This window comes from Choloepus didactylus, chromosome 13, assembly GCF_015220235.1.
Source record: "Choloepus didactylus isolate mChoDid1 chromosome 13, mChoDid1.pri, whole genome shotgun sequence".
Taxonomy (NCBI): domain Eukaryota; kingdom Metazoa; phylum Chordata; class Mammalia; order Pilosa; family Megalonychidae; genus Choloepus; species Choloepus didactylus.
The window spans coordinates 85,955,436-86,021,675 of NC_051319.1; the positions used below are offsets into that span (position 1 = coordinate 85,955,436).

At 52.0% G+C, this 66,240-nt stretch overlaps 1 protein-coding gene across 3 annotated transcripts; it reads right to left on the minus strand.

Moving 5' to 3' along the window:
• Positions 1 to 27,909: 27,909 nt before the first annotated feature.
• On the minus strand, positions 27,910 to 50,716 carry PCDH1 (protocadherin 1). 3 transcript variants are annotated; one of them, XR_005211322.1, is made up of 7 exons: positions 50,535 to 50,716; positions 41,422 to 42,284; positions 36,351 to 38,546; positions 30,995 to 31,214; positions 30,727 to 30,802; positions 29,961 to 29,999; positions 28,749 to 28,825 (listed from the first exon to the last, which is right to left on the minus strand). XR_005211322.1 is itself a non-coding variant. In XM_037800771.1 (6 exons), the coding sequence occupies exons 2-5, from the start codon at positions 42,256 to 42,258 to the stop codon at positions 29,974 to 29,976; spliced, it is 3,279 nt and encodes a 1,092-aa protein (XP_037656699.1). In that variant the 5' UTR covers positions 42,259 to 42,284; positions 50,535 to 50,715; the 3' UTR covers positions 28,689 to 28,825; positions 29,961 to 29,973. The 3 variants fall into 3 exon arrangements, 2 of the variants coding, with proteins under 2 accessions (XP_037656698.1, XP_037656699.1); XM_037800771.1 differs by lacking the exon at positions 30,727 to 30,802 and having other exon boundaries at positions 28,689 to 28,825; positions 50,535 to 50,715; XM_037800770.1 differs by lacking the exons at positions 29,961 to 29,999; positions 30,727 to 30,802 and having other exon boundaries at positions 27,910 to 28,825; positions 50,535 to 50,715.
• Between the last annotated feature and the right edge of the window lie 15,524 nt (positions 50,717 to 66,240).

Consider the following 66,240-nt stretch of genomic DNA (forward strand, 5'->3'; position numbering starts at 1 on the left):
GGGGAAGCCCCAGCTGTGGGCTCATTGGTCCCTGAAAGTCAGGGGTGGGGATGGGCTTGGCCTTTAGTATCCAGGAGCCTTAGGGAGACACTCACCTCTACTGACAAGGTGCCTTGGCTCCCAAGCATCAGCCAGTCATCCTTCTGGAAAGGGTAGGTGGGGAAGAGCAACCCACCCTCTTCCCCCACCTTCTGCCATGTCCTGATTTTCAGTCCTGGTAACTGTCACACATAGTCTATGGCCCCAGTATTTTTGTCCTGGAGCTGAGGCCTGCCTTGCCATTCTTGTCCTATGTTGGCTTAGGTCCCAATCCACCTAGGCACAGTGGATTGAGAGCTGTTATTTGTGTGGACATATATGGCTGGTGCTAAGAAGGCAAAAGATAAATATTAACATACACTCATTGAGCTCTTATCATGTGCCAAGCTTTATGTTAGATGTTCCACATGTATCGTCTCACTGAATCCTCATTTTCAGATGAACAGTCTCAGAGAGGTTGGGTCACTTATTCAAGGACACACAGAAAACATGGAAGTCTAGATTCACAAATCAGCCTGATGCCAAAGGCTATGCTCTTACCCTCTTGCGCTGTCCACTTGGATGGGCATGTGCTTCCCCAGATTGACATTCAATAAACAAGGTGGGCTGAAGATGGTGTGGAGAGCAAAGGGAATGCCACACTAGGACCTCAGGCCCACCTCTCGACTAATGATCTCCTGTTCACCTGGGACTGTCCAGGAAGCCTCCCAGGAAAGTTGGAACAGAGGCAGAGCTGGCCAGCTAGCTCAGGGAAGAGGCCAAAATCTTTGCTGAGTCAGCAATCCCCTATCTCTAGGACCTCCTTTATGAGCCCACTGTGAGAATTCCCCCAAATACCTCTCCCCAGTCATTGCCCCTCCCCAAAGTGACCCTCCAACCCCTCTCTCCCCTGTTCCCTCTCCTACCTCTAGAATGTTCCTTGCAGCATGCCCCTTCCTCCTGCAGCCCCAGACCTGTAGGGTTTGACTGGTCCAGACTGCAAATCTCCCAGCTGGGCTTCTCCTTGGGGTCACAGCTTCAGATGCATCTCTGCACCTTGCTGGTACTTTCATAAATCAAATGAAGACCTGAGTCCCCTCGCTGCTCCTCTGGACCCACCCCCCTCCCTGCAACTTCTCCCTGCTCACCAGCTGCTCGATGCAGTCAGGGGGAGGTGGGTGGACTGGCAGAAACCAGCTTGTTTCTGAGGCTGGAAAACAGAACTATAGGAAATTAGCAGGCTGAGAAATGTCTACCTAGCTCTGGGTTTGTTTTGTGCCCTCAGTCTTTCTGCAGCTCCCTCCTCCTGCCCCTGCCACCTCACTCCCTGGCTCCCCCACTTCCACCCCCACTTAGCGTGGGCGTGCAGGGCTCAGTGGTTGTGTGTCTGGGGCTTTGCAGGAAGGTGCACCTTGGGGTGTGTGTGTGCGTGTGTGTGTGTGTATGTGTGTGTGTGTTTAAGGATGGCAGACCCACCCCTCCTTCCATGGCAGCTTAGCCAGAAACGCCAGCGGCAGAGACAATTGTGCGGGTAGGGATGCTGAGCGCAGAGCCGGCGGAGCCCGCGGGCAGGCAGAGAAGCACCACACAAGAAATTGATTCCATTAAAAAGTAATCTTAAATTTAATAAAAGTTATGATTTGATTATAGCCACAGAACCTACAGGCAAGAGAGAAAGCGGGGTGTGGATTCTAGTGATGGATAAACAGGAAAAAAAAAGAGAGAGAGAGGGAGAGGGGGAGGAGAGAGACGCTTAGGTTTGGATGGATGAGAAGATGGAAAGACTTGGGGGTGGGGAACGTGACCATTTTCTCTCCCTCAGATGGAAGGAAAAAGCCTGTGGCTGGTTTCCAGAGAAGAAGCAGAATGAGTGAGTAAGGAGATTCTAGGAGTTCTAAGGAGATAGAGCATTTGGAGGATGCTGGGGGCGTGGGGCAAAGCCTCAGATGATTGAATGTGCAGGAGGGGTTGTCCTGGGCCCTGGGAAGGGAGGTGAGGAACACAAAGCACCAATTTAGAGGCAGACAGGCAGTCCTGGGTTTAGATTCCAGTTTAGCCTCTTCCTAGCAGTGTGACTAAACCCTTAGAGTCTTAGGTTCCTCCTCTGCTCTATGGGGCTATGGAATTGGCACCTACCTCCCAGGGTGGCCTTGAGGATGAAATGAAAAGTGCAGCATCTGGCCTATCTTGGGTGCCTGCCCAATAAAGGATAATTGCTATCCTATTGCTCCCCCATGGGGGCCACTTCTCCCTCTATTTGCAAGCACTGGTCAATCTCTCTCCCTTCTTTGTTTTTTTTTGCAATGGTGGGGGCGGGGTGGGGGTGAACTGGGGAGAGCATTAATTTCCAGTCTCAACCTGAGACTTATTCTCCTCAGTAGTCTCACACTTTGTTCTTGGCTCAAAGGCAGGGACACCACTCACTAGTGGGTCCACTTCCATTATGGTTAAAGGACATCAGGGGGGACATGTTCCCCTGCTCAATTCCCCACCTTCACCCTGTTTTTTCTTTCCCCTCCCATCATGCTTAGACACAGAGCCAAAACTCTCCCAATCCCTGAGAAGTGTCCCTGGGTGAGCTCACTTAGGCCCAGCCCCACGGCCCCCATGGTTAGGTTAGTTGAGCACATCTGACTTTCATGCAAGTCTTCTATTAGTTCCTTCCAACAAGCTGGGGCCCTGTCGAGGCTGGGCAGGGAGGGAGCCAGGGGCCTGCAGGGTCAGCACCAGAACCAGTGAGTGGGGCCTGGGCAGGAAGCCAGGCCATCACTTTGAGATGGTAAATAAGACGTGAGCCAAAAGGCCTCAGCAACTCCAGAGTCCAGGAATTGGGAACAGGAAACATAGTCACAGCAACAGAAGTCGCCAGCGGACAAAGAAATCATTCTGGGAATAATGCAACCAGTCCTGCTTGGTCATCTCTTCCCTAATTTAGGCTGATTTTAACCAGGAACCCCACCTGGATTTGCTCTTGCCCTTTGACATATTAAAGATACCTGCTGGCGGAGACACTGGAGAAAGAGGATGGTGGTATTAGCATCTCTGTTTTATTGATGAAGGAACTAGGCTCCAAGTGAACAAGTTACTTCCCTAAGACTACACAGCTCTTAACAGATGGAGCCAGCACTGAAAACCAAGTGTCCAGCTTCCAATTACAGAGTTTGTCCTTACCAGGCTCCCGCAGCCTCGCGGATCGAGCCATCACTCATCATGACCACATCTGCTGGAATCCTTTTCACCACTACTGTCATATCTGTTTAGCTCCACCACTTTTGCCGATGTCACCATCCTGATTCCCATCAGAGCTGCTTCCTGGGCTCACACACTCATCCTCTTCCAGGAATGGCAGCCTACTCTGGGATTCTCATGTCCTATGTAGTCTCCAGAGGGAAGAAACCATAGCCTGAAGAGACGGTGACTTGTAGCTAAGGGACTCTCAGCATCTCTGACCGTTTCACTGGGACTGTGGACACAACCTGCCATGACTCCCAAAGAGTGGCCATCCCTGCACTTTCCATTCACAGAACCGAGACAGACAGGCCACCTCCTTGGCTGGGATCTCCGGCCAGGTGGTCCTGCAGCTTTCCTCATTTGCACATGTCAGCTCTCCAAGACAGATCTCTCTGCTGTCCAATCTCAGTCCTTTCTGCAGTACATTTTCTTGCTCCCTTCTCCATGGAGAGAGAGTCTGACCACTCCCTATAATAAAAGCCAGCCAGCCCACTATTTCCCTTGTGGCAGGATTCCCTCCTTCTTCCGTTGCAGAGACTGAGACTGAGACCACGGAGGGCAGGGACCGGGGTAAAGAGACCATTTGGTGGAGGGTCCTCTGGGGGAGGGGAGGGGTGGTCCAACCTCTCTAGGCTGTGTTCTCAAAGGCAGATCCCACCTCCAAGAATTGCCTGGGTGACCTTTAGAAGGAGCCACCTTGGAGTTCTGACTTCCGTGTGACGTTCACTAATTAATCACCTTCTCTAGACTCCCCACAGCTGGACTCTCTTGATGGTTGCAGAAGAGGGTGCAGGCAGAGAAAGGGAGCTAACATTGGTGAAGAGCCTACTGTGTACAAGACCTATCCTAGAGGCTTTTCTTGCAAGACACCATTTGATCCTTGCAACACCCCTGTGAGGCAGCTATTATGATCCCTATTTCACAGTTAAGGAATCAGAAGCTACTTGTCAAGGTCACATGGGAAGACAATGGTAGAGCCAGGATTTGAACCTGAATCTGTCTGTTTAGAAAGCCCTTGCTTTTTGCAACTTTGGGTGCCTTTCATCTCTGGTTCAGCTCCAGGGAGGGCCCCTTCACAGGAAAAAGGTCTCCATTCCAGTTTGGCAGGGTCTTTCAAAATGAAAAAAGCATACAAATTTTGAGCCAATGATTTCTCTTTTAGGAATTAATCCTCAAGAAACACTCATACATGTCCACAAGGATAAGTGTATTAGATGTTCACTAGAGCACTGTTTGCAACAATAAAGAATCAGAAAAAAACCTAAATGTCCATCAATAGGGGAGTGGATAAATAAACTGAATTACCACGTAGCTGTAAGAAATGGTGAGCTAGATCTTAAGTGTACTGGCAGGAAAACTCTCTAAGATAGAGAGGTGGGGTGGGGGGAGTAACAGCTCTGAGAAGATGTTGCATATATGTAATGCATCTGTGTATTTTTTTTTTAAGTTGTCTATTATTTCCCAGTGAAGGGAAGTGGGGAAAGGTGAAGAAGGGCAAAGAAGGAAATAATGATGACTCCCAGGCACCAGACCCTTTCTTCAAGGCCATGTCCTCCCTCTCACCCCTGAGGATTCCTGGTGCAGATTATCACAGGGTGCCTGGAACAAGGGAACAGAACTGAGTCTCTTATCAGTGCCAGGCATGACTTCCCTCTCCACCTGGCACCTCCTGCAAGCAGCCAAAGCCTAGGCATGCATTTGGTGGCCTCCAGGTGGTCATCTCATTAGCTTATAATCAATGGGATTTAAACACAGCTTGCCACTACAGGGTGAGGAGGAAAGTCAGGGACACCCTCTCTGAGCAACACCTCTTGATGTGCTGGAGCTGTGCAACCTGGAGGAGTCAAGCCTGTGATTCAGTTCCTCCTTCTGTCTTTCTTGCTTATCATAATTTTATAGCCTGTAAATTACATGAATTCTGGGGGCATCTGATGAGGAAAGTGTTAGGAGATGCCTAGCACATGTAACCAGCAAGGATTTGTTGAATTTTTTCATCTGTCTTTAAAGATTAGTCTTGGAATGAGGTCTACATCATAAAAGCTGATCATGGGGACATCCATTGCAAATGGGTGCCGACTGTTCAAACAAACCCTGAGAGATCTTGCCTCATTACCCACCCCATGTAGATCCACACCCTAGGGCAGACTGGGTGCTCAGATGAACTTCTGTCATTACATAGTTAGACAGCCTATACAGCAGTAAAGAGCTTTCACCCCACCTCAGAAGAATTACCTTTGGCTATGCCTCCTTTTCAGTAAACTGGTGTTCTTGCTTCACTGTTAAATGTCAGTTCCGTGATCCTGAGGAACCACTCCTACATACTTCTTTCTGGATTGTCTTTCTTTCCTTCTATTCCTCTAATCTGACTTAAGTCTCTTGGATGTAAATGACAGAAACGCAACTCAAACTGGCTTAAGCTTTTTTGCTCACATAAATGAAAAGCCCAGGAACTCAGACAACATCATTCTGATGTTTCCTCTGTCTCACTCCATCTCTTGAGGCTGCTTTCCTCTGTGTTAATTTTTCTTTCTGGTGGACCCTCCTCAAGTGGTTTAAGCAATTCCAGGCTTAAACTTAGCAGTTTAGCAAAAAACAGTAGAAAGAAGACATTCCTTTCCTAATAGATCAGCCAAAGATCCAGTGCCAACTTTATCAAATCAACTTTTATCAAATCATTGTGGCACAGGGGTGGAAGGAACAGGTGGCCAGGTCAGATCATGTGTCCATCCTGGGATCTTGGGGTAAGCTTTTTATTCTCCAGTTCTCCAATAACCTCATTCTTGGGGTTATTTCAAAATCACACGGACAGTTCAGACAGGTATTTGTATACCAATGTTCATGGTAACATAGTTCACAATAGTCAAAAATGGAAGCAATCTAAATGTCCATCAGTGGATAAATGGGTAAATCAAATGTGATATATACATACAATGGAATATTACCCAGCCTTAAAAAAGGAATGAAGTTTCGATACATGATACTACATGGATGAACCTTGAAGATAACACATTGAGTGAAGTAAGTCAGACATAAAGGGACAGATATTGTTTGATTCCACTGACATGAAATAGCTAGAATATGCAAATTCATGGAGACAGAAAGTAGAATATAGGTTACCAGGGACAGAGTGGGATGAGGGAGATGGGGAGTTAATACATAATGGGTGCAGAGTTTCTGTTTGGGATGATGGGAAAATTCTGGTAATGTATGGTGGTGGGGGTAGCACAACATTGTGAATATGATTAATCCCACTGAATGGTATGCTTAGGAGTGGTTGAGATGGGAAAGCTTAAATTATACGTTTCCAAAATTTTTTTTTTAAAAAAAGAGTAACTAAAGAGACAATGGCAATTACATACAATACATGACCCTAGACAGGATCTAATAATGGAGGAGAAAAAGCCCAAAAGGACATTATTGAGACATGTGAAAAAATTTGGAATATAGGCTATAAGCTTTATATCATTGTTAAACTTCTTGAACTTGATAACCAGACTTCAGGTGGTTACCAGTGTGGATATCCTTGTTCTTAGGAAATGTATGTGGAAATATTAAGTGTTCAAGGAGCACGATGTATACAATCTCCTCTCAAATGTTTAGAAAACAGATAAATATAGGTGATAGATAGAGATAGGTAGATAGATAGGTAGAGATAGATGAATAAATAGGCATATTTAATAATATGGCAAATGTGGCAAAATGTTAAAAATTGATGGATCTGGATATCTGGATGGGGGTATGTAGGAGTTCTCTGTATGGGTTTTGTATTATTTTTGTAAGTTTGAAACTATTTCAAAATTCCTGTAAGTTTGAAATTATTTCAAAATAAAAAGCTGAAAAAACCACAAAAACCACATGGACAGAGAAAGGGAAAGCATAGTTCCCTAGGAACAATCTGGGCGTGCTCACTGGCAGAAGGAAGACAGGAGGATGGGACGGCAAACAACACGACTGTGTGACCACAGCGCTGACTTCAGGGAGGCCTCCTTTCTAGGTCTCAGTTTTGTCAGATGAAAATTTGAGTGCAAAGTCCCTATTGTTAATAGTACAAATATAATAATGTGCCATCATCAGTTGTAACAAATATTCCACACCAATGCAAGCTGTTAATAATAGGGTGGTATATGGGAATCCTGTATTTTATGCATGATTGTTCTGTAAACCCACAACTGCTTCTCTAATAAATCAAAAAATAAAAACTGGGTGTTGTCCAGACCTGACTCTGCTCTTGGGACACTCTTTCAGCCTGGTTTCTTTTCTTAATCTTGGGAAGATAATCCAGACTAAAGCAGCTCTCAGATCTTTCTATGTCACCACGATTATCACTATTCCTTTCCCCATTTCCACTTCTAGGGGAGACTCTATGGTATAAAAGGGGGACAGGGAGGGAGAAAAGAGAAAGTAGGAGGTGTGATGGGAAAGGAAGGGAAGGGAAGAGCCACAGAAACAGAAAAAGGGAGGGAGACAGACGCTCATGAGCTAACTTGCAAGGCTGTGCTGGTCCCGAGCCACCTTGATGCGGCTTTCCCACCCCTGCCCACGTTCTCCAGCCCGTGAGTGATGAGTGCGGCTTCGCTGTGCCAGCACCTCTCCTGGGCTGGGCTCCAAGTCCCCATCGCATCGTCAGAGCATCACGATCCCCATTCTCCAGCGCTCATCACCTGGAGGTTCTCTCTTCTCCTCTGGCCCACACGCCAACCCTACACTGTCACTGAGTCACTGAGGTGACTCACTGCTAGCCTCCCGCCGAGCTTTGAGTTCCTCTTAATTGCCACCTTCTTTCAGGGCCCCTTCCATTGCTTCATGGTCTGTGCCTTTAGCCCTATGGGAACCATCCCTGCTCTGGGCCCATTTCCCTCTCCTTCTCTCTCCTTCTGACTTGGTTCTCCACTCTGACTAGAGAGAGCCAAGGCCTCTGCTCCAGGGTTCTCCTTCTTTTCCCTGGGAGGACAAAGATGGAAGAGGCCAGAGGAGGTACAACCAAGGTGCTGGGCAATCCTGTCAACCAATCAATCACTCAGTGAGAACTGAGCACTCATCCAGCATTCTCTGGGGCACTGCTTGCAACAGTAAAAAAATCAGAAACAACTTAAGTGTCCATCAATAGGGGATGTGAGGCAGCTTGAGGTTGGCTGCTCCTTTACTGGTGATCCCACACTCAGGTCTTCTGAAACTCTTCACTCTGTCTTGCCTACATCTATTTTCTCAATATCCACCAGGGTTTTAGGAAAGAGCAAGCACCCTGAGATCTGGCTTCCAACTCACTATGTAAAACTTGACGGGTCCCTTCCCTTCTGGGCTCCTAAGTTTCTCTACAATGAAGAGGTTGAAATTAGACCAGAGATGTAAATGCTGGCACATACGCCATCACTTCTTATCCTGCACTCATGGCAGACATTGCTAATCAACAGCACTCTCCTCTCAGTGTGTGCTCTAGGCAGCTGCTGCTTGTCATTCAGTATTAGCTCAGGACTTGAAACTTCTTTGCCATTCCTGGACTGGTTGATTTCTAAGGGCCCTTCCAGCACTGACAGCCAAGGATTTTTTGACCTGGTTGAATCAATATCACTTTCTCTGTTTCCCTTTTCTCCCTGCAGCTCATTCTTTTGATCATCCCCATCCTTTCCTCTCTCCCATCTTGACTTGTTTCTGAGTTCCCACTGCTGAGTCCATGTAAATCATAGATTATGTCTGGGTCTCCAAGGTTCTGTTTACTGTCACTCAACTTCAGGCTCCTTGAAAGTTACATTTTCCAGGCAGTCACACTTACACATGTTGGGTGGTTTTGTGGCAGTGGCTCAGGGGAGGGAGGCAGTGATGGAGACACCGAGACAGTCAGAGGAGGAGCAGGAGTGACGTGACCAGAGAAATATGGAGAGAGAGAGAACCGGGTGTGCAGGGGCTAAAGTTAAACTTACATATCAAGGCCTTACTGGCAAGAATGGAGCAGGGAAGTTGGAACGGAATTTACCGTGGACACCAAGGTCACAGTTGGAGGGAGGATCAGGTAGGACGTAAAAGCAAAGAACAAAGGGTGCATATACATTGTAGCTCAGCTGACAAACAGAAAAGGGACAAGGAATTCTTTGGGGTTGGGGAACTATTGAGAATTGCAATGAGAGCACACTTATGTGCTGCATAAGTGTGAAAGCATCCACTAGTTATTGATCAGAAAAGGTTGGTTTAGGAAGATGAGTACTGGCCAGCTGCCAATTAGAGGCTTTTTAAAGCCAGGCCTGACCTGGGTTGCAGGTAATATCTGTCCCATCAGAATGACCTGGAGCAGTTTTAGAATTTCAGGAAATGCTGCCAACTATCTGACGGGCATGTGCACTTGTGGGACATCAGCAAGGGCCAATTAGCCAGGAGCAAAGTGACCACAGGAAAGGCCCATTATCTACAGGCCTGGGTTCAAATCACAGCTCATCCACTTAATAACTGGTTGATGTTGAGCCTCAGTTTTCTTGTCTGTAAAATGAGGATGACTAGCACTTAACTCTTAGGGTCCTTGGAAGGATTAAATAGAATGCATGTAAACAATTCAGCACAGTGCCGGGCTTGTGCTTGGTAATAAATAGTAGCTGGTGGTGTTAGTGTTGTCAATATCATAGGTGACATTTCCATAGGCAATACACACACACACACACGCATATATACTCACCAGGCACTGGGCAAATTGTTTACCTTTGTTAACTTTAATTGTGGAATTCTTCCAAGTGTGCCATCTAATTCCCATGTGACAGATAAACTCTGTCTAAACCAAAAGGACTGCAATCACTACATGCCTGTCCTTGGGTGGAGACTGTTTTATGTTTATCCTTCCTTAGGATGCAAAATCCATGTATAGGGAAACTGCACACAGAACAGAGATTGGAAAAGCACCCAAAGATGCTGACAAGAGAGAGGAGTGAGTTCTCAAATTGCTCTTTGTCTCCTTTGCCATCTTGCTGTGGGTGGGGCCCTGCTGAAGGAAAAGGGAAGGAAAGGGGGACTTCTGTTGGTTCCTGTAAGGCTGCTGCAGAAGGCTGGCCAGGCTGGGGTTAGCAGGGGTCAGCCAGGCCTGCGGGCCGGCAGTCGAGATGCTGGTGAGCTGGGGATGAGGATCCAGGGATGAGGCCAATGGGCAGCTTCCCAAACGCCTTGCCTCCAGCCCTCTGCGGGGAATGGAAGGAGCCAGGGAGCATCTGACCCTGGGTGTGGTGCCCACTATCTCTGATCATGTAGTGCAGAGAGGAGGTCCAGGCAAGTGTGGGAAAAAACCCCAGCCTCTTAGCAAGCTGCTCCCCATGGGATATGAGTAATGCCCACCTGAGCACTGAGTCCACAGTCACTGCCAAGATGCACCCTCAGCAGAGCACTGCACCTTCCGGCCATGGCACAGAGGCTAAGAGGAAAAGTCTGGGGCATCAGAAAGACATGAGTACAAGTTCCAGCTTTGCCATTTACTAGCAAGACCTGGGGCCAGCTATGCGAGCAACCTGTGCCTCAGTTTCCTCACCTGTAAGTTAGGGATGCTAAAAAGGGGTTTCTGATAGGATTAAGTGAAAACGGTGCATGTATAGTATTTAGCCCAGTTCCAGAACCTAGTAAGTGCTTGACAAATGCTAGCTATTCTACTTCTAATGAATTATTACTATTGTTCATAAGGTCCCAAAATGTACTGTGATCAAGGAGTCACAAATTCCAGCCAGGAAGTCCAGAACGCCCAGTGTGAGAGTGTTCCTCAGAGACCTGACTCCCAATGTCTCTGAATCTCACCAAAGTCCAGTGAGTTTTGGTCCTGGTCCTTCTGCCACCCTGAAGATGTGGCCTGGCCCACATCCCATGTCCCATGGCCACTGTCCCATGGCCACCTGATCACACAACTGGAAAGGACAAGGGGGTCTCATGTGATACTGCTCCTGGGCCCCCTTTGGCCACCATCCTGGCCAGGGTCTAGGAGGAAGTAGAGGGATGGGGAAGAGATGTCTCTGAGCAGCTTTGCTCAAAGTAGTCCTCTTCCCCATCCCCGGGAAACAGTGACAGGATGCTCTGTGGGAATATAGGACACAACCCTGCAAGAATCTCCCTGGATTTCAGTGCTGACTAAGGGCTGTCAGGGCTGGCCAAGGGGGCAAGTAGCCCATCACTTCTCCAAGAAACGCTGAGAAATTAGGAGGGGTGCTATCGTCTATAATGACAGACAGGGGAGGCCACAGGGAGACCCTAGACCCTCTTTGTTAGAGGACCGGGACCCCAGCTCAAGAACCCCACTAGCAAGGGGTTTCCTCCCCTCACCTATCATCATGCACCCCCACCTCCACCCCCATCTTCTACCACTTTCCTTCTTACTCCTCAGGAGCAGACTGTGTTTACCTCTAAGTATCTGTTTGCCTTGGGTAAGGGGCTGCTGTCTCTGGGCATCTCTGTTTGTAGGTCCTTTCTTGTCCCCCACCCTGCGGATGCCTGAGCTGCATTGTGTATTTCCGGAGCTGCCTACTGGAAGCCAGGCTTTTATTTTTAGAAGATTGCAAATGCAGGGGCCAGAAGAGGCCTAGGGGCTCAGAGCTGGGGTTGGGGAAGATCAGGGGCTCTGATTATGGGGCAGCTAAAGGGAATAAGTGAGATGGTGGGAAAAAATGAGGTGAGAAAGTGGGGGCGGGGGGAGTGTCCCACTCTCCCAGTGCCCTGAGCAGGGATCAGAATCTTTGCCCGGCTGGTGAGGGCATGTGGAAGGGGATGGGATGGGTCAAGGGTCACCTCTCCGGCATGTAGCCGGATCCCCCGGGGAGACTGAGAAGCCTGGGAAACGGACTGGGAAAGTCGCTACCCCTCCCCCCTCCCCGGAGGCCTTTGGGACTGGGAGAGCAGCTTCCTGTACAGACAACTCTTCCATCCCCTGAGCCAGGGATGGCTTAACCCTTCTGGTGCCGGTTTTGGAGAAAGTGGAGAGCAACATAGATGTGCATACATGTTCTCGCAAGCGTGACCCAAATGCTGTGTCCCACACAGGTGCAGGCATTTCTCTTGCCCTGTCCTGCTCGACAAGCTCACACCTGCATCTACCCCAAAGCCCTAGACTGAAAACAGCAAGAATTCAACTGATTTTCTTCTCCCAGAGCACAGAGTAAGGGAAATGGGGGCCCTTCCTCTAGGGATGGATGACCCAGCAACAGTTCCTTCATTAGTAGTGGTGAGGGGACATCATACAGAACCAAGAGCTTGTAGGGCTAGGAAATCCCCATCCCGCGTTAAATGGGGTGGGGTGTGGGGGTGCTGAGGAGAAAGGAGGGGCTATAAAGCCAGAAGACCTGGCCTGTATTGCTGCCTCTGCGTGACCTCCGAGAGTGGTTTAACTCTCTGGGCTCCAGAGGCAGCCTCTAAGGAAATCGGATCAGAAGATGGTCTGGTGCCGTATGGGGAAGAGAAGGGACGTCTCATGGCCCTTCATTCTCTGGAGCCTCTGACCATGTCAGCCCCAAATCCCCAGACACTGAACCTCAAGGCTTTCCTCTTCCACCTGCCCCATGAAGGCAGGAGTCCATTCACCTTGTCCACCACCCAATAAGTATCCTTGCACCGTGCCCTGCCCACACACTTGACTTCCAGTAAGCATGTGATAAACAAATAAAGAGATGAATGACCCACCCTTCATTTAGGGATGGAATGGCTTTTTTCCATCGTCTCCTCAAGAGCACTAGAGGAAGAATCAGAAACACTGGGTTCAAGTTCTAACTCTTACTTACCAGCTGGGAGGCTTCTGGCAAGCCCTGTCACCTCTCCAAGCCTTGACAGGTGGGCCTGCTGCTGTCAGTATGAATCTGAAAAGTCTTTGTAAACTCTAAAGTGCTACACAAAAGCAAGAAATTCCGCTAGCAGTAATATTGTCAATTCAAGCCCTGGCTCAGGGGTAGTATAAAGTGTGGTGGTTCTGATCTTGAAGCATCTTGATAGTTGTGTGACCTTGGGCAAGTTTCTTTACCTCTCTAAACCTTGGTTTTCTCATCTGCAAAAGGGGGCTAATAATAGTACCTACAGCAAAAGGTCTTTGTACTAAATTCAATAGAACACAGTGCCTGGGTGAGGTGAACTCCATAAAAGCAGGCTATTGTTCTTTTCATCCCCTCCTCACAACTCCCACCTGGAGGTGGTTGGTTCACCCATTCCTTCCTTGCATGATGACAGATTTTCCCAGCTAGCCTCTTTTAGATGAAAATATGTCTTCTGGAAGCCGCCTGCCCCACGGCCCTTCAAGGAGGCAGAACCTGAGTGAGGGTCGCTGAGGAGAGAACAATGGGTAGGCACTGTGGTACTGCGAAGGGACTGTGTGGCAGCCGAGTGGGGAGGGGGCTGACCAGAAGATGGGGGTCAGAGGGCGGCCTGTACCCCCCACTAGCCGCCTGGGGATTGAAGCCGGTCAGCCTGCCAGGCCAGCATCATCGATGTTGGGAGCTGCTTATCAGGTTAGAGTGGAGCCGCTGTCTCTGGCTGTCTCTGCGCATTACCCGACCCATCCGTCCCGCTCTCCTGCGCGGCCTGCCTGCCCCCAGCTCTGCCTGCGCTAACTAGTTAATTGGATCTTGGCTAACCTGGTTATGGGCCAAGTCAGCCCGGCTCCTCGGCCTCCAGAAGCACAGGCGGGGGAGGGGCAGAGCGGCCGTGCATGTGTGTGCGGGAGCGTGTGTGTACGTGTGGAGGCGCTGGTCTGTGAGCTCTTGTTCCAAACATCCAGGATCCCCGGGGCCATGGAGATTGGATCTTGGCTTCTGAGATGAGTCCAGGACACTCCCCATCCTCCACCCCTACCCCTCTTCCCCCGGGACAGGCTGAGGCCAAAGTTCAGCCCTGCCAATAACATAACCTATCTGACTTCAGGAGAGTTGAACCTCAACTTCTTCCTCCGAAAAATGGGAATGATAAAACGCACCACATAGGGTGGTACTGAGATTAAGAGAAACAGAATATTCACTTCAGAACGGAGTAATTCACTAAGTAGGCACTCCTGAATTATAACTGTGGTCGCCATCATCATCTTGAGTCACATTGAGTTTTCTGACGCTTCCTCCCGGGATCCTGGGGCGGGGGGCGGGAGGGGGCCCAGGGTGGGGGACGGGAGAGGCTTTCATTCACAGTTCCTTGCAGGTGCTTCCTCTGCCGCGCAACTCCAATCTCCGCGATTGTTCCTCATGCAAATATTATGCTAATGAGCACATTGGTGCGCCCCAGCGCCCCGCGCGGGGAAGGTGGAGGCTGGGCTGACTCCCCAGTTCGCGCTTCGGCCCAGACGGTCCCCTTCCTCCCCCAAAGAGGAGCAAATGCTGGTCTCTGACAAGACCAGTCCTCGGGGCAGGCAGAAAGAGAGACCCCAATCGGCAGGGAAACAAAGAAAGGCCCTGAGTCTTGGTAGGAGACGGACAGCCTCGTCATCGCCACAATCATCAACAACAAAAAAGCCTTTGGAAACGTCAGATTCTTCCCCGCCCTGTGAAGGCTACTCTACAATTATAGAGCCCCGGTCCCCGGTCCTCGCGAGGCTGGGGCGGGGAGTGGGAGGAGGTGGGGAAGGGGGAAAGGGGGAGCTTCAGAGCTCAAGAGCTGGAGAGCTCGGGTTTACTGAAAGGCTAGTGGTTCGCGATGAGGGCAGGGGTCACGCGCAGTCCTCCCTCTGCCTGCAGCTCCTGCCGGAGGGCCCACAATAAAATGGGGGGGCCGTGGTTAAGAACTTGATGCCGAGTTGAACCCATAGAGGCTCTTATCATTGCTCTGCTGTCCCTTTCTTTCCTTAATTTTTTTTTTTTTAATAGAGAAGTTGTAGGTTTAGAGAACAATCCTGCATGAAATACAGGATTCCCATACACCACCACTAACACCTCGCATTGATGTGGAACATTTGTTACAATTGACGATAGCACGTTTTCATAATTGTACTATTTTTTTAAGTCATAGCCAACATTTTTTGAGATTCTGTGTTCTAGGCCCTGTGTGAAGCAATTTATATGGATTACCTCATTTAAAACCCCAATACACAGGCCTGTGAAGTGTCCTATTATTATTTAAAAACTTTTTTTAAATTAGAGAAGTTGTAGATTTACAGAAAGATCATGTAAAAAATACACTATTCCCATATACCCCCTATTGTTGGCACTTTGCATTAGTGTGACACCTTTGTTACAACTAATAAAAGATTATTAAAATAGTACTGTTAACTATTGTCCATAGTTTACATTAGGTGTATTTTTTTCTTCATACTTAACAGCTGTGTAACTGGATCACTTCTTTGTCTTGTTTATGCATCTATAAAACGGGCAAAATAATTCCTGTCTCTTCAGATTATTGTGAAAATTAAATGAGATCCTGTAGGCCTCAGTGAAAGACGAATGTAACTGGCTAATAGAGTGAGATAGCAAAGGAAAAGCAAATACCCAGCCCTGTTCCCTGGCCCGCATTAGCAGGGCAGTCAGATACAACCAGCCCCGCTTTGCACCTTGCAACATTACGTGGGATCAGTTTTCTGAACCAAACAAAGTAAACAATAAAATCAAATGGTGTGTGCCCACCCAAATCAGTGGGTTTGAGCATTGGAGTCTCTATGGAACATTTAACCTCCCCTTTGGGTTAATGTGAGACAAGAATTTACAGTTGAACCTTAGTCTCCCTACACAGTCCTCTGGGTAGTATAAAAATAGAGAAGGGAGCCGGGGTGCAAATACTGTTTTGCACAAAACAGCAGTAGGTGAGGGGTGCTGACAAGGCCAGTGCGGAACCAGCATCTTCCCTATGGGGCACCATGTGCTGACACGGCTGTTTCTGCTGAAATGCCCAGGCTTGTAGGCAGTTCTACCATGAACCCCCCCACACACACCCATGTCCCTGTAGAGAGGGGCTCCAGCCCTTGGCACCTGCTCCAGGGCAAACCCAGCCTTCAGACATATTAGGTGCTCAATAAGTACAAATTGGATGGACTGGAGAAAGAGCCACGAGGACACTGCCAAATAAATAAACTGTGCAAGCAGCAAGCCACGGTAATTAGACCAAGGAGGCCAGTCAGTTATTAATATCAGACGCGTGGCAGGGTTAACAGCCATTAAGGGTGGGTGTAATGAAAAAAGAGTCACCTCCTGTGCCCTTAGGGACTTCCCGCTGTGATGGCATTCTGAAGAGAGCCAAACATCACCAAGTGCTCTTGCTGCATCAGGTTCCTTTAGCCCCCTGGTACCCACCCTGGGAGGGTCTTGGCCTTGGTGAACCACATTTAGGACCTTGGCTCCCCCCATCCCTGCCTCCTCCTAGAACCCCCCCACCTTTTATTTGCATTTTCATCATGATGCCTATCAGTATAAAGCCCAAATTAGAGTTCTTTCTACCTAAATCTTATCTCCCTATGGCATACTAAACTCTCCAAGGGCAGGGATAACCCTGAAGTTTTGTATCCCCTGTTGTGGAAGCAGAGTCGCTGTCCTGTAGGGGATGCTTAATAAATGCCTGTTAAAGTGATGAATAAGGGGGAGGAGGAAAGGGGAAGTGAGAAAGGGAGTGGAGAAAAGAGAAGAGAGAAGAGAGAAGAGAGAGAAAGATGTGAGGGAGATGCAGAACAAGCTAGTTCAGGGGAAGGGGAAAGAGCAGGGCAGCCTTGTGGGGTCCCTGGATTAGGGAACAACACAGGTCTAGCCCTGCCTATGGTGTTTTAAGTCCACCCAGAAAGTTCAGGTGGCCACGTATACAGCCTTGCCCCCTGCTCCTCTGTCGGACCGCCCCATGTCAGACCCCCATGTGCCTCTCTGGCCGGTACCTGCTCTCCCTGTCCTGTCAGGCACAGGCTCCCCTCACTCCCTGGCTCCCCTTGGCAACCCGCCCCCCGGGGGAGCTGCCTGTGGGTGCCACCCAGGGGGTGGGGGCCTCAGGCGGGAACCCAGCCAAGCCAGGGAGCACGGCCAGGAAGGAGTCAGCAAGGCAGATGCCGCCCCTCTCCTGCTGCCTTGATTAGAGAAATTGAGATGTTAATAATATTCTGAGATGCAAGGTGCTAATTAAAGTTAATTACTGTTTCCTTGTGAAGTAACCTCTCCTCGTGTTTACCAGGAACAAGGCTGCTCCCCTGGCTCGTGCCAATCACGATGCCCGCTGCTCAGTAGACCCCACACCCTCACAGGTGCCCGCACTGCCCCAGTCCAGTCCAGGCAGGCAACAGGGTCTGAAGTTCCCAGGCCCTGCCTCTTGGCATGGCTCCAGCCGGTCCTGGCCAAGCAAGGAGCACTTGCAGATTGTGGGCATGAGTGACCCTTGGGGTCTGGGGACAGGACTAGTGACCTGAGGGGCTGGCACCCCATCCTCTCCCTTCTCCTCCCCCTGTGGAGCCTTGCCCTGTCACTACCAGCTCCTTGACCTGGAGCAAGTTGCTTAACCTCTTTGAACCTCAGTTTTCTCATCTATAAATGGGGCCAATAATTCCTACTTTGTACATTGTTGTGAGGATCACAAGAGACACTGCCTATAAAATGCTCACCACATAGCTGGAATTTAATAAGTGCTCAATTAAGGTTAACTGTGATTATTGTTGTCTTTGTTAATAATCCTCTCCCTCCCAACTTCATCTCCTGTGGTGCGGTTGGGAGGCAGGACTGGGGGTGGGTCAGCTGAGTCACCTGTGCTCCACGCATACTGGGACATCACCCCAGCCACACTGCACACAAAATCCCACACCAATTCACCCACTTGGGAGGCCCCCACAGCTGCACCCTCCTTGTAAAGGGCTGCCCCCTTCCGTGTACCTTGCCACCTCCATTTCCCATGGCTCCCTCCCTGGCTTCAACCTCAGCCAGGGAAGTGGAGAGAAGACGGGAAGCTGACAGCACTCTCCCAGGAGTAGAGTTCTGCAAAGCCCAGAATGTGTGTGTATGTGTGCCTGTGTGTCTCCATTCTAGCGTTCCAGGCTTCATAGGACTTTGGGGGAGAGGCCACCCCCTTGGGATCCAAGTCAGGTTGCCATGACTACAACTGCAGGTGCGCACCTCCAATCTCCTCTGTTCCCCCCACCCCCACCCCTCGCACAAACAGCCACTCTGGCCAATTCTGGGGGAGACACCATCTCTCTGATGGGAGGCTGAGGGATGCCGTCTCCCAACCCCAATTTGGGCTGCCCTCCCCTGTCCTTTGCCTGCTTTCTCAGTAAGCCCTCTGGCTGAGGAGAGCGCCAAGGGACATGGCACAGCCCTGTGAAGTGATTACTCCCTCAACTCCGGTCTTCTCTGGGGGTTTATTGCTAACGAGTTAACACTGCTGTCACCTTTGATTTGGACAGAGCCCTAGCAGGTAGTGTGCAGGAGCCCACCAGGTTATAGCCCTCCCCTGCTGGCTTCGTGCACTTCCCCCAGCCCAAGGAGGGTCTCTGGCTCTTTTTCTGAGGGCAGCACTGGCCAGCCCAGCCTGGGGCATTTCCTGTTTATGGGATTAGAAGGGCAAGGGGAGGGGACCTGGGGACTGGGCATCCAGCCCAGCTTTGGGAAGTGAGGGTACGTTGGAGGGATATTGATGGCACTGGCAGGATCTGGGAAACCCCCATGGCCCAGCCGCTCCTGATAGACCTCTGCACCCCACCCAGTGTGGCCCCAGCCTGGGAAGACCCTCTCCTTGGCTCCCTGTTCCAAGCTTGACCTCCTCCTGCCCAAAGCCCATGTCTCCTGATTCCAGCTCCATCTGCCTCCATTCCAGGCTACTCCTCATCCCCACTCTGTCCTATCCCCTTCTCACTCTTTCTACCTACCAAACCCTCCTCCCCCTTCCACCACAGTCTTTTTCACTTAATTCCCACTCTTTTGCGGTCCACCCCCCTCAGCTTCCATTTTCTTGCTTTGGCTGCAGAATTCCCAAGCAGTTTTCCTCTCCTTCCTTCTTTCATTCATTCAGCAAACATTTTTGAGTGGTGGGGAATATGTTAAGTAAGGTTCTTGCCTCCTGCAAGCTTTCATTCTGGTGGGAAGAGACAGAAATTGAACAAGTAAACAAATAAATGAAATAACGATAGATTTGGATAAGGTCAAGGAAAAGGACAAAGAGGGAGGTATGACAGAGATTGAAATGGGCACCTACTTAGATATGGAATCAGGAAAAGGGTCACAGAGAGCAGCCCCGCAGGAGCCACCTGGAGGCAGAGATTTGGCAGAGGCAGCCCACCCCCCCCCCACCAGCTCATGTGCCAGCAGTGGGCATAGAAGCCCTAGACCCTGCTGCCCTCTCTCCCACCTTCCCCACCTGCTCTGATGGATACCCTCTTCCTCAGTCGATCATGACAGACAGGCATGAAATCAGGGAGCCCTCCTCCCTCAGCCCCCCTTTCCCCCATCCCTGCCCCTGCTCCAAACCCGCCAGGTTTTCCAACAACTTCAACCTCCTGATAATGCTGAGGGGATGAGGCTAAGGGCATTAGTCTTTGGGGAATCGAAAATACGTGAGCAAGAAAAGACAAGACCATGTGAAGATAAGCTTAAAAGCCGCACAAACTACTACACGGTGAGAAATAAAATATGCACGTGCTGAGAGGGATTTGGAACGATCATGGACAGGAAGGGGCTCATCGGGGGCAGCTTTCTGTGGATGCAATGTTTTGAGGGTTGCTGGGGGTGGGGTGCAGGGGGCATAGGGTATGTGCAACAGCCCTGAGCCATGTGGAGTCACGCGCACATTCACAAACACAGCTTGGGGACTTTGCCCTTCCCAGCGCTGCAGCCCCATGAATATTTAGGCTTCTGGACATAGCTCATCCCTTATTGTTTCCCTAAGCAAGTATACTCCCCCTACATCATTTATGGCTGCCCCCTTGCTCCCCTTGGAGGCCTGCAGAGAAGGGAAACTCAGACCTCAGGCTGGAAGAGGTATCTGTCTGGACCCTGTGGACAGGCAGCAGGATACAAGTCTCACCAGCCCCCCCCCCCATAAACACACAGAAATCCTCCACAGGTGCACCCACTCAGTGCCTTGGCAGAAGGCGAAACGAATGAGTCAAAGAACTGAAAGGTACTTTTTTGGCCTGCAAGAATGGGGAAATGGAAGCAGGAGGAGGGAATTTGGAAGACGCTGATGTCTCTGCTCCTGTAAGGCCCTGGAGGAAGGAAAAGGAGTCCGGGGGTGATGATACAAACTGTCATTTATAGAGCATTTTCAATTTATTGTGCTAAGTGCTTTACATGCATTATTGCATTAAATCCACACTATAAATTTAAGATTCATTACCCCCATTTCATAGCTAGAGAAACTGATGCTCAGAGAGGGTAAAAAACTTATCCAAGGTAATCCAGACGGTCCAGCTCGAGGCCAAGCTCTCGTATACCGTGCCCTCTGCAGCAGCCTCCTGGGAGGTGAGAACGCTTAGTTAGGGTATTGGAAAGAGAGGGACCTGTGTGCGTGCATGTGGCAGGAGTCAGGCCAGGGCAATGTCTGCCCCATTCCAGCTTACTGCCAAAAGATGAGGCTCTTCTAAGTATAATGCCTTCCTGCTCCCCACCCACTCTGCAGTGGATCAGCCCCAGTCAGGATTCCTGAATACTTGATCTGTTCATTACACAAACAGAGGTGGCCGGAGATTGGGAGACCCAGAGAAAGGAGAAAAGGGAAAGTGAGGACATTCAGAGGGAGAGCAGGAGAGAGTGAGAGCTAGAACAAGACCATATAAGAGACCATATAAGAGACACAGGGGGCTGAGCAGAAAGTAGGGGAGTGTGAGGGGGCAGTAGGTGACCAGTGGGTGGGTGGGTAGAGTGACTCACAGCATGGCCAGTTAGAGCCCACCCCATCCCTGGGATGGTGAGAGAATGGATGGAGGGTGATAGAAGCAACACCCACCACCCCACCCCCAGCCAGCTCTGCCTCCTCCCACCCTTCCCCCTTCACACCCTGCTTCTCCCCCCCCTCCCCCACTGTCTTCTCCAGAACAATTCTAATTAGACTAAGTGACTAAGAGGCGGTTTCAGCCTGAACAACCAATTAGGCCTGGAAGAAGGGAAAGTAGCTCCCCCAAGTCTCCCACCCCTACTCACCCCTCTCATCTGCCTTTTACCCAGACCACGTATTATCCCAAGACTCCACAGGTCACTCAAGTTCCCCTGACTCTTCCCATTGTGGTCCATTACCTGCATCGTCCAGACAGCCCCCAGCCCGGCTGCTTAGTCTCCACCAAGAGCCCCTCCCTCTTCAGGCTCTGAGTCCATTCACATTCCCGGGCAGGGGGAATGCAGGAGGAAAGAGTGGGGGCCTCCTTGGGGGGCCACCTTTCTAAGTCCCTTTATTTCTGATGTGGCATTTCCTCCCTCTCCCTCCCTCCCTCCCCCCTCCTCTCTCTCCTCTTGCTCTGGTCCACTCATTTCTAACATCCCTGGACCAGGCCTGCTGGTTGCCATGGAGACGCAGTGCAGCTGGATGGTGAGTGTGTGTGAGAGAGGAGCTGTGTGAGCTCTGCAGCATGGGTGGCTGTGTGTGAAATGTATCCATGAGCCATTTGAGGGGGATCGGACGGGGATCCTGGCCCTCTCCCTAAGGTAAGGCCCAAGCCAAGCAGAAGACTTCAAAAGGCCCCAGTGGCCCTAAATCCCTTGCTGTTTTCATCTGGGACACATCCTCCCCCACTCTGGCCCTGCAGGTCAGACCCTGGATGTGCAGCTTCTGAAGGAGCCCCATTTTACCCCTTCTGCCCAATGAGAGGGCCGGGAGCCCCAGGAAAGGAATGTGAATGGGCTGAGACCATTCCTGAAGGAAGGGAGGTGCTATGGAACAGCTAGGGTGAAGATTAAGCTGGGCAGATGCGCAGACTGATAAGAGGTCAGCAATTCCCCCAACAACACCCCAGGGAATGGGAGGTAGTAGGAAGGGCTAGGCCGTACTAGCTGGAAACTTCCCTCCGTTTCTATTCACTTCACCTAGTATTTATCCAGAGCCCTGGGGGGATGTGGGAGAGAGGGGATGGGAGAAGTGAGAGTCCTCCAAGCCTGTCCTCTGGAAGCTTAGCGTCTTAGGAGAATCAAGCTAAATTCTTTACTGTCTCCCACCTCAGGGCCTTTGCAGCTGCAATTTCCTCTACCTAGAATGCTCTTTGCTGAGTTCTAAATCTTGAGGTTTCCTCAGAGAAGCTTCACTGGCCTCACTGAGTAAAGCAGCCCCTTCCCCTACCCCACCTCCAGTTATCCTACTTCATGTCCCACTGTTTGTTTCCTTTGCAGCATTTTAACACAACCTATAATTATCTCATTTGTTTGTTTATTGTCTATCATCTCCACTGGAATGTAAGTTCCACATGAGTGTAGGGACCATGCCTGTCTTGTTCAGTGCCGTATCGCCTACCACCAGCACCTAGCACAGAGCCTGCCACATAGTACAGGCTTAATACTAAGTATGTATTAACTTAAAGAGTGGACAAATGATTTCACTGAAGCCCTGCAATAACCCTCCATGATAGTAAGGATTATTATTCTCATTTTACAGATGAAGAAACTGAGGCTCAGTCACCTGTACAAGGCCATATCATTAGGAAGCAGTAGAGCCAGATTTCTAATGCAAGTCTCTCTGCCTCCAGACGTGATGGAAGGAGGTGGGGACCACCTTTCCTAACCTAAACTGCACCTGATTCCTCTGCCTGTCTCTCCACCTGTGTGTGTCTCCACTCCCAACCCAGGCATCCCCAGAGAAAGCTTGAGGAAGGGAGGGAGGATAGCTAGAATCAGTAAATAATGTAAATTTTGACCTTTCCTTTCAGAGGCTTAGACTCTTCAGTGGCTCTCCCCTTCCCCCAAGCTAGGAGCCTTAGGTTGACCAGCAGGTCCTTCAAGTTCTGCCACCTGCCTTCCTAGCATGCATCTCTTGTCCTCTTGAGCCCCCTGACCTTCTCCTCTTCCGCTCTCAGGCACTTGCACACACTAGTCTCTCTGCCTGAAACACTCACCCCCTTTCTCAGCTGGTTTGTTCCCCAACTGCCCTTCTACACTTGGTTCTGGCACTACCCCCTTCCAGGAAGCCTTCTGGACTTAGGCTGGAGGAGACACATTTGGCTTTCCCGCCTGAATTTCTGGCTTACAGCAGGACTGAAATCATGGTGTCGTTATTATTTACGGATCTGCCTTTCCCATAGAGACTGTGTGTCATTCTTGAAGTATCCCAGTGACCTGTACTGGCCTAGCACAAGGGAGGGGCTCAGTACATGTTTATAAAATGAATGAATCAACCAGGGGCAGGATTCTGATACCCAGCAGGCCATCCCCATTTCCCCAAGCTCCCCTGAACCCTGACATCTTTTCCTGGCTTTGCCTCACCAGGAGGAACTCCACCATGCCCACTGTCTAGTCAAGTCATGGATGGAGACGAGGTGGGGTTCCACTTGGCTTATTCAGTAACTACTGGCAGGGCCTCCCTGACCAGGAGGCAAGGTCTCCAGGTTAGCGGCCGGTCACCATGGCCACTAGTAGAGAAAGGGATTGTGATTGTACAACCTGTGGACTAGTGAGGGGTGTGGGGTTGCAGACTGAGTCTGGTGGCTGACCTAACCCCTACAGATTCAGAGAAGGTCAGAGGGTCCTTTCCTTTCGTCCTCTGCCCTAACCCCACCCCCGCAACTTCACAGCGGCAGATCCCTACGAGCCTTCTTCATCTCCTACCCAGGTCTCTCTGAAATTAGCGAGAGGACGAGGGGGCGCCAGTGCCCGCGAATGCCTCACTTACGGGAAGGGACGGAGGGGCGCTCGCGCCCCCCGCCATTCCCGCGGTCGATCCGGGTTTACACGGAGGCTCATCCAGGATTAGTCCCAGCGCTCAACTAATCCCAGCTGCTGGAGCGACCTGGGGGTCTCGCGCGAGGCCCACGCTGCGCGGGCCGGGGGGGGAGGGGAGGCGCGCGGAGCCGAAGCGCGGAGGGGGAGGGGGGCGCCGGGGGGCGGGGCGGGGAAACCGGCCGAGCCGGTCTCTGTACTTCGACCTCTGCAGAGCCGGTGTTTACCCGGGAGACCGGCTGAGGAGGCCGGGGCCAATCCGACCCAGAAGGGGGAGGGGAGCGAGGTCGGAGTCGGGGTCTGAGACCTTTCTAGGTCCCTAAATCGGCTTCCAACCTTCGTTCCTGAGCGTGGGAAGGAGCGACAGACGGACAGATGTCTCCCGCCCCTTCTCCCATTCAGTTCCGCAGTGCATACTCATTGCCAAAGGAGGGGGAAGCGAGAATGGATACGCCAGCGAACGACAGAAGGGCCGAGGGACGACCCCCATGGAAGAAGACAGCACAGCACAACCACCCCCAGCGCCCCCCGCCCCAGCCCCACCCCCTGGTCAGCATCTCAGTTCCCGGGGGGGCCGGAGCCGCCCGCGGCGGGCCAGGTGCCGGGCGCTCGGAAGCGTCTGGACTAGGTGTCGGCCTGGCGTTCTCTCGCCCCCGTCCCCTCCCAGGCAACGATTACTCCCACTCGGGGTCTTGCTTCCTCTTCTCTCGGCCGTGTCCCCTAGCCCTTTTCAGGGCCTCAGCTAGCCCCCACTCTCCCCGGGACGCAGGCCCGAGGGCCCCGAAGAATCGGAGTGGGGTCCGGTTTTCACACTTTTATTGTAAAGCTCGGGAATAATTACACGGGTCTCTTCATTGACAGCTCCGCAAACAAATCGGAAACGAACCGAACCGGAGAGGGTAGGGGCGGTGCCTGCGCATGCTCGCGGCGGAGGGGGGTGGAATTCAGAGAAAGGGAAGGACAGAAAGAGACAGAAATCATTACAAATCAACGGGATTGTGCTCGCAGCGCCAGGGATGGGGTGGGGTGGGGGCGGGGGCCCTTCCCAGGAGGAGCGAGGCGGTGGGAAGTGGCACGAACCAAGAGAAACACGACCCCAGTGTGGGCACCGGACGCGCCCAAAACCCCCCTCCCCGATCCCACCCCCTACACACGAGAGAGACACGGCCCCCCTCCCCACTCAGAATACCCGAGGAGACAGTCTCCCCCTCCCCACGGGCAGAAACAACTCGCCCGGGGAACCCCATGGGCGAGACCCAGCCCCCCCTCCCAGAGAAGTCCCGCGTGGAGACGCCCCCTAAGAGACTTTCTCATGGCCGACACAAGCCCTCCCAACACTCAGGGATAGCCTTCACCCAGGGAAGAAATGGCTCCAGAGGCTCTGCTCTCAGGAGAGAGAGGGATCCCAGAGCCCCGAAGAGAAAAGACAACTCAAGGTTGCCCAGCCTCATCCCAAAGTGCTGCAGGTCAGATACCCCCAGAGGCAAGATTGGGAGGAGGGCCGAAACATCCCTTCTCAGACATGTTTCACAGATAGCCCCCCTTCCCTGGGAAGAGAGATGGCCCAAGACTGACATGCCGTAAGCACTCCCATGAACCCTGGGAGGCAAACAGGTTCCTCAGAGCCTGGATATGGGGTGGGGACACACTGCCATGCCCCCCAAGGGGGATAAATGTCCCCCAGAGACTCCCAAGGGAGATAGGGCCTACAGAGCCCCCAGAGGTGAGGGTGCTCCAGAGACTCTCCTCTCCCCCCATGTGAGACATGCTTCAGGACCCAAGGAGAGACTATGTCCCCAAATACCCTCCCCCACCAAGAGACATGCCCTGAAGTAGGGGGATGGGGACCAACTGGGTCCCCTCTAGGAAGACACTGACCGGGTCAGGCCGGGTTTGACGGGGGGGTCTCCTCTGGCCAAATGTCGCCTATTTGTACATAAAACTGTACGCGACACAAGGCATTGGGGAGGGGCTTCACACACCTAGGACCAACGGGTGGTCCCTAGTGCTGTCACCCATCCCCTGCCCACCTTTGGTTTCACCTCTTGAGTGCCCAGGTGGTGACAGACTCAGAGCCCTGACCCCAACCAGGGGGCTGGGGGCTCTGCCTTGGCCTGTGGGAAGGGCTCCTCCTCTGTGCTTCTCAGCCCTCCCAGCCACCTGGGCTACCCCCTTCCTTCTGGCTTCTCCATTGTGCAAAATGCTCCTCTGCCCTTCCACTCAGTGCTCAGGGGTCTCCAAGACCAGGACAGGGTGCCCAGGCCACCAGGGGTTTCCGGAGAGTCCACTGACCCGAGGAATGCCTCCTGTCTGGACTACCTTCTCCAGCAGGCAGACGGGCCTCATACAATCTTCTTGCCCGCATCCTGACCTTCAGGACCCAGGACAGCCCCTGAGGCCACTGCCCCACAAGCTGGGCACCTCCTGCTACCAATTCCATCAGTATTGCACCTGCCCCGTTTGTGCAGGGGGAAGGGGCTCTTTGTTTAACAAGCCCCCAGTCCACTTCCTGGGCCTCCCCCTGGGGAAAGGAGCCTTTGGCCAACCCCTAGACCTGGTTGGTTGCTGCCACCCTAGCCCACCCCACCCCTGCCCTCCATAGAAGGGCTGTGTTTGCTAGGGCCATCAGCCGAACAATGCTCTCTTTCCCAGCACTGTTACCCCAAGCCAAGTTGGGGTAAGGGGCAGAGAAAAAGGTTATTCTTCGGCCCCTGGCTTTCTGGGGTGGGGGGGATGGAGCCTCTGGGGTTACAAGAGTCAAGACCCCAGTGGCACAGCTCCCAAAGGCACCAGACAACCCAGCAGCCTGTACCCACCCCTCCCACACTTGGGCCATGCCCCAAGCTTAGACTAAGTCAAGCAAGGGCCATACCCTGAGTCTCCAGCCTCCCAGCCTGGGCCCCTGGGGAGCTGGAGAGGTATGGGCCAAGGCAATGGGGGTTTCTGGAGGGAAGAGGGGCTGAGGCTTTGAGATGGCCACAGTGGGAGACGGAGGCTCTGCAGGTCACCCCTCATACCCTGGCCTCCTGAGGTGAAGAAAGGAACCCCACCTCATCATGGCTGACTGGGCTTCTCTGCCCCCTAGTGCCCCACCCCCTCCCCCATGGGACCCCCGACCCTGGCAAAGGGAAGCCCAACTGGAAGAAGGGGGCCTGGAGCACAGGGTGCCCTGAGGCAGCCCTTCCCACCCCCTGAGATCAAGGCAATGGTGGTTTTACAGGCTGACGGGTCAGTCATGGCAGGGGCTGGGAGGTGGGGGGCAGAGAGAGGCAGGAGGCAACCCCCGCCCTCCACCGGGGGCAGCAACCAGCCACCCCCTGAGCAAACCTTCCTGCTCCCAACTCACCCAACCAGGCCAGAGGCACAGTCATCCCACTCCGTCCAGCTGTCCCCCCCACAGCCTCAGGGCCCCTCTGTGATGCTCATCTGGATGTGGGGGAGCCAGCCTGAGCGGGGATCCCCCCCAGGGCACAGCGCAACAGTTCCAAAAAAATAGAGATTTGTATTTTTAAAAAAAATTAAATTAAAAGCCCAGCTCTGCTGATAGGCGAATGTTACCCCCACCCCCACCCCACCCCTAACCCCTGTTGTTTCCCTGGCCTGCACCCCCATCCCGCCACGGCCCCAAGGGTATTTACAACATGGAACAATAGAGGCCTGGGGTGGGGGGCACTGCGGCCGGGAGGAGGGGGTACAGGGCAGGTCTCCCCTCCCCAGAGGGGCCCCCCCAAGACAACACAACATCAACAAGAAAAGTTGCAAATCAGGCAGAAATGGGGACGTCATTCCATGGTCCTTATATACAGACACTGCGTGACCAGCAGGGAAGGGGTGGGGGCCAGATGGGACCGGGCATGGGCACGTGGCGGGCGAGTGGGCCAGCCAGGAGCAGAACAGGAAGTTGAGGCCCCCGCCCCACTCCCACCCCCACCCCCACCCCACCTTTGGTAACAGAAGCCCTTCATGGAGCCCGTGGTGGTCAAGAGTTTTCCTCTGGGAGTCCCAGTCCCCAAGGAAAGGGGCTTCCCAGTTAAGCCGTGCTTCAGGACTGGAATGGGGTATCCTATCCCCATCCTGGTCGGCCACGTGGGAAACAATGAGTTAAAAGTGTGCTGCCTACCCTGACTCCATCGTCTGCCAAAGCAAGGGGGTACTCCCAGGAAGTCGAGGGAAGCAAGCCCGGTCATTGTAGAGGAGCCCTCTTGGGCATCTGCTGGAGGAAGCCCCATAAAGGGGAAGAAGAAGGGGCTCCCAGGGGCTGGAAGTGAGGGGAGAGGACCTGGAACCTGCCTGGGGGAAGGGCCAGTGTGGTCATGAGGCCAGGACACCCCCTGCCACTTGGGGCCCTGGCCAGGAAGTTCACGCTGGAGGGGTCGGGAGTGAGGCCCCTGGAACGGCCTGTCTGGGAGCTGGCCGGTGGCTGGGGGAGAGGGGTGGCCAGCCAGCCAGAGGGGGGGCTCACAGGTAGATCTCCCGCTTGGCCGTCTGGGCAGATGCCGGTGTGGCTGCGGGTGGGAAGTCCGAGGTCTGGGTCAGGGGGATTTCCTCCAAGGTGGCCGAGTCCTTGCAGGAATCATGGCTACTGTGGGAGAAGGCACTGTAGGAGGGCAGGAGGCGCACGGGGGCCGTTTTGGTGTTCCGGTCTTCCGGGGGGCTGGGGCTGCCGGTGCCCGCAGGCTCCTGCCCTCCTCGGTCCTGGTAAGGCACGAAGGTGGAGAGTTTGAGGGCGCTGCTCTTGGTCCGGCGGCTGGGAGATGACTGGCCAGGCATCCAGCACGTGTCGGAGTGGCCAAACTCGCTGCACTCCCGGGTACATGTGCCCGTCATGGCGACATCAGGCAATGGGCGCAGGTCTGCCAGAGAGAGGGCAGCGTTCAGTCATCGGGGGGGCAGCCTTGCAAAGCTCCACTCCATGGGCTCCCACAGAACAGGGGTGCGCACCCCTTCCTGCCTGCAGGGCTCACAGGCACACCTCCCCCTGCAAATCACCACACACCCTCCCACCATCCACCCTCTAGCCCACTGCACTCTTCTTCTCTCTCTCACATGCACACACAATCTATCTTTAAATAGACACATTCCTTCCATCTTCACCCACCCTCAAGGTCTCTTCTCACACACCCACCAAATCTGCCCCTCAGACAGGTGCACAAACACACGCACTCGTGTACCTCCAGACATGCAAATCTGCCCTCAGATGGAGAGGGGTGAGGAAACCCCCATCCTCATGTGAAGAGGCAATCTCTGTCTCTCACATACTTGTCTACCCTCAGGTAGGCACGAACACACACAAATCTCCACTAGGCATCTCTATGCTCAGACAAACATGGGCACATACCTCCCTTCTGAACTCTTCAACCTTGCCTTGCTCCCAGTTGTCCTGGAATCCTACCCCACCCCAGCACAGAGAGGTCCTGCTTTAAAGCCAGGGGAGGAGCTGAGCCAGTCATTGTGGAGTGCTCACACAGAAACACTCTCACACACCAGCACGCTCACGCAGCTCCTCCCCGCCTCACTCGGGCACCCTACACCACCATCAGCCCTGGCCTTGCCCCAGCTCCCTGCCCAGAACACCCACGGGAATGGGAGTTGGCCGCCTGACATCAGCACTAGCCGGTGTGGTTGCTGGGCAGCGGGGGTCTCCATGGGAACAGCTGGGCCATGAGCACTTCCTGTTATAGCTGCCCCTGTCCCGCCCTCGCTCAGGGACAGCACCAGACGGTGACCCCCCTCAGGGACAAGACTGAGTAGCACTGCCTGGGGCAGGGGCTCCCCTGGCACCACCCACCCTGGCTTGGCCTCCTGCCAGTGCAAGGTGAGAAGGGGAAAGCACTGTCGTTAACCCTCAAAGTGCCAAGGCCCCTCCAGCTCAGGGCAGAGGTGGGGGACCCAATTTGGCACGGAGCAGAGCATGGGGCCCTGGGTGGGCGGGGCTGGGTACTGGGCCGAGTCCCACAGACCCCAGACCCCAGAGCAGCCCCGACATACCTGGCACTCCACCTCAGGGCCTGCTCCGGCCAGCCGGCTCTGCGCGGGCACAAAAAGGACGAGACGGGCGTGAGATCGCGCATGGAGGGGTGGGAGTTGGGGTGGTGGGCACTCTGATCCCTAGGGCCTGGGACATTAGGCAAGGGCCCTGTGCCTGAGGGGGCAGTGGGACTTCTATCTTTTTGGGCAGCCGGGGGCTTGGGACTGAGGGAGGGGGCGAGACCCAAGGACATCTCCAAGTGGGAGAGTTTTTCCATCCCAAGAGCTAGCTTATCCAGTCTCCTCCTCCACAGGCTCCCTGTACGCCTTCACACACACACATACACACACACACATACGTGCACACGCACATTCACCACATACATTCTGAGAGCATACCCCACGGTCCATTCCCAAGCTGACCTCTGCTTCAGCCCACACCCCCCTCCTGCCATCACCCTCTAAACCCCTCCCAGATAGGCCTTCCCCTAACCAGTCCTCACAGGCCCCCCTTCCTCAGTCAAGCCCCCTCCTGCCCCTCTCCTCAGGGGGATCACCACACAATTTTCTGAGCTTTTCATAGCATCCAGGGTCTCCCTCTCGATTCTCAAGGCCCTCTCACCCTGTTAAGGGACCACCAGCCCCTTCTAGAGGTCCCCTCAGCATCACCTGAGCCTCTGGCCACCGTAGCTTCCCTCACCACTCTCAGGTTCCCTGTTGCCAATGAGAAGGTGTGATGTAGTGCTGGAGGCAAGGGCTTTGGAGTCAGAGAAACCTGGGTTCGTACCCCTCCCAGGTCGGTCACGTCCAGTTGTACAGCTTTGGGCAAATGACTGAACCTCTCTGAGCCCCAGTGTCCTCCCCTGTAAAGCGGGCATCATAAAGTTCTCAAGTCATGGAGCAGCTGTGAGGATTAAATGAGTGTATATCTGAATGCACTGAGCACAGTGATCACCACAGAGCACACAGTAAGAGCTCTATAAATGGAGGCTATTTTTATGGTCTCTTCCTCATTCTCATTCCCAGGGTGCCCCAGCCTTGCCGACGCTCCTCACCGTTCTCGGGGTGCTCCATCTCTCCTATGCTGCCGTCGGGGGTGGTGCGTTCATAGTGATCCTCAGGCAGGGCCAGGGGCCCGAGTCGGGGCCCCGAAGATGACTTGCTGGACGGTGTCTCAGACTCCTCCAGGCCACTGTCATAGTAACTGTGCTGGGATGGGTCCTGTAGCTCCTGGGCCTGGCTGGTGGCCGAGAAGGTAACACGTCGGTGAGGTAACTGCAGGGAGAGGGAATGTCACTGCCGGCGAGCCACCTGCCCCACAGGCCCACCACCACCATAGGCCCCAGCCCCAGCAAGGCTGCACCCAGAGCTTCCAGCCCCCCCAGGCCTCAGCAGCAGCCAGAAGAAGCCCAGTCCCCTAGCACAGCACAGCCCCTCAGAAAGCAAAGGCCCCAAGAGAAGATGGCCTCACTTCTAGGGCGACTCCCAATACAGCCAAGCCTATACACTCTAAGTACTAACCCAGCATAGGCCCCAGTATTACAGCCCTCAGGTGACCACAAAAACCCTAATCCAGTAGAACCCACTGCTTCTAACATAGCTTTTCCAGTTCTAGGCCAGTATCCCAATATCACCACAGCCTCCCTGCAATTCCAGAACAGCCTCTGATACAGTGTGGAATATACCACCAGAAGAGCACAATACTGGCCTGACTCCCCTAATTTCAGCACAGCCTCCAAACACCAGCACAGCCTCCACTTTCTAGAACAGCAACCCCCACAGCAATAGACTTCTAATTCCAAAACAGTTCCCAAATTTCCAGAAAGCACCCTCCGAATTCCAGCCCAGCTCCTCACCTTTCTCACTGCTCCAAACTGGGCGCCAATCTCTTTCCCAGCCTGTTCCTCATCCGGGGTTTGTAACCCGCAGGTGGCCTGCTAAGGCCCCTCCCACTTAGTCCCCCTGTCCCCACTTCACTCCCCTCCAGAGAAGCCTGAAGTGGAAAAAGGTGGGAGGGAAGAAAAGGAAGAGGCAGCCTAACAAACCAGGTCACCTCAGGGATGCGGGTGGGAGAAAGGAACAATGGAAACCCCGTCTTCCAGAACAGGAAACAGAATCATGATTGTAGCTGGTGGGGAGCTGTGAGGAGCTGGAGCATGGGGGAAGGGTAGGGGCACGACATCCCTTAGGGATTAGGAAGGCCAATATCATGGAGGTTCATTCTAGGAAACAGGATGGAGCTCCTGGGAGGGCCTGCCAACCTGGGGGAGGGGCTTGGAGGCTTAGACTGGGGGCAGGGGTGGGGGGACTGGAACCCTGATAGACTGCTCCCGGCCAGCAGTCCCGTCCACCCGCGAGGGGTTAACGTCATCCCAGGAACCTGGCAACCTCAGCTTGGCACTCGGCACCACCAGCCAGTCACCCAAACACCCACCTGGGACTGCCACTGGTTTTCCTGCCAACCAGAAATTAGGAGTTGTGGAGGGCACAGACCCAGGGCCCCTGGAGGTCAGGGGTGGGAGCAGCCCAGGCCCAGGGCCCTGCTGATGAGTCTCCAGGCTCCCTGCCATCCTCCAGTCCTCTGGCGGTGCTTTGTCTTCGTAACTTCCAATAGGAGGTTATGAAGATAGCCAGGGAAGATGGTCCCTGGCTTTGCAGACCCACACTTCTGGTACTCTCACACAATCTCCAACCCCATGCAAGGCAGCTGGGGTGGGGGTCAGATGCTGTCAGGAAAACAGAGCTTTGGAGCTGACAGGAAGGCAGCCCAGAACTGCCTCCTCACCTTGGCTCCCACCCCGTCTTCAGGAATAGGCAACCTTCTTGGACTCCATGTTGTGATCCCAAACACTGAAGGGTCCGGGTGATGACAGACATAATCCCCCAAATGGAGCAGGACATTTGGGGCTGGGAGGTTATAAAAGCAGCATAGTTCACCTGGTGTTGAAAACAGGCTCCAGGATGGGTCTGGGGAGGCAGAGGCAGCCTGGTTTGACAGTTTTCTTTTGAGACCTCAACCAGCAGCCCTCCAGCCCTGCAGAACCTGCACCTGGTAATCCAGGGCTCTACTCCTGCCTACTCATTAGCTGAGAACTTGGGCAATTCACTTGGTCTCTTCCTATGATCTTCTGTAAAATGGAGGGTTGGGCTACACTTGACACTAAATGCTCTCTATAATTCTGTGACTGTCGAGTCTTAAAAGTCCAGCTCCAAAATCTCTCTCAAACTCTAGTCCTGATGTTATAGACACTTGCTTTGTATTTCCAAGTTGGCTGTCCCCACTGGCCTTTCACTCAACATATCTGAAACCAAATTCTTTTTCTTCAATCAGCATCTGCATGGTGAATAATCTCATCACTGTCCCATAACCCACTCAGAAGGATGATGAGTCTACTTGAGAATCCTGGTAGTTTCCCCCAGTCCCCATTCCTACCCAATATATGATTAGCCCTTGGGTTCTGCAGGTCCTTTCTCCCTAAGTTCGGCCAAATCCGTTCATCCATTCATCCATCCATTTATCTACCATCCCCATTGCTACCCTCTTAGTCCAGACCTTAGAGGTTCAAGCCTGCACTTTCACCTCTGGCCCTTTCAAATCCACCATATACTCCAGTGAACTCGCTAATATTCAGTTCACCCAAAAAACTCATGAGCCTTTGGAGCCTCCCATTTCCTTTCAAGGAACTTTTGGCAAGTCATCCAGATCCTCTACAAACTATGGTTAGTTCTTCACATCTGATTTCTCAGCTCTCTCCCATCCCCTGCACTCCAGCCAAATACTCCCCTTCTGCCTTCTCCCTACCTCCAAGTTAGTCACACTCCCTCCTGCCTTGACCTGTTTGTTCACATGGTGGGCCTGGGCAGGGGTGGCCTCCTGCCCCACTCCTGCTTGTCATTGAGGAGCTGGCTCAAATTTTACACTGTCCTCCCAGGAACCCACCTGTGTGCCCTTTGGCAGGGTTTCTCAATCTGTACTCCTCCAAGAAATGGAGGGGGACAATATGGTCAAATCAATTTGGAAAACTCTGGGTTATACATAGTTTGTCAGGTTCCCTCTTTCTTGTAGGACTTTGCAGAGCCTTTAATATGCTAATGTGACAGCAAAGCTTCAAAGGTGGGGGTAGTATACAGCCAAAACTAACTTGATCACAGGAATCCTTTTATATAGTATAATGGGTAATACTAGACTCTGGAAATCAATTTCCTGATGCTTTGGTTTGAATTCTGGCTCCATTCACAACTAGCTGTATGACCTTGGGCAAGTAAATTAACATCTCTAAGCCCAAGTTTTCACTTCTGTATAATGAGTGTAATATCCTTTATCATAAAGAGTTGTGAGAATTAAATGAGCTAGTTCACATAAAGTGCTTAGCCTGGAAACTTGTACCTTAGTAAGGACTCAAAAAAGAAACAAATAGTAGCCAGAAGCAGTTTTGTGGGACAATTTGGGAAAAGCTTTACTATGGCACTTCTCAGGTAGCACTCAGGATTCTCAATGGCCTCATCTTTTTACCTGTTAAGTCTTGTATAAGTAAGACCATTTTTTCTCAGGGTCTAGTACCATGACGAGCACAATGGGAACTCGGCCTATGTGTTATGAAACAGGGTTTGTGGAAAGGATGTGTCTGGATGTTGGGAGAAGACAGTCAGTGTGGCTCCCCGATGGGTTGGATTAGAGCTGAGGAAGGGACAATCCCTCAGATGCTGGGAAAGAAAGAGATCAAGGAGATAAAGGAACAGGATAAAGAAGTGGTGGTGGCAAGGTTAGGGAAAGAGAAACATGGAGGTCACCCTAGAAATGCTCGACTGTCCAGGAGCCCCCTGGAATTATCTGTGTGTGGCGGGGAGGGGGTTCCCTCAGGGCATATGGGAGAGTTTGCGGATAAAATCAGGAGAGCTGGCGCCTCGGACCTCCTGGGAGTGTCTCAAGCCTCTTCGGTCACCATGGAGATAGGCTGCCTCTGGCCTCAGAGACTCCCCCAGGACCTGGGGCCCTTCACCCAGGCCTAGCCAGAGGCAGGGCAGACCCAGGAGAGCAAGAAGTGAGAGAAGAGAGGAGAGAGAGAGAGGGAGAGCCAGCAGCCCAGGGTGGCCAGAGCAAGGAGCTGCAGGAAGGGGAGGGAGGTGGCATCACAGGCAGGAGGTAGAACCTGAGTTCTCAGCAAGGAGCACCCTAGCAGTGGGGGATACAGTGCAGGTCAATCCACAGAACTTGATAATATCCCCTTTCCCTGGACCCTCCCTCTCTGCAGCCCAGGCTGGTGAGCATGGTGGGGAGTCCCAGGGTGGGGTCAGCTAATTGCTGGGTATTGAGTGGGTGTTGGGATAAAGAGGCTGGGAAAGGGACTTGGGAGAAGATCTTGCCCTGAGGGAAGGCAACTGGGATAATCCAGAGGTGCTCTGCCTTCACCTAAGGCAGGCAGGCTGAACTCCACCCCCACCTGAGGTTTGTATGGTTAATTTGGGCAGATTGCATCTCTACCTGCTCTTTCTCGGGGTGTAAGGTGTCATTCCTGGGGAGGCCTCACAATCGTGGGGTAAGAGGACCAACTGGTTGCCACATAAACCCATTTGAAGGCTGGGGGTGGGCTGGGTGGGGAGATGGTGAGGTAAGACAGGGTAGAAGTGGCAGACCTAGGATGTGAAAAGGGACAAGAAGGGATGGGATATCGTGAGGACCAAGGGCTGCTTCCAGTCTCTCTCACTCCTTCTCTCAGTTCCAGGAAAATAAGAAACAAAAACTCCAAAAATAGAGAACTTTATTGTCAGGGACACGTTTTGGGGCTCAGGAACGGGAACCAGGGACCAATCCCAGGAGCCTGGGGGTGGGGAAGAGGTTAACACACAATCCACAGAGAAGGCACAAATGGGAAGGCCCCCTCCCTGAGAGAATTCCCACCCTGTTTCCCACCAGGAACCCAGGCCTCTCTCTGTTTCCCCTCTTGAGAAGCACCTACGGTGGTCGGCCTTGGATAGACCCAGGTTTGGAGTAGACTTCCTCCCCACTCCCCTCCCCTTTCCCCCCCTCCAAACCCTTCTGCTCACCTGCCCATTAGCCCCTACCTGAAAGACCCAGCACGTGGTCCAGTGTCCTGGGGTGTTACGAGTCACAGGCCTCTCCCCAGTGTGGCAGGTGCCAGGAGGAGACCACCACAATGCATACCCTTCCTCCATCTTCACTCAGCCTAACCCTCCATGCCCGGGTGAGGCAGCAAGGTCACTTCCAAGGCCAGGGCATCCCAGATCTGTGGTCCCACCCCCCACCCCTGACTTGGGCTGGGCCCCAACGGGCTGGTGCACGTGGTAGGTATGACACGCCTGGCTCCCTCACTCCCACACTTCGGTCCAGATGGCCCCGTGGTAGGGGTGGGGTGGGGGCTGGGGTGTGCTGAGCCGCAGGGGCTGGCCTACCTGCTTGCTGGGGTATTTGGGGGGATTGGTGCGGTAGCTGTAGTCGGAGTACTGCTCGGAGCCCGTGGACGTGGTGTCCCCAGTGCCCACGAACGTGTTGGCAGGTGGCAGGTCCTGCACCACCTGGTGCTTCTTGGAGGCCGAAGGTGACTGGGGCTGCAGCTGGATGGAAGGCAGTGGGGAGTTAGAGCGGTAGTGGCGGCCCAGGTCGGGGCTGCCTGGTGGGTAGTTGAGGGGTAGGTGGATGCGGGGGCTGTCGCCCGGGGCATCGCTCATCAGGTTGAACTTGAGGGACTTCTGCAGCCCGGCCTCGTCCTCATCCTCCACAGGCTTCACAGGCTTCGGGGACTTGCTTTTCTTGCCCTTACTTTTGCTTCCCTTGGAGGCTTTGCCACTGGGCTTGGGGGCATACAGGTCCTTGGTCTCCTTCTTACCAGCCTGGTAGCCACTCTTGGCCTCCCGCTGGCGGCAATAGCGCACGAGCACCGCCAGGGCGATGAGCAAGGCCACGGCCACCACGCCGGCCACCACACCAAAGAGGATGTTGCCACGCTGCTTGGAGCGCTCATACTCTGGGTCCCCAGCAATGTCGATATCCAGTGGTGTGTCCAGGCTGTGGCCCAGCAGGGTCTCCAGCAAGGTGCGGTTGGCCAGGGTCTCATTGACATAAAGATGGACCAGGGCTGTGCCATAGCGCGGGGGCTTGCCACGATCACTGACCTTCACCACTAGGCGGTGCAGCCCATGGTGGCGCCGCTCAATCTCCTTCTCCAGGGTGATGGCGCCTGAATGTGACCCAATCTGGAAGAGTCCATAAGGGTTGCCACCAGTGATGCTGTAGGTGAGCTCGGCATTGACACCAGAGTCAATGTCCTCGGCTGTCACCTGGCTGACTGTCTCGCCAAGACGTGTCTGAGGGGTCAGCAGCCGGTGGGAGGTGTTGGAGGGGGCGGTGATAAAGGGTGCATTATCATTCTCGTCCAGCACATTGATGGTGACACCAACGTATGCTGAGCGAGGTGGGACACCACCATCCACCGCCTTCAGCTGGAAGGTGTAGGTGCTCTGCTGCTCCCGATCGAAGCTCAGGCTGGAGAGGATGGTGCCCGTGCCATTCTGGATTACAAAGTCACCATTGTCCTGTTCCACTGAGAGCTGCACCCGGGCGTTCTCCCCCTTGTCCCCATCGATGACAGTCACCATGCCCACTGGACTCAGCGCTGGCATGTTCTCCATCACTGAGAAGTTGTAGCCACTCAGCATAAACTTGGGATCGTTGTCATTGCAGTCCAGCACATTGACCAGGACAGTGGCTGTGCCCTGGAGGCTGGGGCTGCCCCGGTCAGCTGCCATCACCTTCAACTCATAGCTGTCACGCTGTTCCCGATCAAGGGAGGTCTTCACCCGGATCTCTCCAGTCTCAGGTGAGATGGTGAAGAGGCCCTTGGCAGCCGGCTCAGGCTCCAGAGAGTAGACCAGCTCGGCATTGGAGCCGGAGTCGGCGTCACTAGCAGTGACCTCGGCAACCACCTCGCCAGGCTTGTTGTTTTCTGGGAAGGCAACCTCAGTGATGCTCTGGGTGAAGACAGGTGCATTGTCATTGACATCCACCACCTGCACCTTCAGGGAGTTGGTGCTAGAGAGTGGGGGGTTGCCGGAGTCCACAGCCACAATCTCGATGGTGTAGTCTTTGACTTTCTCGTAGTCAAGTGGGGTGGTTGTCTGCAGGAAGTACTTCTTCTTGCTATCACTGCCTGACTCACTCGCCTGGCGTAGCTGGAAGGGGACGTCGCCTGCCACCACACAGGTGACAGCCGCATTCTCTCCCTCATCTCGGTCAGACACCTGCACCAGGGCCACAGCTGTCTCCTCTGCCACATCTTCTGAGATGTTAGCCATCCCGTCTTGATGGGTCACCAGCCCTATGCCCCGGATCTCAATGGTGGGGGCATTGTCGTTCATGTCCTTCACAGTCACAACCACCTGGGCCCGGGCACTCTTGGGGTTGGCACCTCGGTCCTTGGCGAGCACTGAGAAGCGCAGGGTGCTGAGGTCCTCACGGTCCACAGGGCCTTGCACAGTGATGAGTCCAGTGTTCCGGTCCAGTCTTAGAAGACGCCTCACCACTTCAGGTGCCTGGTGGAACGTGTAATCGATCTCTGCATTGGCACCTTGGTCCGAGTCATTGGCCTTCACCTATAGGGAGGCAGAAGAGGAAAACCCAGAAAACAAGGATGGGTTAGTCCAGGGAGAACAAAATTAAGTGGTGCATGTGCTCCCAGCATCCTTTCCAATGAGCATGCAGACAAGACTAATGGAACATGGCCCCCCTTTCCAAAAGCAGCACACATCTGCCTTTTCCCTGCCCTGACACTCTGGCAGACATCACCCATCTATTTTCCTGAGGAGCCCTGATGCAGCTTGTGAATCGTTGACTGCACTACAGGCAACTACCAGAAACAGGACAGGATGGAATTAATACCCACTTGCTATTCCTGCATCAGTTCTCCCAAATATGGGGTAAGGATCCAGCTAGCAACTAAGGAAGCCCTTACACCCAATTAAACTGGCCTTCAGCCCTTCTAAAGAGATGGAAAGTGCAGGCAGCAGAGGTGGTGTGTAAGCATGCACATGTATATGTAATATGCATGTGTATACACATGAGTATTATGTGATTGTGTGAGATGGGGTATGTGTTTGTGCACATGTATGTTTGCACACATGAGTAGAGAACCACATGCCCACCTGAAGGCCACAGGTAAGGGGATTTCTTTTGAAAGCAGCTAGGTAGGGATGTGGGTCAGAGAGAGCCTGCCAGGCTGGGGCCCCTGCCACTGCTCAGTCAAACCGGGGAAACCTGTTTTCAGCAGCTCCTCCTTTCTCTCCTGACTGGCGCTGATGGCTGATTGCTGCACCAGCGAGAGGAATTTGGCCGAGCCCTCAGCCAGGAGGGAGGGGTTGTGCGGGCCACAGAGCGGGCTGGCAGCAGGCTGGGCTCCCAACGTCAAACAATGAACTATCTGTCCCTTTGCAGTGGGCACGCCCTCCCACGCCAACTCCGACAAGCACTTGGCTCAGCTCTATACAAACATGGGTGGTAATGGGGCAACGGGAACCAGGAGGAAATGGCCACGAGGTAGCACTGGTCAGGTGGAAACATGAATGCTGGCATTAGGTCACAGCCAGACAGAATGTGATGTGGGGTGGGTAGGACACAGTGGTGAGGTGCATAGGCAGAACTTGGCAAAGTCTTTGGGGAGCAAAGGAGAAGAGTCCTGAGTTCAAATCCCAGCCCCACCACTTCCCAACTGAGTATGTGATCTGGGGCCAATTATTTAACCTCCCCAATCTGCAAATGCGTTAAGAGTACACATACACAGTATATATTTCACAGGATTGTGGCGAAGATTAAATGGATAATACATGTAAAAATGCCTAATACAGCCTAGCCCATGGGAAGTGCTCTCTCAATAGCATGTATCCCTCTCTCTGTTCAACCATCGTCAATCTGCCTGGAAATCAGTGCTGACACAGTGCTGGGTGCACAGTAGGCCTTCAAGCCACTGTCAGTCTTCTTCTCACCTTCCCTTTAGGAAAGGGAACTCCAACTATACTGCCAGGGTTGTTCTACAATGGAGATCCCTGAGTAGGGGTTCCCCAGCCACCCTGGTCTCAGCTCACACCTGCGAACTCCAAACCCAAGCAGATTCCCCTCCCTCTTCTTCATCACTGTCCCCTACCCCACCCTCCATCACCACCTTTATGACTGTGATCCTCCCTGTTGTCCAACTTACCTGCCTCTCCTGCCACCTTGCCTCCCTTTGTCTTTGTCTAAGGTCCTTAGTCTCTGTTTGTTTCCCTCCCATTCTTGCTCAATTCTGTTTCTGCCTCTTTCTTTTCAGCCTGCCTGCCTCTCAGCCTAGCCTCTGCTCTGCCCTCCTGTTTCCTCTCACTGGGAGGCCATGTGGCTGCTAAACACTTAGGCTTGGAAGCCAAATGTCGGAAATGGCAAAAGTGGGATTTGAACCCATCAACCATGTGTTATTAGGTAAGTTTCTTAATCTCTATGGGTTCAGTTCCCCCTCTGTAAAACAGAGATAACGCTTACCTTATACTGTGGGGTCTATGTGAGAGAACACACACAATGTGTTTAGAACAGTGCTTGGCTTTGGGGCTAGTATCATTCACCCTCCCCAACTGTCCGTCTGCCTTTTCTTTCTCAGTCTCCCTTCTCCAGGTCCCATCCACCAGCCTTTAAAAGGTGGCTGAAAGCCCGACCCATTTCCCCACTGCAGCTTGAGCACCCAGGGCGCAGGGTTTCCCAGGATGGGTAACGGTGCCCAGGGCAGGCCGAGCCCTCCTCAGCTCCCTCGCGACAAAGACGGAGGCGGCTTCAGCCCATGGGGAAGGAGAAAGGAGCTGAGGCTGGCAGGAGCCCAGGGCTGAGATGACAGCGGGAGATACGCCCACCCGTCTGCAGGGACGCTTTCTCTGCTCCCTCCTGGGCCCTGGGCCCTTCCAGCTGCCCAGCCCCTGGGGCAGTTCCCATGCAGACAGGTGCTGAGAACTTCAACAGAGAGGCAACCAACCCCACACCCATGGGTGCCCTAGGCCCATGCCTGCAGGAGAAGGCAGCAGTACAGACATCTGAATACATTTTTCTAAACTTAGAGCCCACCTGGCTAATATGCTCTTATTTGACTTTGCTAAGGAGGAGCAGGTGAGGCTGTGTCCTCCAGCTTAAGGAAAATCTCATCTGGCTAAAGGGAAACCTCCCCTGGTTGGGAAAACATTTTCATCTCTGAGATCCTACTTGGATAAAAGATGATTCCTTTGTTCCAACAAGACTCCCTTGGCTGGAGGAGGATGCTGTTTGACTTGGAGGGGGGGTTTCATTCTCACAGACTTCCCCAACTTGATTTTGCCTTGGGGTTGGGGGCATTACTGTTCATATGCAAGGACACTGTCACCTAGGTAGCTTGATAAAGGGAAATAAAATCATCGGCTGGTTTGGAGAGAAGGTTGTGGGACAGTCTGACCTGGCTGGAGCTGGGGGAAAGGGGTCTCTCACCTGGATGACCGAGTGGCCTATGGGGCTATTCTCGGACAGCTCGGCCTCATAGGAGGGCCGCTCGAACTTGGGGGCGTTGTCATTGGTGTCGAGCACGGTGACCCGCAGCAGGGCGCTGCTGGCGCGTGGGGGGCTGCCTCCATCCTGCACCTTGATGGTGAGGTCATAAGAATCCCAGCGCTCGCGGTCCAGGTTGCCCATCACAATGAGCTGTGGCTGCTTCTCCTCCTGGTCCTCTGCCACCTGCAGCCCGAATAGCTCCTGGGCCTCGGGCCCAGCCTGCAGCTCGTAGGATGCCACACCGTTGGGGCCAGCATCACGGTCTGAAGCCAGCGGGATGGGGAAGAGTGAGCCGATGTTTGTGTTCTCGGGGATGGCCAGTGTGATGACAGGAGAGGCGAAGTTGGGCGTGTTGTCATTGATGTCCTGTACCTCGATCTGGCCCTCTAGCAGCCGGGGGCTGCCGTTTTGCACGAGGTCTGTGATAGATACCTCGAACTCCAGGATGCAGGGCTCACCAGGGAGCTGGTTCTGGCATTCACGGAGCCCCTCCCGGTCAATGGAGGTTTCGGTGGTGAAGATGTCACCTGTCTTGCCATCCACCCGTAGGTATGGGGCACCCACCTCTAGTTTGTACAGGTGGCCCACGTCTGGAAAGCCGTAGTCAGCCGCCAGGCTTCCGATGAGGGTGTTGGGTGGCTGCTCCTCCGGCACCTTGTACACTACCTGAGTGGCGTGGCCTGGGGATGGAGCCAGCAGGAGCACCAGCGCCAGCAGCATGGGGGGCAGCAGCAACCGTTTCCCCCCAGTGCCTGGGCTGGGCCTCAGGGGCCCCATCCTGGCAGGCTCCAGACTCAGGAAGGCTGCAAGGGGAAGAGGCAAAAAACGAGGCAGTCAGCCGGGAGGAGGAACCTGGCCCAGAGGGCTGCCCAGAGCTGGCCCCCCACTCTCCCTCACATACCTACACGGTATTCTCCCACAAGGAGAGCTCAGTCCCAGCACAGAACCCTGAACCCAGAAGTGATTCTGCTCTAATTTGGAGAAGGAACCCAGAACTGAGAACCCAGCTCAGAGCACTTATCCACAGCCAGGTGTAGCAGCTGTGTTTGCCCCAGCTGGAGGAGCCGGTAAGAGGCCCAGAACAGGTCCTGAGAGGTTCCCGCCCAAGGAACGCCCTTACCCACCTGACGCGATCTCAGTCCCAGCCCTCCCTCCCGCTCTGCTCTCTGCTCTGTGCTTTTCCCAACACCTCCTTCTCACCAGCATCCCGCCTTAGTCACCCATGGTAATTACGCTGATACTGAGATAGGAAGAGCAAGCAGGTGGGAGAGTGAGGCCTGGATCCGCCCCCCCCCCACCAAAGGGAGCACCCCCTACACACAAGGAAGGAGAGACACAGGTACCCTCTTTCACTCCCCAAACCTCACAATCATTACTATCTACCCTGTGGTCCATTTAGAATGGCTGGAGGGAAGTGAAAAAGTCTCATTTCTTTCCCTTGACAGCCTAATTTCTGGGTCCCTCCAAGATGCTAAATCAGTGTTTATGTGCAGAGGGGTAGGGATACGAAGTCTCAAATCCCCCTTTTCCGACAATAATCACTCATAGTGCCCAATATACCCCACCCCCACCAAGGGCCAGCTTGAACTGGGGACCAAGTAAGTCTTGTGAAAATGGTGCAGGTTGAGGAGCAGGTGTTAGCCCTCCATGACCCCCCCCCAAACACACATGCCCATAAATGTGTATACATGTGTGCCTAGACACAGCTCCTAGGGGTCCTCTCCTCCTCCTCCCCTGCTTCCAATGAGGAGAGGGGTGACACAGGCAGGTGGATGGGAGAAGGGAAGAGAGATCAAGGTTGGATTCAGGACTGTGGTCAGGGCTGATTGGCCCTGAAATTGGCACTGGGACCTGTCCTGGCCTGTCCTTAGCAACTGAGAACTCAGCAGGTCTAACCAGGACAGACCTGCCAGTGAGTGACACAAGCAGCCTTTCCCTGACCCCTCCTCCCCACCTCCACAGCACTCCATGAACACCTGGCTCCTATTTGACCCCTATCCCCACATATAACTGACATCTATTTCACACTTGCCCCCTCCTCTCCTAACAGGTTCAGTCCCATCTCACACCTGCCTCTCTGTTTCCCCCAACCCTCTCGTCATTCCAGCTAGAGCCCTACATTGCCCCGGCCAACCACAAGCTGCACCCCTATCTCCCATGTGCACAATAACCCAATTCTTCTCACCTATCTCCCCCAGCTTTGAGGCAGTGCATTTGCAAACCCTGGCCAGACCTGCCTGCTGCTGTCCCAGTCTTGAGCCTCCTTGGCCAGCCCCTGCTCTATTTAACCAACGTTTTCAGCAAAGTCCTCAGGTTCGATCTTTCTTCCCCACCTCCCCACTTACACCTGGAAAACCTGCCCCACACCTGGAATGCCTGCCCAGGCCCTGTCACCAACCACACCTACCCCACAGAAGGCAGGCTCTGGTCTTCCAGGAAGCCTTCCCAGGCCTCTGCAGCCTATGGTGACCTCTCCTTCCTCCAGCTCACAGCTACTTATTGTCTGCCCCAATCCCACAGCAATGAATCACTGGGTGCCTGGGACACGGCCCGCCCATGTTGTCCAACTCCAGGATTGTGCATCTCTTCCTGAGTTCTCTGTCTTTCTGGCAGACTCTAAGCAACCTGAAGGATGGGACAGAACTGGTTGACTTACTCCTCCCCTGGGCCTCACACCCATGCACTTTCACAGAGCTGGGCACACAGTAGGCACTCACTTATGCATTCAACAAATGTTTACTGGGCACTTACAATGTGCCCGGCTCTGTCCCAGGTACTGGGGACAAAGCAGTGAATGAGGCAAATCCCTTGTGCCATCACAGAGCTAACAAAGAATCCAATTCATTGAGTATTTGTCAATTTTGTTTGGTCACCTCCCTGCACCCATTTGGCGCATGAAAGGCTGGGCAGTAGGGTGGAGAAGAGTGGGGGCCATAGTATCAGTCTTTGACAGTTTGAGGTGAATCCCAGCTGCCTACTTCCTGGCTGTCCAACTGGAGCTTCAGTTTCCTTATCTGTAAAGTGGGGATAATACTACTTACTTCCTAGGGAGTTCGGTGGGCTAAATGCCTGGCACAGAGTGGGAACTCAATAAATGGTCCCACAAAGTTCTCACCACAATTGTAATTATGTAGCTGTTTGGAAATAATCTAATTGTCTCTTTCCTGCAAGACTGTGAGCTGGAGAGTAGGAACTGCATCTGCTTGTTTATTCCTACATCCTCAGAGCCTAGTACAGGGCCTGGCACACAGTAGCCACTCAATAAATAGCTCCTGAATGACTGACTATTTTAGTGCCCTGGCACTTACTGTGTGGTCATTGCTGGTTGACTTGCCCCACTTCCTACTCCACCGAGAGCTCGCTGGGGTAAAATTTAAGCCTTCTCTGTTTCAGCTGCATAGATTCAGTGGATACTCACTGAGAGAGCAGATTAAACGCCTCCATTTACCCTTCTGACTTACTGTCCTCACAGCAGGCCCCAAACACCTGCCCCTCCCTGGTCACTCCTCAGCAGTAATGTGCTTAAATATGTGTGAGGCCGTTATCAGATTAGTTTGCATGTTTGTTCCTGCCGAGATCTTAATCTCTTTAAAAGGAGGAGGGATTAATCTGACACTCCGTTTGTACCCACCCTCCAGCCACCTCTCCTCCTCCAGCTGCATGGACCTGACATGGGGTTCATCTTAAATCACACTCTAACTCACATACATCCCCAGAGGACTGTCTCCAAAGAACCTCATTCCCTTCTGAGCACCTTATCCTGCCCCCACCCCTCTACACACGCCCACATACACACACACCATGGATCAGATCATCATTGTGCTCATCAATTCTGTACTTAGGTCTTGCCGGGGGTGGGGATGGGGGGGTGGGTTAGGTGGGAAACTGATGAGAGTTACCCTAAACCTAAGAAAAAAATACGAAGGCGACTCACCGCTTGCCTCCACTCACTTTCTTCAGATCAGGGATTCTTAACCTTCTTGAGTCACAAAAAATTTAAGAATTTTATGAAACCATGGTGCGGAATTTTGCAAGAAAAATGAATGCATACAAATTGTTGATTGTAAATTCAGGGTCCATGGTCTGGCACGGTCAGGGTGACTTTTATTAGATTTGTGACAGTTCAAAGAGCTACAGATGAAGCCCCCTGCCTCGGGGTTTCCTTCTCCATCTCAGCGTCACAACCCAGGGCCCCAACCCCTCAGACCTCTCAGGTGGCACAAGCACGGCATGCTGAGGCTTTCCCCTCTGCCATCGCCCCACACACACACTCTCGCCTTTAGGAGGTCGCTCACCTCCAGTTGCAGAGGAATCAGGAAAGAATTATGGTATCCAACTTCTGAGATGGGAAGAGGAGAAACGCTGGATAATAGCCAAGGCAAAGGTGTGTGGGTGTGTTACTGAGATGTAGGAGGTGTTTGGGGAAAGCGAGGAGGGATTGGGGGTTGCTTAGAGGCGGGACAAAGTGGAAGAGGCTTTGGGCCCTAGAAGCTTTTGGGGAGTTCCTTTAAAATGAAAATTATCTGGCCCCACCCTTAGGAATTTTGATTCAGGAAGTGGGTCCAACAGAATGCCCCAGGCAATAGGATCCTGGTGGTCCCACCATCAGGGAACTAAGATAGGCTAGATCCATGGAGTTAAAAAACAGCCCGAAGTCCCACAAACTCTATTGTCCTCCCGTTCACCATCATCCTCATCCCAGTCAACACTCACTGATATCTTAATAATGCACCATCAAGTGTTTTACATACATTAACTCAATTAATCCTCCCCAATCCTCTGAAATCGGTATTATTTATCATTACACCCATCTCCATATTACAGATGATAAAAAAAGAGGTTCAGAAAGAATAAATTGACTTAGTCAAAGAGTTAGTTAAGCCAAAAAGCCAGGATTTGAGAAATAAGAATGCGATGGGGGAAAGGGTGAATAGAGGGAGGCAAAATTAATATCAATCACAGAAGCTGGAACGTGATGTTTGTTTGCTCCCTGACACCAACCCCAGGAAGTCAACGCTGCTTGGCAAGGAGGGAGAGGGGAGAAGGTTCAGGGTTCAAGAACTGAAGAATCCCCCGCCTCCCAGGCTGCTGCCTACCCAAAGGCCCAGAGGGATAGGGGGCGGGGGTAAGGAAGGGGAGTTAGATCTTTCACGGGAGCCAGGAGGCAGACCCTGCCAAGCCCTTGCCCATGTCATGCTCTGGACTTTGTCCCCAGCAGTTGGTTATTGGTGGGAACCATCAGTCCCAGAAGGTAGTGCCTTTTTTGTCCTTTCCTAGTTCTTGGCTGCCTTCCTGGCAAGGGTGCGCCTACATCCACCCAGTGACATGGGTGCCCAGGAGACTGAGAGGCCAGGCTATCTCCCCCCAGACCTAAGGAGCAGAAGAGCCAGGAAGGGTGTGGGAGTAGGATGTGAGGGGCAGAGTCCAGGGAAAGCTAAGGGAACTGTCATCCGTTTCAAGCTCTGGGGAGGGATGAGGACAGCCTTTACTTTGGCCTACCTTGGGAACTAGGGTCCACTTCTTGCTGAATGAATGCCACAGAGGCAGCCATAACTGTCCCAGTGATCAGGTCGGCTCTGACCCCATCCCCTCCCACACCCCATTACACGACAGCCACTGCTGGCACAAAACACCAAGAGACAAAGGGACCTTCAGGGAGTGGAGGGTAAGCATGGGGTTATGTATGGGGTGGAGCTGTTAAGAGGCCTCCTGCAGTGAGCAAGTGTGCAGCCCTCGGCTCCTCTACCCCATCTTTCTCAACCTTTTATTAGCCTCTGCAGGGTTTCAGGCACCTGCATTCTCACATTCTCAAGTCAGCTAGTTGGGATTTGACCCTCGCTCCACCACTTCCTGGCTGTGTGACCTTGGCCAAGCAACTTCACTTTTCTGAGCCTGTTTCCATACTGGGAAAAACAAACAAACAAACAAACAAAAAAACCTGCCTCTTTTGGTTATTTGGGAAGGATTAAATGATTTCTGATGCATCTAAGGTCTATTACATTATAAAAGGCAGGTCTAAAAAAAAAAATCTTCCAAGGACTCAATTTTATTTCCAGCATCAGGCACAAGTAGGTGCTCACTGGCTCAATGAACCAATCCCCCACCAGTTGGGAAGCCGTCTGAAGGCAAGGACAGTGTGGGTCTTACTACTGCATGCTCACCACCCACCATGGACTCTGGCAGATAGTAGCTGCTCAATATACTGTTCAATGAATCTCTGCTGCACCAACTACTCTTGCTTATGGGAGCAGTAACCCTAACCACCTATCAGAAGGGCCTCTCTTGCTGCCCCAGCCTTGATTCTTTACCACCTCTAGCCTCCCCTCACCTTGCAGCATCTCACCTCCAACCCCCTGCCCTTCAACCCCACTCTTAATAGCATTTAACTCACCATCTCCTGCCAAGCTGTCCCTGGGCAGAAGTAGCCATAGCAACAGACCCTCTACCAAAATAACCCAAACTAGCAAGACACCCAAACCCACCGTCTCTCCTGGAATTGGGAGATGGAGTGGGGAAACGGGGAGGACCAAACACGGCCAGAACTGAATCCAGACCTGCTCTTCTATCATGCTGCTTCTGGCTGTCTCTGGAGACCTCTTCTTATCCCTTTTCCCTTGACTCCACCCCACCCAGTGCCTTAATCTAGTTATCGTTACAGGTTTACAGGTTTCAGTCAATCCCATACCATCAAGACCCCCACGTCAAGAGAGCAATACCCCTCACACACGCCCAGACCTCTGGGTTGTCACAAACACCTTCTGGGGCACCCCTTTACAGGCAGCAACCAAGAGTTGGCCCAGAGCAGGTGCTAGAAGCCTCCCTGCGTCTCCGGGCACCGAGTCCTGGAGTGCCTTTTTTTGTCCCGCCATGGTCAGCGGGCGCTCCCTGTACACACCCAGCGCGCGGGGCGTCTCCTCCCAGAGGACGCGGAATAGGGGGTGGGGGAACGGCGGCGGCCGCTCCACTGTTCTCCGGCAGGGGCGGCCCCACCCCACCCGGACGCGCCCGGCCTTCGGGAGCCCGGGGCGAGGCCGGGACGCTGCCCGGTAAGAAGGCGCCTTCGCCGGAGGACCCCTCCAGCCCCGCCCCCGCCCCCGGGGCCACCGCGGGGAATCCCTCCTTCGCCGCGCCCCAGCCCTCGGCCTAGGGTGTCCCGCAAGCGGGCGCCGGCGGGAGCCGCGCAGCGGGCGCTGTGAGGGGGCAGGGAAGGAGCCGGCGCCGGAATCACAAAGCGGCCAGGCAGGCCGGGGGCTGGGAGACGTTTCCATAAAACGGACCTTCCCGCGGGGGTGGTGGGGGGAGGGGTCTCTGTCCCACATTCAAGCCTCAAAGGCCTCAAAGCTGCCCTAATGTTTCCTGCCAGAAGGAATATGGTCGCCGACCATTGCTGGGGAAACCGAGGGCAGAAGCCTGAGCTATGGAGAGAACGAAGCTGGGGGGAAGAGGTGCGAGTCCGTTTCGCCTTCCAATTTTGCTCCTGTGAGCACCGCACCTCAATTCAGGCTCCCCGGCCTTACCCGCGAACACGACTCTGGCCTGGAGCGGACACCCGGCGGAGGCGGCGCCCAGGTGTGGGAGGGCCCCAGGTGTGCGGGACTCAGGTGAGTCGGAGAACGCAGCTGAAGGGTCTGAAAGGGGTCGCAAACACAGCCCCAGGCCTGCACGCTCTGCAAAGGGACCTACGGCCCCGGGATCCCGGGGAAGCGGGATGGCGCGGCCTGCCGGGTCCAGCTAGTTCCCGGAATACCCAGCCGGCGGTAGCAGGCCCGGCCCGGGAGTGGGTGTGGGCGAGGCGCCATCAGGGAAGCGGGTCCGGCCAGCCCCTCAACCCATCCCACCTTCCCACCCCGCGGCCTCGGGTTGTGCAGATATTTACAATAACAGATGTCGAGATTCAGGTGAAGGGGCGCTAGGAGCTCTTCCTTTGGCCCCGGCTGCCCAGGAACGGCTTCCCCTGACCGAATCTGGCCTCCGAGAGGGACGGTGTGTGTTTGCGTGTATGCGCTGCAGGTGTAATGTGACAATGTTGGTGTAAGGTGTGTGGCACCCAGTATTAGGATGTGTGAGGCGGTGGTTTCTGTGTTTGTGATCGTGAGGCGCTGCTGTAGGTGCCACTTATTGTGTTAGGGTGTGTACCGTCAAGGCGTATGCCGAGACATTAGGTTGTGTGTTGGTGTGGGTGCCGTCAAGAGGTATGAGACCCGTGTTGTGTACCTATAATCTGGCCATGGACTGGGTAACATGATTTATGCTAGGGTGTGTTCCTGAAAGGAACATGTCTGTGTATGTAGCTAGATTTTGAGTGTTCAATCTGGCGAATTGTGGCCCTGACACTCATAGGTGAGGGCACAGGATTGTGTGTCCACGCCGCGGAGTCACACCCGGTTTTCTGCTGCTCCGTGTTACCACGGGTTATGTGTCCGTGCTGCTGAGCGTGCAGACTCCGAAGCGGATTCTGAGCTGGTGACGATGCCCCAGTGGGCGCTGGTGTACGGGAGGTATATCTGTGTGCACATATGTAGAGATGTATGTATGCGTATATATATACATAAATACGTTCATGGTCTGGCCCTCTCAGTGCCCGCGGAGAGCTGGAAGCGCCTGAGTGAGCCAAGCTGGTCGCCCAACAAGTGTGTGTTGTGGATGACGGTCCTTGCTTGCTTGCTTGCTTGCTTGTCCTAGGGGAGTCCCCCCTCCCCCCAGCAACTGGGGGCCGCGCGCTTCCCCCAAATCATCCTCCATTCCGCTAGCTCCTGGAGTCTCTTTATCCCCGTGGCTCCAAGCGCTCCCGGGTGCTGGATGCGGGGGCTAGGAGTCCAGCTCAGCACCCCTTACCCTCGCTCGGCTACTCGTCGCGGACCGTGGTGGCCAGGGTGTCCTGGTAGCAACCCCCACTCGGTACTCCCAGCCGCTCCCACCACAGCCCCCCGCGCCCTGAGCGCGGGTTGAGCCCCCGTGGCCGGGCTCCGCTACGCGCCCCTCCCTCAGATCCGCCGGCCATGGCCGCTCCGGGCCCCGAGCCGCTGCCGCCTCCACCACCGCCGGATCCTTACCCGCCTTGGAGCAGTGTCGACCGCCGGCCGTGTTATCCAGGAGCCACCGCCGGCCCCGGCCCGGGCTGCGGCTCGGCACCGGCTGGCGCTATGCGGTTCGGGCTCCGGCTCCGGCTCCGGCTGGCTCTGGGCGCACCAGCCCCGGCGGCTTCGCGTCCGCGCCGCGCTCCCGCTCTCCCAGTGTGTGAGGCAGCGGCGGTGGCGGCGGCGGCGGAGCCAGCAGCGAGCGGAGCGCACAGCCCGGCCCGCCCCCTCCCTCCCCCCCTCCCTCCCTGCCCGCCTGCCCGCCTCCCGCCCGCCTCCCCGCCCCCACCCCACCCTCACCCCCACCCCAGCAGAGAGGTGGAGCTCCGGGACCGCTCTCATTCCGCCGGGAGGGGACCCCGAGCCCTGCTCCCCAACGCCGGGTTCCCCCCGTTTGCCAAATCCCCACTTCCCCGGTCCCGGATAAGCGGACTGTCCCTTTTCCCCTCCCTGGCTCTCAACCTGACACTTATCCCATCCGAGCCCCCATCTGGGACCCCTCCCCAACTGCACTCCTTACTCCAAACACCTGTCCCTCCCTACCCTGCCCCCTGGGAAGTCGAGGAAGGGGAGGTATCTCCCCCAGTGCCGTCTTCATTGGGCACCTGCTCCTCCAGATCCATCCTCTTCCCGCCCGGACCCCCGGATCATCCCGTGTGGCCCTCCCTTTCCACTGCGCACGGGGGAAGGCCACCCCTCCCCCTCTGGCCGAATCCGCAGAGCGGTCAGTCTCGGTGGCCTCAGCAAGCTGTGGGAGTGGGGCTATGGAGAGGACCGTAGGGAAGGGTAACGGGACCGGGGGCTTCCTTAGAAGGTGGATGGGGGAGGTATACAAGTGTGAGGGGGAGGGGACGCTCTCGGGTTCGGGCTATTCGAGGGTCCCCCTCCCCCCAATTACCTGCCCCCAGGGCGGCTCTGAGCTGTGGCCACACACATTGCCAGTGACATACACACATTAACACACAGTCACGCGAGTCCCTGCCCCGTGAGGCCGCACAGTGTCACGGCCTGTGCCACACACCCTCACAGCGCCACAAGCTCCCTGTCACACTCACACTCACCGAGTCACACACGGTGTCACACGCCGTGTCTCACTCCGTCAGTTTCCCCCGCTCGGCTCTGGCTCTCTGGCTCCATCTAGAGGTGTTTGAGCAGCTTAGGAACTCCCTTTCCTGCTCTCTGTGTTCTGTACTCCAAGCTGCCAAATGCCCCAATTCAGTAGGACCTCATGCCTTCTGCCACCTATGGGGTCCAGGCAAGGTATTCTAGGTCAAAAGAATGAGGAGGACTGTTCTGAGCAGGGCCTGGGGCTGAGTGGAAAGGTCCTCATTATGGGTGACTGGTTGCTGGGCCTCAATTTGCCATGGCCTCATCCCTGTCCTCCCCCATCCCTGCCCTCCCCCATTTTCCCATACATACCTCTCTTCTCTCCCTGATCTCTTGCCTCTGTTTCCTCCTCTGTCCATGCCTAGCCTCTCTCTGTGAGATGCTTTTCAGAGTAAAGGTGGGATGTCTGCAGCTAAGTGTAAGCAAGGACTGCCCAAGATCTCTCCCAGAGCGCAGCTTCCATTAACCAGACTCCCTTTCTGGCCTGGGCCCTGCCCTAGCCCCTACTCCCATTCTGGATGAGAGATAGGATGAGCTGGTGAAGGGAGGATCTGTCCTGCAAGTGGCTTCTCTCTGACACCACTGGAGCCTATGCTTTCTCCATGCTTGAGTACAGCTTCAGGGAGGAAGGGAGTCAGTGGCCCAGAGAGAAGCAATCCTGCAGAGGAGCTGCCCCAGCCTCCCTGCCCCCAGCGTGTGCCTGCTGCCCTGCTGCTGCTGCAACAAACTCTTTCCATCTGATCTGCTTGCTGGGAGCCATTCAAAGGCTCCTCTGTTCTCCTCCCTTGCTCAGGGCTAAGCGGAATAGGCAGTCGCAGAGTGGGGCAGGAAATGCTAATCTCCCAGATGTTCTCCTCTGTCCTCATTACTTCACCACCATCATACCCAAATCCTGCACCAAGTGGTAGGAGCAGAACTGGGCAAGGGCAACACCAGAGTGTGCCCACAGTTTTCCCTGCTCTCCAGCCCCTCCTATCCTGGCTGTCAGGCTGGGCTCTGTGAGGGACCTAAGCTGAGGCAATGTAGGTATGGGCATTGAGGTCTGGCTTTTCCAGGGAAGAGGGCAGGCAAGAGAGCTGGGACTGGGAGGAGGATGATTGGGGTGAGAGGGAGGTGGCATCTGAAGAAAAGAGAGAAGCCAGGCTCCTGGCTCCTTACCAAACTGGGAGGAAAGCCTGGTTAGCAAGTGGAGCCCTGGGGGAGACTCCTGAAACTGATGGTTTCCAGCTGAGATTCCAGCTGAGACTGTCCAGGGATCGGTGCCTGGGTGGTGCTAGGTGTGGGAGCATTTGGGATGCTTGTGGACCTAAGACCCTGACTATGATATACCTGGAATGAGCCATAACTAAGAGGAGTAGGGTGCAGAATTGCTTGGAACTGTAACAGAAAGACTGTTCTGTAACAGTAATGCTGTTGCCTCTGATTGTTGCTGGGACACTGTTGTAATGCTGTAATGTTAGTATGCCTGAGCTATCACCAGGATGCTCAGATTACCTGAGAGCTGTTGACAAACTATGTGTGTGCACACATGCGTGCATGTGTATGTGTGTGTGTGTGTGTTGAAGGGACAGTAACTGAGAGGCTATTGGGGCTATAGGTATGGGGCTGGCACACCTAATACTGGTTGAGACCTTGTTTCCTGTTAATATGTCATAGGTGGACCTGTAGCTGAATTCATTGCCTAGGTCCTAGGAGATGAGAAGCTATTGCTAAGAGACTGTACCTGGGAGGCAGGCTGTTACCTGGGATAATGGCAGAGCTACTGTTGTGTATAGGGCTGTAGCTGGGATGCTATTGGTCCTGAAGCTATAGCTGTGATGACAGCATACTGGGGATTGGCTATAGCCAGTGCTGTTGCCCAGGATTGTGGCTTGGCTGTTTCTATGTGCAGGACTCTAGCTGGGATGCTGTTTATGCCTGCAGCTATAGCTCTGAAGCTTGGATGTAGCTGGGAGGCCATTTCCTGCTGATATAGCTGGACCACTCTTGTGTGAGGGCCATAGCTGAGACTCCGTTGCCTAGGAGATGAGAAACTGTTTCCCGGGAACGCTGTTCAGGGAGACAGGGTGCTACCTGAGATGGGAGCTGATCTGCTGTTGGAGCTGATCTACTGTTGTGCTTGGGATAGTCACCAAATAGCCATTGTTGAGTTTGTGGCTAGCTGGACAGGGAAAGGCGAGTGAGTCCTGCCTTGAGGCCTGGAAGATGCCAGGGGCTGGGCGGGGGCTGCTGCTCTGGGGGGAGGCCTCAGCAGCTGCTCTGCTGCGGAGCTAGGAAGCCTGTTTTCATTACTGTTTTAACTCTTTTTTTAACCTTGTTTTTCTCTCGGCTGCACTTTCGCTCACTCATTAATTTTGGTATTTTTCTCACGGTGCCTCAGCCCCTGTCACGGCTGCCATGGCAACAGGAGGCAATGTGCACAGCGCCAAAATATCTGATCAAAAAATAACCAAAATAAGCAAACACCAAGACGACTGTTCTGGGAGCTATGGCAGAGGGAGAGCCGATGGCTCAGGTCCAGGAAACCCCAGGATCCCCAGAGGAACCATTTCTCTCCGCCTCAGCCCCAGGGGGGCTTTGCTGAACTTTCTGATAACCTGGGAGGCTCCTTCCCAAGGGACCCCCCACAACACACTCTCCCAGAACTCCACAATTTCCAACGGTCCCTGCCGGAGAGGGAGCTTTGCCTGTGGTGGGAGTATTGGGAGGGGATGAAGGCTAGGACTCACTCCCCCAGAGCTGACACACAAAGCTTCTAAGAAGCTTCCCACCTGCCCTGACCACACACATCTGCACCCACTCACCCACCCAACCCTTCCCTGGCCCCTCCTGCCTTAGTTCTTCTTCCCCTTTTTGTGCTTCCACTCCACCTCCACTTTCCTGTTTTCACACCCCAACATCCTGATGGGAGGGACAGAGAAGAAGCTGCTGGCCTCCAGTCCCACCCCCTACCTAACTCTTCAGTGAAGCCTCTAGGGAAGGAGTCCCCCCAAAGAACCTGATATGCCTGGGCCTCTGGCCACCTCTGGCTCCACTGAACAGCCCTGAACACCCACATCCCATTCTGATTTTCTCTCCCATTTCCTAGAACCTGGGCCATTTAGTTCCCTGGGGACCTCCTTCTCTCAGTGGGCATGTCCCCAGAAGGGGTGAAAAGAAAGAACATCAAGTGAAAGAAGAAGGACAAAGCTCTCTGGTACTACCTATCTTCCTTCCTTCTTCACCCACTAATTTCCCCTCTGAGGGGGCTTGTCTAGATGTCTGGAGCACTGGGAATTGGGGGAATGAGAGGGAGCCCCAACTCTGCCTCAGTCACATCACTCAATTACATCTCTGTCCGCTCTTCCTACTGCCCCCCCTAACAGTGAAAGTCTCACATTTACTTCTCTCTGGGAATGGCCAGAAGTCACTTCCTGCTCCCCACTTTCAACTCCAATCCATTCCCCCTCCCCAAGAGCAGTAGTGGCCTCAGTCTCCTGGCAGTGCCTTCCCAGGCCTGTTTCCATGGAAACTGGGTAGGCTGTGCAGTGCGGGAAGGGGAGAGGAGACAGGAACAGGGAGGAGAGACCTGGCCTCAGGGGCAGTCCCGGAAGAAGGGACATGGGCACTGAGAGGAGGAAGTAGCTGCTCCATCCAAATGGAGGGAGGGATTTGGGAGACAAGAACTAGCCAAAGCTTGGTGGTTTCTGTCCCTGTTCAGCTTTCCTTGAGGCCTCCTAAGGAGGGGGCACGTTACTGTCCCCTCCTCTGGAATAAGGAGGGGGGATTCCTCCCTCCCCATGCCCTAAAGTCCTTTACCAGAAACTGCCTGATCTGAGATGAACCTCTTCCTCAGGATGAATCTATTCCTAAGACAGAGACCGTGGATACCTTCCCTTCCCCAAAAGCTCCCCCTCTGCCCCAGCCCAGCAGCTTGGGAGGCTGGGCAGCCCTGGAGACCCAGTGGCCACCGCTGACCCCATGGCGTGCAGCTCTCAAAGGCCCGATTCATTTCTGGGGGCTGAAGGCGCCATTGTCCCCGGCATGGAGTGGTGTGGACAGTGGAGGTGCAGACTCAGAGGGAAGGAATGCGTCTGGAAAAGCTGCCCTCAGGGGGGCCAGTTTCAAGGCCCACACCAGATCCCCAGCGGGACCTTTTCATGACCCTGAGTCTTTCCTCTAGCAGCTCCCAGCAGCCTTTGCGCTTCTCCTAAGGGTGGGGACTGCTGGGGCTCGCGGGGAAGCCTCGCCCCACCCTTCCCGCTGGCGGAGGAGAACAATTTGTAGGGTCGGGAGCTGTCCAGCTCCTTGGTACTGACGGGCCATGGATTTGCCTGGCTGCCACGGACAAGGGAGTGCTCAGGGCCTGTCCTAGGAGTTTGGGAGCCCTCCCAACACAGGCTAAGATCACAAACCACACTTGGCCTGGCTGGGCTGGGGTGCAGCTCTGGATGTGGGGATCCGTCAATGCCAAGAACTGACTCAGGCAGGGAGCGACCTGCCCCCATCCCTATCTAAGCAGAATTGAAGGGTTAAGTGCTTCCAGGCCATTCCCCAGGAACTCTGTCTCTCACCCCAGCAGGGGAAAAAACCTGGAGAGGTCAGGCCCTGCCACCCCCCCCGTCCCCCATCTCTTTCTCTGTCTTGGTTTCTGTTTTCCTCCCTCCTCCTCTTTCTTTCCCTGCTGGGTTGGGGGCTGCTGAATTATCATTTCTCAGCTCTGCTAATGTGCTCCCTGCTGTGGGGAGGGATCATAATTCTGGGAGATGATTAAGTTTCAGATTGTTTTTCTTTGTGTTGTTGAAGATGAGGATTTAATATGGTCCCTCCTCAGACAGGGGCCCTGGCCTGCACCCCCCACCCTTCCACCCTCCTTCCCCCAACCCCTCCTCTCCAGCTTTGAGCACTCCCCTCTCTAATAGGCTAGGTATGGGTCCGCTCTAAACTCTTGAGTTTACTGGGGAGCATGGGCCTACCCTTGACTCAAATGGGAATAACGTATGGTATAGCACCAAGAAACTGATTTTGGAGTCAGACAAGTCAGAATTCAAATCCTGACTCTGCCACTTACTACCAATTTGACCTTGGATGAATTATTTAAACTACCCAAACCTCAGTTTCTTTATCTATTAAGTGGGTATCCTAAAAATTACTTCATGGGGTGCTTGTGAGGATTTAAAATGATAATGCATGTAACGCTATTAGCAGAGTGGCTGGCTCATGTGTAAAACTCAGTACATATTAGTGGTCATTGCTACACATACACTTTTAACCCTGTGTGATTCAGTTTCCACCATTCTTCCTGAATTTATTCTTCAGTTCAGTAAATGTTTATCCTATGCCTACTGCATTCCAGGAACCATGCAACAGAGATTAAGTTATCTAGGTTTGAGGAGACTGGTTTTCTTGTTTATCTATTTCTCCTACACACCTTCATTACCTCCTTCCATCCTTCCAAGTTCCCCCCCATTATACCCTCTTACCAATTCCGGCCCTTCCTTCATTGTTCCCACTCCATTTTCTTCTTTCAATGCAGTCTTATCACTTCACCTTGAATCTTACCTTCCTAATAAACAGGCATCCCTTACCTCCTACATCATTCTTCATCCCACTTGGGACCATCATAGTTTAAATAAAGAGACTGCGTTCTCAAACTAGGGAAGAGAATCCTGACTCATACCATGTGTGCATGTATGTATGCGTGTCAGAGGGAACTGGTGTTAATTCATATTGGATAGTGAGCCTAAAGCAGACTTCTGGACTCCCATGTTTGAACTGTATGTTTTTCCCCATCCATTCCCTATGTATAAGCCATCCAACCCTTGAACAGTAAATTTATTTATTTCCCTACATACCTACCTGCTCTGTCTCTGCCTCTATCTTTGTAATGGGAAAGACTGCTCATTGTCAATAAGAGCAGCTGATTTTTGGTATGTATTTTTGTCTCTGCCCAATTGGCCTCCTACTCTTTACCATATTGGCTTTTTTTTTCTTTTTTTTTTCTGTTTCCCCAAGGAATCATTTCACAACTCTTTGAGGGCTTATATCATTCATGATTCAGTGCAGGAAACAGAAACCCTAGGTATTTTAAACCTAAGGAGGTTTAATGCAGGGGGTTAAGTGCTTAAAAAATTGTTGAAAGGGCTTGTGGAGTAGACTACCAAAAATGGCACCAGAAGAACTAAAATCTATGCTGTAACCAGGAGAATTGGGCATCAAAAGACCACCACTGGAACTACTGAGTTAAAGAATGCATCATCAGAGATTTGCCCTCCAGGAATCAGGAAGCAGAGACGAGGAAGCTAGAATGGCTGTTACAGAAGTATCCCATGTCTCCAGGATCCTTCTTGCCAGCCCCAAATAGGAGAAAGATGGCCTCTTCCTCTTTTTTGCCTTCCAGTAACACAAGTTCACCTAATTAATAGTAGCTGTCTTCATCAGCATCTTAGCTGTAAGGGAAATGTATTGCAGCCTTCTAGTCTCTGTAATACATTAGAAGAAAGTTGGATTAGAAAGAGAATGCATGTCAATTGATGGTATTCAACACTAACTTGGACCCTGCCCTCCAGGAGTTCAAAGACTAGAGGGGATAACACTAGGCCAATGTAGGGTGAATGAGCCAGAAACTGTCCATCTCAGACCAAGTTCCAGAGGCATGAGGTCCGGGATCATAGTCTCAAATTGATTCCTAACCTGAAATAGAGTTCTGGAGGTCAGGGTTTCTTCATCATTAGAGGAAGAAAGTTGAAGTCTGTACACTGGGGAAAGAGGGGGAAAGAAGAGATAATGACCAAACAGCAAAGATTTTCTCACTTCATGGAAGGGGCTTGTCTTGGTTTGCCTTGCCAGAGCTGCTATCACAAATACCACTTAGCAACTGAAATTTATTGGCTCACAGTTTTGAGGGTAGAAGAAATCTGTAATCAAGTTATCAGCAGTGCATTCTGGTGCTGGCTGCTGGCAATCCTTGGGACTCCTTGGCTTGTATCCCTGCCTCCTGTTACATGGCAATGTCCTCTCCTTTCAGTTTCTCCTGACTTCAGCTTCTTCTGAATGGCCTTCTCCAACTCTGGTTTCCACATTCTTCTCTTTATGAAGCCTCCAGTAATTATGACCACCCTCATTTAGTTAGGCCACACTTTAACTAAAAATAGCATCTTCAAGAGGTCCTATTTACAGGAATGTGTTTAAGATTAAGAACATATCTATTTTGGGGTACATAATTCAACCTACCAAAGACTATATTCAATAAAACAAGGTCCTGAATGCTGTGCCAAGAAAATAGGGTCTACGGCAGGGGCGGCTCCTCCCTCACAGTGGCTGATTTTGGTTTATGTGACCCTGGGTGGCTCACCTGTCACCTACCTCAAGTACGTCATTCTGAAATGAGCCCTGAGGCTCACCACAGGGAGGAGAGAATACAGAGGGAAAAGACTCCAACTGGTTCCATCTCTCAAGCAGGAGGGCCTGGGGCCCAAGAGTATTTTGCTGGAGAACTTTGAGGAAATGGCACCTTCAACTGCAAGTATCTGTTCCCTTCTGCAATTCCAGACATTCTGGCATCTCTCCCCTTCTCTGATTCCAGGAATCAGGAGCCAGGGCCAGGTGGTTCTAGGACAAGAGAATACTAGCAGCCTCCAAGGTCCCAAATAAATCCTACATCCATTAAATGGCACCAGTTTATATCTGTTGAGTGAGTGTGAGAGAGAATAGGAATAAGGGACAGTCTGGCATCTCCTCACAGACTGAAATGGAAGGGAGTGTAGTCTGGTGGTTAAAAACTTGACCTCACAAATCCTGTCCTAGCTTGATTCCTTTCTAGTTGGGTGACCTTGGGCCAATTACTTAATTTTCTGAGTGTTTTCCCATCTGTAAAATGCAAATGGTAATGTACCTGTCTTACAAGGTGGTTGTGAGGATTGAGATAATTATATGTAAATATGAATAGAGTGCTTAGCCCAGTGCCTGGCATATAGTAAACTTTCAATAAGCAGTAGCTGATAGTATTGTTGTTATTATTATTGATACCACATGGCCTCAGCAACAAACATCTTCCATCTTAATTGCTAGGAAATATCTTGAAGAAGGGCTTCCTCACCAAAGGTTTGCTCCAGAACTATGATCTCTTAGCCACATTCTGGAAAAATGGGGGGACACCCCTATGTGGGACCTGACTCCCAGGGGTGTAAATCTCCCTGGCAATGCAGAATATGACTCCCGGGGATGAATGTGGACCTGGCATCGTGGGACTGACAGTATCTTCTTGACCAAAAGGGGGATGCAAAATGAGACGAAATAGTTTCAGTGGCTGAGAGATTTCAAATGGAGTCGAGAGGTCACTCTGGTGGACATTCTTATGCACTATATAGATAACACCTCTTAGGCTTTAATGTATTGGAATAGCTAGAAGTAAATACCTGAAACTACCAAACTCTGACCCAGAAGTCTGGACTCCTGAAGACAATTATATAATAATGTAGATTACAAGGGGTGACAGTGTGATTGTGAAGACCTCGTGGATCACACCCCCTTTATCTAGTGTATGGATGAGTAGAAAAATGGGGATAAAAACTAAAGGACAAATGGGGTGGGATGGGGGGATGATTTGGGTGTTTTTTTCACTTTTATTTTTTATTCTTGTTCTGGTTCTTTCTGATGTAAGGAAAATGTTCAGAGATAGATTGTGGTGATGAACGCATAACTATGTTATCATACTGTGGACAGTGGATTGTATACCATGGATGATTGTATGGTGTGTGAATGTATTTCAATAAAACTGAATTTAATAAAAAAAAGTGGGGGGACAGACCAGGCCAGGATGCCCCTAAAGCCTGTTCCTTCCTGCTGAGGAGGTTTTGTCCCCCTGAATCCTAGTGCTGTCCCTGCATGTTTCCCTTGGGAGGCAGCAGGTGAGGAAGGGAGGAACTAGTATGTTCAGAGGCCTGAGATCAGAAGAGTTTTGGAATCATCTGCTTTGACATTTTGTGCCCCTTTCCCTCCTCTGCCCTCCTTTCCCCAGACTCTCCAACTTTATTTAAGTTTTATTGAACACCTGCTATATACCAAGCACTGTGGCTCTGTGGGGTCGCAGAGAAAAATAGAGAGAAAGGCAGCCCCTCATCAGCTGGTGCTCCCAGCATACTGGAGCCACAAACTATATAAATATAATCACGCAAATAATCTCTTTATTATATTATAATCTGGGCAACAAAGGAAAAGTACAGGGAGAAACGAGAGTGGAAAATGGGGGAACATAACTTACCTCATTAGTCTGGGGCAGTAGACTAGGGAAGGCCAGATCAGACTTGAAGTGTGTAGGATTCAGCCAGCCAAGGAGGGGGAAGTTCCCTGGGCAGAAGTGAGTTCCTGCCAAGATGTTAGATGATAACTTTATGGTGTGTTGTCTTGACCAGAGGTATTTGATTCTTAACTGGGGACTCCCAAATGGATGAATATTTAATGGTGGGATTTTTCAGAGGCGTGTGACCAGCTGATAGGGTCAGGAGGCCTTCCCAGCAGCAGTCTTCAAACCAAACCACGTGGCTAGGAGTCCTGTCTCTGGGTATCTGGTGTGTGTGTGTGTGTGTGTGTGTGTGTGTGTTGGATGTAAATGCATGTTTGTGACTGTGAGTGTCAGTGCAGGTGTGTATGTATAAATTAGGGTTGTAACTAATAATTTTGGCATCAGGGCCAAGCAGCAGAAACACATCCTCAAATCCAGGGATGTGCCAGTTCATGGGTAAGTTGAGGGAGAGCAAAGAAGGAAGACTGTTTCTCCATATGCATGCAGGAGCCCCCAGCAACTGTGTTTCCCACCCTTGACCTTGAGCATCCCAGATCATCCACCTCTGTCAAAGGCCAGGGGCAGACCTGCCCCCACTGCTAGAGAAGCACTGGTGTTGAAGGTGGGGAGGGTGGAGGAGTCTTTATAATTTGCACAATTATCTTTTAGGAAACCATTATTTAACATCTTGGCATCCTCTGTATTTTTGTTTCTGGGTCAGAATGTATGTATGCATATATACGAGTGTGAGTGTTGTATGTAATGTATGTGCTTATGGGCATATGAATAGGAGTTTGGGAACTACAGTATCAAGTGTAAATTGTGATAACTAAGGGCTCTGTGAGTTTGGAGCCAATGGACTTGTTTATGGGCTCTTCCCCTCTCACTGTGCCTGTTTCTGCTGCGCTCATGAGAAGAAGAGGCTGGGATTATCTGCCAGTCAGGGCTGAGTCCTTTCATATAAACAACTGACTGAAAATGTACTGACTGCATCAAGACAAACAGAAATAATATGCTCACATTCACCTTCATTTCATAAAGCCAGTGGAACCTGGGCCCATTGCAATGAATGAGCTTCAATAATTCATCTCAGCCACTGATGTGGTATTGACATAATGCTAAGTTAACACTGGAGGAGCCAGGGGAAGTAAGGAACAATTATGCTTTCACTGCATCATGGTCATTCTGCTAGCTCTCTGATGCTGTACTAGAAGGCAGAATCCCAGAGTGGGGAAAAAGGCTGGGGAGGTCACTTGTTCCCTTCCCTCCTCGCAGGCAGTAGGCTGCCTGAAGTTCTTGAGGTGGTTTTCTGTTTTCTTCTTGGTGACATTCTTGAGTAGAGACTTCCCGCTCTCATCTCAGAATTTGAACTTGTCAGCAGTAAAGGAGATGTTTCTCGGTTGGACCAACGTCTCTTCTATAACTATCTCCGGGGAATCAAAACCATTGGCACCTTCCATGGGTTGTGGTAGTTAGAGGAGTGAGGTTGAAGCTTTTGGGAGAGAGAGAGAACCCATGGTCAATGTCTTAAATGACATCAAACAACGCATTTAATTTTCTTCTTTCCCCAAAATAAAAATCACTCATTCAACATCCAAAGAAAAGTTTATTGAGTTCCTACCTTTCTTCATTTATTCACCAAATTCTTAGTAAGCACCTACTGGTACAGAGTGAACCAAACAGACTCCATCTTGACCCTCACGGGGTTTACAATATAGTGGGAAAGACAAGTCATTAAACAAATAAGTACACAAATGAGTATATAATTGCAAATTATTGTTAATGCTATATCTATTTATCTATTTGTTCATTCATTTGTTCAATGATTGATTCATTCACCATCAATTCAATGAGATAGAATAACAATAAGGAACAATTTTGACTCTCTTTGGGCTCTGAAAGATAAGTAGCCTGGGGAAGACAGTGGAAAAGTAGACAAGGATGAGGGTGCAGAGAATAGGTGCTCAGTAGATGTAGGGTGAATTGAATTACTGAATTGGATTAACTATAAAGGACCAGAGTAAAAACAGAAAATCCCATGGAGTCTCTGGCCCTGTAATCCACAGTCCAAGTGGCAGATCAAAGGTTTAAACCTTCTCTCCGTGACCTCCAGCACATGAGGAAATATGTCAGACCAGGGTGTGGAAATCAGCACACTGTGGTTGGGAAAGGAAGCCTGCCCCAGAGCCCCAAATTGGGCTCCCCCTGGGGAGGGACATTCAGGGAGCATGGTCAAGTCTGGGTAGCAGCAGTCTCAGTTCAGAGATCCTCAGGCTTGGCACCCACAGGTACACGGAATCTGTTGGCACCTGCTTTTCTGGCCTCCCAGTGCCTTTTGATTGAGTAGCCACTCTAACTGTTGGCTGCTTCCAACACACAGTCAGCAGAATGGTTCCCAATGTCCCTTACTGTCACTGAGCTGGGCTTGGGCCAGCCCACTGCTGCCTGTGCTGGCTCCTGAAGCCTCATCCTCACTGTAGGAAGAATGATGCAGCCAAGAGGATGTAGGGGAGATGTCCAGGGGACTGGAGGGAGCCTCATGCTTGGACCTGTCATATAGGGCCTGCAAACATGAAATTTTCTCCTCACTGCTCTAACTCCTCTCACCCAGGCCCTCTGGAGTTAATTTTTCTCCTTCTTTCTTCTGTGTCTTCTCTGAGAGGGGAGAGTGAAATTTTCCATCTCTGCACTATGTTTGTGGCCATCAATTAACCCTGAATCAATCAATTGACCCCCCTGCCTGTGCCTCCTCCCCCTGCACACTTACTCCTACATACAAGGATACTACAAAACAGGAAGTCAGTGTGCTCTAAAAGAAAATACTGGAGTTTTTTCTTAATTTCATCATTGTCTAACTATGTGACCTTCTCCAAGGCTGCAAATCTTTCCCCCAATGTTAAAAAAAAAGTCACTTCCATTGAGCACTTACCATGTACCAGACACTGGGGCTTAGTGCTTCACATGTATTAACTCATTCTATTCTCATGCAGTCTACAATGTAAGTGATGTTTTTAGAAGAGCTGAATTGTGAAATGTAACATACACAGTAATTTAAAAACTATGATAACACTGTGTGCCATTGATTGTATACTTTGGATGGATTATATGGTGTGTGAGTATGTTTCAATAAAATTGCATTTAAAAAAACTTGTTACAAATCTATAGTAGTCAAAACAGTATGGTACTGACAAAAGTTTCCAAGTCTACCCAATGGGAAAGAATAGTCTCTTTGACAAATGGTGCAGGGGAAATGGGATATCTACACACAAAAGAATGAAAGCAGACCCCTACTTCATACCATATACAAAAATTAACTCAAAATAGATCAATGACCTAAATATAAGAACTAAAACTATAAAATTCTTAGAAGAATACACAGGGAAATATCTGTGTTTAGGCAATGGATTCCTAAACTTAACACCAAAAGCACAAGTAACAAAAGAAAAAAAATAGATAAATTAGCCTCCATCAAAATTAATAAAAAACTTTTGTGTATCTAAGGACATTATCGAGAAAGTGAAAAGAAACCTACAGAATGAGAGAAAATATTTGGAAACCATTTATCTGATAAAGTTTTAATATCCAGAATACATAAAAAATTCCTACAACTCAGCAGCAAAAGACAAACAACCCATTTTTTTTTTAAATGGGTAACGGATTTGAATATACATTTCTCCAAATAAGACATGTAAATAGCCAATAAGAACATGAAAAGGTGCTCAACATCATTTAGCCATTAAGGAAATACAAATCCAAACCACAATAAAATACCACTTCACACCCACTAGAATGACTATTATTTTTAAAAAATGGGAAATAGCAAGTGTTGATGAGGATGCAGAGAAATAGGAACCGTTGTCATTGTTGGTGGGAATGTAAAATGGTGCAGCTGCTGTGGAAAATGGTTTGGCAGTTCCTCAGAAAGGTAAGTGTAGAATTACCATATGACCCAGCAATCCCACTTCTGGGTATATACTCAAAAGTATTGAAAGCAGGGACTCAAACAGATATACAGATATATTTGTACATCAGTGTTCATGGTAACATTATTCACAGTAATCAAAATATGGAAGCAACCCAAATGTCCACACACACAATGGAATATTATTCAACTGTAAAAAGGAATGAAGTTCTCATATGTACTACAGCATGGATGAATCTTGAAGACATCTTGTTGAGTGAAGTAATCCAAAAACAAAAGGACATACTATATGATTCTACTTATATGAAATACCTGGAGTATGCAAATTCATAAAGACAGAAAATAGATTACAGGTCATCAGGGGAAACATGGTTGTGGTGAATGGGGAGTTAATGCTTAGTGGGTACAGAGTTCCTTTTTGGTAATGGATAGTGGTGATGGTAGCAAAACATTGTGAATATAATTAATACCGCTGACTCGTATACTTGAAAGTGGTTAAAATGGAAAATTTTATTTTGTAGATATGTTACTATGGTCAAAATTTTTTAAAAAGCATATGCACAAAATATGTCTAAAACACACATATGAACAGGTTAACAAATAATTATCTTCTATAATATATCTGTGATAAACATTCCCTTGCTTTTCTTTACAGTTTTAGTACCCATGTATGCATTACTAAACAAAATAGTTTAGTTTTTCCTGTTTTTGAATTATATATGAATGGAACCTTATTGCATATATTCTGGGTATTCTTTTAGCTTACTCTTTTCTTTGTAAATGTATTCATGTTGTTTCATATATCTGAAGTTGATGTCCATTGCTGTACATTCCATTGGATGAAATAGCACAGTTTATCTTTCATTTACTATAGATTGGTGTTGGGGTTGTTTCTCCTTTTTGGATGTTATGAACATTCTTGTACATAACTTCTGGCATACTTGGGCATAAAATTATCTAGGGATGTATAATTAGTAGTGGAATTGCTGGGTCTAAGACTGTAAGTATCTTCAGCTTTAATGGGCAAGCCCAAAGATTGTTTCCCAAAGTGAACGTGGTAAGTGCAATATTAAACCCTCCCATTTTTCTGATGGAGAAACTGAGGCTCGGGGCTATTCATCAGTAGCCCAGTGTCACCAGCTCCAAGGGGGTGGGGCTAGGATGTATACCAAGTCAATTTGACTTCAGAGTCCATGCTCTTAACCAGCTCCCTACCTACCCTATGTTTTAATTAAGGTATTCTCAACTGCTATAACTACAAAGCCAGTAATAACTCATGGCTAAGAAAATACAGACGTTTATTTTTCTCTCACATAATGATCTGAGAAGAGTGTCTCAGATCAGCAGGTAGCATTGTTCCACAAAGTCATTAAGAAATAAATATTACTGTA

What these genes read in the sequence shown, in the direction of transcription:
- PCDH1 (XM_037800770.1), bottom strand. Translation starts at nt 42,258, where the DNA reads ATGGGGCCCCTGAGGCCCAGCCCAGGCACTGGGGGGAAACGGTTGCTG. An exon ending in CCAAATACCCCAGCAAGCAG is followed by an intron (nt 31,215 to 36,350) that starts GTAGGCCAGCCC and finishes CTCTCCCTGCAG; the next exon opens with TTACCTCACCGACGTGTTAC. An exon ending in GATGGAGCACCCCGAGAACG is followed by an intron (nt 28,826 to 30,994) that starts GTGAGGAGCGTC and finishes TCTCTCTGGCAG; the next exon opens with ACCTGCGCCCATTGCCTGAT.